The sequence below is a fragment of the Meriones unguiculatus genome, chromosome 5 (genome assembly GCF_030254825.1).
Source record: "Meriones unguiculatus strain TT.TT164.6M chromosome 5, Bangor_MerUng_6.1, whole genome shotgun sequence".
Lineage (NCBI taxonomy): Eukaryota > Metazoa > Chordata > Mammalia > Rodentia > Muridae > Meriones > Meriones unguiculatus.
In genome coordinates this window covers 16,920,712-16,972,728 of record NC_083353.1, presented here as the reverse complement: position 1 = coordinate 16,972,728, position 52,017 = coordinate 16,920,712, and the positions used below count along the sequence as shown (strand labels likewise).

Here is a 52,017-nt window from a genome sequence, read left to right as displayed (position 1 = left end):
GCATGATGTATGTACCTGGTGGGTGCAGAAGCCAGGTGAGGGTATCAGATCTCCTAGAACTGGAGTTATGGATCGTTGTCAGTTACCATGTCTGCTGGGAATTGAACCTAGATCCTGTGAAGAGAAGATAGGGCTCATAAACAAACAGACAAATGTCTATCCAACAATAGTCTTCTGATTAAAACAACATGATAGGTAATGAGGAAGATCCATGAAAAAATAAAGACGTACATGCTGCCAAAGCCTCTGACATAGCAAGAGATAAACAGTGGAAAGAGGAGGATGAGTAAATGACTCCAAAAGACTCCTTGTGCCTTGTAAAGTCTGTGCTTCTCTAAAACTAAGGTGGAAAGGAAATTACTTACTAATAAAAATAGCTTCATTTAAGTAGTAAGTACTTCTCTTCATACAAGTAGTAAGAGAAAATCATGGGAAAAAGTCAGTGTTTGTATTTAATCTTAACCCCTGTCTTCTTAGCTCAGGGTTCAGTGGGGATGTCATAATGATGCAGAATCCAATATTCCTTTCCATTATGCCTGGAGAGCTAGCAAGCCTCCATTTCCTGAAGAACCACATCAGTGAAGACACTGCTTTCAGATTTGTATGGGTGGCCCCAATCTCTCTCTCTCTCTCTCTCTCTCTCTCTCTCTCTCTCTCTCTCTCTTTTCATTTGTATTCATTTATTCCACAAGCAAGCAGGTTTGAGAGACTGCATAGTGCAGCCCACTCCAGAGGAAGGCAAAGAAAGATCTGGTCTTGGATGAGGTGCTAATTTATAGGAGAACTTGGATGTGTGATTTGCTAACTGAGCCTCAGAGTTTCCATGCATATAGCAGCCTCATTATTAACTGCCTCTCTGTGGAGCAACCGTCTTCCTATGGCCCATTCTTCAAATGCAGATCCAATTCTTTTTTTTTTTCAATGCAGTTTATTCAGGAACCTTGAACAATCCAATCTCTCTTTTTGTTGTGATAAACTACAGTGAAAAAAGCAAGTCAGGAAACTTTGTTCCTTATTGGGGAACATGGTTTGTTTGGAAACACAGTTCAAACATACAACCTATTATAGTATGGAAGACAAACTGAAAAAAAGCATGGAGCAGCTGCTCATATCACATACACAACTGAGAAATAAGGTGTGCAGAATGCTAGAGCTCAGGCCACTCTCTCCATTTTATGGAGGTCAATATCCATATGCTGGGTATTGTCTTGCCTAAAGTTATAAGAATTTTCCTAGCGGAATTCAACTAATCAAAATGATCCATCCCAGACATTTCCAAAGGCTAACTTTTATAGAGATATTTCATAAATATTCCCAGAGGTTTATCTTCTAGATGATATAGATTCTTCCAAATATACCATCCACTGTAGTTCTAAAGCCAACTAAATTTCAGTGAGGGAGTGTCATGTTATGAATCTCTTCCATTATGTTTATTTTTAATTTAGAAATAAAAGAAACCTGATGATGTAAAATTAAGAAGTTAATGAGTTTACACTCTCTGTGATGTTTCAAAAAAAAGGAGTGCACATATATATAATGAGCATATAACCTACCACACATCATTTACCATTTTATGGTACATGAATTAAAATAATGAAGTTCAATTTAAATATATATATCATTGGTAATTTTAGTCACTTTACTAATAGATCAGCAATACTTAATCCTTCTGCTTGTACTATTCCAGTCATTGGTTTAGGCTCCTTTTCTTGTCAGTAATGATCATCACCAAATGTACTTTAGATCCTATCACATATTCACCAAATCCAGCAGAGAATAAATGACCATCCAAAAAGGGATGCTGCTTTGATGATATATCTTAAAATGTACTGAGTTAAATGGCCCCTCAGGATAGCCTTTGCTTTCATGAGAAAGGCTAAACAAAAGACATAAAAGGTCTTCTAGGAAGTTTAAAAAGAAAATCAGTGGAGAGAGTTCAAGACCTATATCTCTGACAAACAAAAATTCATTAGGCGCTGCATTGTAGGAGAAGAACCCCATGAGAATGTGAGCTTCTGGTCTGCCTCTCTGACCCAGTCACTTTCCCTAAGTTAGGCAATGAGAGCCAGCAGTTTATCACTTGGACTTTGAATGCTATTCCAGATCCAAAGATCAAAACTTTGTAGCTTAAGAAAAAAAAAAAAAACTCACTGATCTCTATTCATACCCTTGAACTATACATAATATTGCACATGAACACCTGGAGTGAATACCTCCTAACTAGTCAAAAAGCTTCAAATAAGATTCAAGTAAGATTCTTATTATTTATGCAGGAAAGTTTGTCTTCTTCACCAAACTTATAGACCTATATACCTGGTGTTACATTGAACATTTTACAGGTGATATCACACTTCTGAAATACAAGCTGGGCATAGGCCACAGATACTGACTCATACATTTCCAGGCTGGACACTAGGGATCTTGACAGTCTCCATGGAAATGGGTTAAGAAATATTCATATTTCATTCTCAAAATCAGAAGAGTGGAGGCTGGGGTGTTCATCATTTATTATTATGCAAAAGGCACATAGTCTCCTCATACAATGCTTTAACCTAAAATGAAAAGCTCTCTACTTAGATGGTCCAACTGCCATGTGTGTTTCTTGACTTTGGAACATCATTAAAAATTTTCTGAACTTATGTGAAAGAAATAAAAATGGATCAACAAGTTACAGATGAGTTCTATGCCCTGTGGAAACACAGTTTCATCCAGGCAAAGCCTTAATGTTGCCTTCAGTTACAGCATTCTCACCCTGAAAATTTGGAGCAGAAGAATATACATTGTCCATTCTCTTCTAAATGAATAGATGTGAGTAAAGGTAAGGAAAGTTCAAGGATATCAAAATAATGTGCTCTTCTGAAGATGGGTAGTGTTATAGATGATCTGTTGAGGCTTTCAGATTCTTCTCATTTTTGAGAGTGAGATAGAAATTGAAGCAAAACCATAAATGACACTTTATTTGAATAACTAATAAAAAGGAAATCATAAAATCAACTAAATATAATGGAAAACCATGCAGACTAAGCAAGCAGTATGTGCTTCTGAAGGGACTGCACACTGCTACAGCCCCTGAGGACATCAATGTGGAGGATGCTTAAGAAACATGAAACTACCAGATAATACAACTAATCCTGCACTAGGCATGTTCTTGAATAAATGTAAACCAGTACAATATATATATATATATATATATATATATATATATCTCCTCATATCCATTTTTTGCTGCACAATTTACAAGAAAATAAACTTAAATCAATGAAATGTCTATCAACAAATGTTTAGAAAATAAGAAGGAGGTGTTTATGTGCAAAGACAATTACTCAACTATAATAAAAATGGAAATCATGTAATGTGTTAAAGTTTTCTCCCTGGCTCAATACATAGATTTGTTTAATTAAAAGCTCATTGTATATTTTAATTAGAACATTTTTCTGAGTTTGGGGATAGAGTTCAGCCACCTTCTCCTGAACCAGGCTGATTAGTCTTGAAATCTTCCATAGTCTTGATGATTTTCTTAATGCATGCTCACTCAGCAAGTGTGAAAACCATTGGTCAGGAAGGATCAGGCTTCTACTCATAACAACATGAGTGGCTGAGGCAGGACTTTCTCAGAGTTGCAGTCTTTTGACTAAAATTCAAGTGAGAGTATATTCCCAAAAGAAAAGAACAAGAAAAAAAAAAGGTTGTACTAATATCCTCACTGGTCTTACAAGAAGGTTTTCTTGAGTATGCAGATGAGAATGCAGCTTTGATAATACCTTGAGTGTGGCCTATGAGAGCCCGAGGAAAGGATCCAGACATACCCTGCGGAGATTACAGGTGTTCTGCTTATAAACCTCTAAGTTGGTGCTAACTTCTGCAACACAGAGTGATAAAATAAAGTTTCATTGTTGTGACTTAGGACTGTGAACTTAATCACATCAATATTCATCTGAAAAAAAATGGTTAAGTATAATTTTGTTGAGCTTTCTCAGTCTCATGAGAAGGATACAAAAGCCCAAGAATGTTTATATACAAGTGGAGGATGTGAGAAAGTAAACCTTCCATGATCATGGCTCTGCATGCCTGGTCCTCTAGAGTTCATGGACCTGCACTGAAGAACTTGTAGAGAATGAAAAGGGCCTGGGAATTGTGTCGTGTAATCCAGAAGTGAAGGGAAATGGGTAGGTGAGTTGCAAGCTTGAGGTCACTTGGCAACAAAGAGGGATTTACAGGTCAGGACACACAGTGAGACTTTGCACTCTCATACCAGGAAAGACAGCAAAAAGGTAAACAATACAAGAAAAGAATCTATGGCATTGTTGAAGATCTTATAGAGAAAGATATGAGTATTGAATAAGGAGGAAAGGACAGTTAGTCAGTCTAACACTGTAGATGATCATCTGGGAAGGAAACAGAGAAACAGATCAGAGATGTGCAGAAGAATCAGCTGCAGTAGGCTTGCCTGTGTGATGTGCTGAAGAAGAACTTGTGAAATATCACACATATAGAAGTGGAAATTTAACATAGGCTGAAAATATCAGCTTATGTCTGTAAAACCACTACCATCCTTCATTGTACAAAGCTCTGGTTATTTTGGGGAACTGAGGATAGTTTTCTGCAAATTTTAAATAATTGTTTGCTCAGTGTATTGAACATAAAAATGCCTTGAAAATTGTATCATGGAAGCCTTCATTAAGTAAAAGAATTAAAAAAAATTATAAGGCATACATAGTGAGACAATCTCTGTCTCAGAACTTAACCCTCATTACAAACATGTCTTCTACCTTAAGATAGTGAAGATGTAAGAGATAGTTCAGATCCCTGAGTGAGAAGCAGCCTTACCAGGCAACAGAGGAATACAATGCAGACAGTCCTGATGAGAACTGATAGACTAGGATCAGGAGGAAAGGGAGGAGGACCTCCCCTATCAGTGGACTGGGAGAGGGGTATGGGAGAAGAGGGAGGAAGGAAGAATTGGAAGAAGAATTGGAAGGGGAAGATGGAGAGGGCTACAGCAGGGATCCAAAATGAATAAACTGTAATTAATAAGAAGATTAATTACTTAAAAAAGAGACAGTTTAGAGACTGAGCCTCAAGGAGCAGCAACCCCAGGAGGATTCTCTTTAGCCCTGGAGCATTGTGGGAGTAAACTCCTTACTCTGCTGACAGTAATAGATTGTAGCAGAATCAGCCTCCACAGGATGGATGGTGAGGCTGAAGTCTGTCCAAGACCCAATGCCACTGAAGCTGGCAGAGACCCCAGATACTAGGTTGGATGCTGCATACATGAAGAGGTTAGGCAGATGTCCTAGTTTCTGAAGATAGCTTTGCATATAACTGCAGTTACATGAATTAACACTTTCACTGCCACTGCAGTGAAAACGTATCTCTGTCCTAGAGAAAAAAGCTAAAGAAGCTAGAGACTGGGTCAGCACAATGTCACCAGTGGAACCTGAAATGATAAACACACATTGCTGTCACAATATGTACTGTAAGCATCCCAGTATAGCACATTTGTATTTGGAATATACAAGAGCAGCCATGAGCTGCACTCTGAGAAGCCACTAAGGGAAGAGAAACGTGCCACCAATTATTTGCTATAATTTTTCAACTTTATATTTTTATTGATTCTTTGGCAATTTCATATCATGAACCCTGTCACACTTATTTCCCAGTCCTTCCAGTCTCCAACTATTGTGACCTACTTCCCTAAAACTTAAAAATTAAAAAGAAAAAAGAAACTAATATCATGTTCAATCTATGTTTCTCTACATTCAATGAAGCATGGAGAAACTCTCAGTGACCTGCTTTTCTTTAAGTTCTGTCTTTTATTAAAAAATTAATTTTATTTATATATGTTTACTACATTTTTTTTTGCTTTGTATCCCCTCTGCAGCTGCCTCCCTCAACTCCTCCCAGTTGCATTTACCCTTCCTATTCTCCCCCTATGCCCTCTCCCTAATCTCCTGATAGGGGAGAACCTTAGCTTCTATCTGATCCTAGTTTATCAGATCCCATCAAGTCTGGCTGTATCAATTTCCTCTGTGGCCTGGCAAAGCTCGCACCCCAGAGGGAGTTGATCAAAGAGCCAACCACTGAGTTCATATCAGAGACAGTCTGCGTACCCTTTATGAGGGAACCCAGTTGGAAACTGAGCAGCCAATTTATTTCCTTTGAACAGGCTGTCTAGGTCCTCCCCATGCATGGTTCTTAGTTGGAGTATTGGTCTCTGCAGGCCCCATGGGTCCAGGTATTTTGGCACTATTGTTTCCCTTGTAGAGATCTTTTCCATTCCAGGTCTTTCTATCTCCCTCTTCTTCCATATGGGTTCTGGCACTCTGCCCAAAGTATGCCTATGAGCCTCAGTATCTCCTTTGATAAATTGATGAGTTGAATCTTCCACAAAGGACCTTTAAATTCTCTCTTAAAAAGAACTGAGTTGCTGCTTTCCCACACACCCAGTCAGAAACCATGAATCGTGAAGCGCCAACTTCAGCATATGTACCACACTTTTTAAAACTTCTGCCGTTTTCTGAAGCGAAACAGAGGAGGAATTGTTGGGGGTTGGCAGAAGGAAGGTAGGGGGACCTAGAAGGAATGGATGGAGGAGAAATTGTGGTCTTTATATAAATAATAATAACAAAACAACAACAACAAAACAATCAAAAAGAATGAGTTCACTTCAATGTCTTCCTGTTTAGGCTAGAAGTATCTTGGGGCCTTGGGCATTGAAATGGGTGTAGAGGTCATCACAGGAGCCTCTCATGTGCCTCTTTCTCATCTAGGTGTGCAATCATCCTTTTCACTTCCAATAAAAGTTTTCTTGAACATTTTTAGTTTTTTAGAATTATCAAAATTTGTTTTTATATTTTAAATATTTTTTTATTAATTAAAGTTTATTCACTTTGTATCCCAGCTGTAGGCCCCCTCCCTGAGACCCTCCTAATGTCACACTCCCTCCCTCATTTCTTCCCATGGCCCTCCTCAAGTCACTGATAGGGGAGGTTCACCTCCCCTTTCCTCTGACCCTAGACTATCAGGTCTCATCAAGACTGGCTGCATTCCTCTGTGTCCAGGAAAGACTACCTCTCCCCCAGAGGTAGATGAACAAAGACCCAGCAATTGAGTTCATCTCAGATCCAGTCCCTGTTTCCATTAGTAGGGGACCTACTTGGAGACTGAGCTGCCATGGGCTACATGTGTGCAGGGGTTCTAGGTTTTTTCTATGCATGATCCTTCCTTGGAGTATCAGTCTCAGAAAAGATCCCTGGGCCCTGGTTCTATTCCTCTTTTTCTGGAGCTCCTGTTCCCTCAAGGTCTTTCTATCTTCCCCTTCTTTCATAAGATTCCTTGCACACTCCCCAATGTTCAGGTATGATTCTCAGCATTTTCTTTAATACTCTGTTGGTTAGAGTCTTTCAGAGGCTCTCTGTGGTAGGCTCCTGTCCTGTTCCCTGTTTTCTCCCTCTTCTGACGTCTGTCCTGTTTGATTTCTGAGTGAGGATTGATCATTTTACCCAGTGTCTTCCTTCATGCTTAGCTTCTTTAGGTGTACAGATTTTAGTAGATTTATCTTAAATGTCTAATATCCACTTATAAGTGAGTATATACCATGGGTGTCTTTCTGCTTCTGGGATAACTCACTCAAGATGATCTTTTCAAATTCCCATTACTTGTCTGCAAATTTCTTGATTTCCTTGGTTTTAATTGCTGAGTAGTATTCCATTATGTAAATGTACAACAATTTCTGTATCCATTTTTCAACTGAGGAATATCTGGGTTGTTTCCAGATTCTGGCCATTACAAATAAAGTTGCTATAAACATGGTTGAGCAAATGTCCTCGTTGTATATTTGAGCATATTTTGGATATATGCCTAGGAGAGGTATACCTAGATCTTGAGGTAGCAATATTCCTAATTGGCTGAGAAAGTGCCAGATTGATTTCCAAAGTGGTTGTAAAAGTTTACATTCCCACGAGCAATGGGGGTGGGTTCCTCTTTCTCCACATCCACTCCAGCATGTGTTGTCACTTGAATCTTTGATCTTAGCCTTTCTGATAGATATAAGGTAAAATCTCAGGGTCATTTTGAGTTGCATTTCCCTGATGACTAAGGATGTTGACCATTTCTCTAAGTGTTTTTCTCTCATTCGCTATTCCTCTATTGAGAATTCTCTGTTTAGGTCTGTACCCAACTTTTTAATTAGAGTACTTCATTTGTTGCTTTTTAACTTCTTGATTTCTTTATATATTATGGATATTAGCCCTCTGTTAGATATAGGGTTGGTGAAGATCCTTTCCCAATATGTAGGCAGTCATTTTGTTCTGATGACAGTATCCTTTTCCTTACAGAAGCTTTTCAGTTTCATGAGGTCCCATTTATTGATTGTTACTCTTAGAGCCTGAGCTGTTGGTGTTCTTTTCAGGAAGTTGTCTCCTGTGCCAATGTGTTCAAGGCTCTTCCCCCATTTTTCTTCTAACAGATTGAGTGTATCGGGTTTTATATTGAGGTCTTTGATCCACTTGGACTCCAGTTTTGTGCAGGGTGATAAGTATGGATTTATTTGCATTTTTCTATATGTACACAACTGGTTAGCCCATCAAATTTGTTGACGATGCTGCCATTTTCCCATTGTATGTTTTGGGTTCTTGACCAAAATCAATTATCTTCATCTTCAAAGTTAGTGGGAGCATGGATCATGGACTTCAACCTGATTTCTGAGGACAATAATTATCTTGATCACAATCTGGCTACAATAGGACCATAAAACTAGATAATACCATCAGGGCAGCTCAGAACATGTACATCACCGTGGGCTCAGGGGCAGCACAGGCAGTACAGGATAGTCACTTTAATGTGACCCTGAGCAGCAGCACAGCCCTCAGACCTCAACATGGCTTCAGGCTGTAACACAGTCCACAGACTTCTGCATGGCCCAAACATAAACACAGAACCAGGCTGCAGTAGCATCATAAACCAAGACATGACCATTTGTGGCAGCCTGGGTCCTGGTCCTCACTGCCATCAATAACCCAATTTTGCTTCTCTCTACAGTGCAAGTAACACTCCATTTCTCTGTCTTTCTCATTTTTCTGTCAAATGTTTGCTCATCATACTGGCACCTGTGCCTGTACTGCCTTAAAGCCATAACTTTATCAGGGCATCAAGGAATGGAAAACAGCAGTGACCACAGGGGCTGTTCCCAAAACTGTAGCCTCTCACTTGACACCCACAGCAGGAGTCCCCACAGCAGGAAAGCAGCTGACCCCATCTCTGACAGCTGGACTTGAGGCTGCTTCTTAGGCATTGGAATGCTGCCTGTAAAGAGCCCTTGAACAATCTTCACTATGGCTAATATCTCAACATGCAAATCAGCTCAGAACAGCTTGACTTATTGCTCAAAGGACACCTGCACTTGTGTCACCCTATGGCAGTTAGGATTAGCAAAGCATTCCCTTGAGTATTTTAAATGTATCACAATGATTTTCTGGCTGGCATTATGGAATCCAGTTCTGTTATTCTGAGCTTCCATGTCATGGCTCTACTATAAAATAGGTTGGGTGCAGGAGCACTTTTATGCCTCAGAATTAAACTTTCAAAAATTTCTTTGTGCTTCTACGGCAATTCAAATATCTGTTTGCCTACATATGTCATGATTTCCTTGTTTTTAATAGCTGAATAGTATTCCATTGTGTAAATGTGCCACCATTTTTATATTCCTCTATTGAGGGATATCTGTTTTGTTTTTTTTTTTCCAGATTCTGACGATTACAAATAAAGCTGCTATGAATATGGTTGAGCAAAGGTCCCTGCTGTATATTTGGGAGTATTTTGGATATATTTATATATATGCCTAAGAGTTATAGAGCTAGATCTTGAGATAGTACTATTCTTGATATTCTGAAAAAGTGCCAGATTGATTTCCCAGTCACTTGATTTTAGATCTTACCCATTTTGATGGGTGTGAGTTGGAATCACATGGTTGTTTTGATTTGCATTTTCCTGATGACTACGGATTTTGAGCATTTCTTTGCTTCTCCACCATTCCATATTCCTGTTTAGAATTCTCTGTTTAGATATGCACCTCATTTTTAACTGGAGTATTTGTGCCTGATTTTTTTGAGATCTTTATGTAATCTAGGTATTATCAGCCTTCAGTAGGATGTTGGGTTGGTAAAGAACTTTTCCTTGTCTGTAGACTTGTTTTGTTGTATTGTCAGTGTCCACCCCCTGCTCACATGTAGCCAAAAGGCAGCTCAGTCTTCCTGTGGGTACGTGAGTAAAAAGAACTTGGGCTGCCTCTGTCTTGAACTTGGTTGCATGCTCTTTGCTTATTTTCCCCTAGCAATGCAGTCTTGTCAGGCCACAGTGGAAGATTCCTGATGAAACTTGATATGCTTGAACTGATTGACTGTCTATTCAAGTCTCTGTCATTTTAAGTGATACAAAAACCATTTAAGTTTTACTTTCTACTCAAGTTTATCCTCCTTGGATCTCTGATGACCTTGATGGATAATTGTAGCTCTAACAGCAGTAAATGCCCAGCTGTTTGGTCAATCCTCTTCTTATGTATAGTTTACCTTGCTGACAGTTTTCATACTAAGAAATATATCAGTTTTTAAAAGTTATGAGACAAAGGCAAGTAAGTTATATATATCAAGAAAAAAGAACAAAGGATACAAGTTATGAAGGTCTAAGACATATAGGTCTGAAGTTATGACAGTTCAAAAATGTGTTATGGTCTGATGATATGAAAACTTGAGAAAGTGATTTGTATATCTGAGAGAGTAACTTAAAATGTATAAAGAGTTGTTTCAGATTTCTTTCCTTCTCTCTATGCTACTGTTGGGGCTTCACTTACCCCTCTCCCTCACCCATTGTCAGAATTCACAACCAGTCCTCCAGTCCCCTCCAGACTTCTCCCTTAAATTGCTCCTTTCAAGGAATTTCTTTACTCATTTCCTAATCTCCTATTACCTTAGTAGGAAAAGATATCTTCTCCAGAGTTGACATAAATTTTGCCTTTTTGTCCCTGATAAAAGCTCTTAAGATAATCTTGAGTCCCCCCTCTTCCTTCTTAACACTCTATTTGTACACTACCAGTCTCCCAGTCCCCAAACCCATCTTCTCCTCTGCCCACTTCCTGAGTCAATCTCACTGTATGGGATGCTTCTGGCATGTTTTTGTGGGATGAATACAATCTACACTTGCTCATTCAAAGGCTGATTTCTCTAACCCGCTATGTGATTTCAATCTGGATATGGCATTGTGGTGCTTATTCTAAGCATCACCTGTCTTAAGTTTATGTAAACATGCCACCCTTGTTCCCTGTATTGCCAATAAGACAACCAGCCCCAGCGCTGAGCAATGGAGAGAGTAGGGTGGGACATCCTGGTCTGTAGTGGGAGGAGAAGGAGTGCAAGGGATCAGCAGGAGAGGACTTTGAAACACAGGGATAGATGACAGTACCTAAGATATGACTAAAAGCAAGTATAATGAGTGAAATCTGAATGTTAGGATGTTAAGCAGGCTTAGAGGTTTAGGATGGTTTTACTCTTGCCCAGCATTGTCCTCTATGTTAATTAAATAAATTCTAGTCTCTGTGTGGTGAATTGGGTATACTGCTGGAATAACTGCTTTTAATGTTTAGAAATAACTGCTGTTTAACTAAAAGATGAATCAATTTTAAATATAAATAAGCCACAGAAACATGCCACCTCTCTTTCCCTCACTGTATATCACAAATCTCTATTATACTTGTAGAACATTGTGCATACATCTCCAAACTCAAAACTCCCTACCCATAATCAGCATTGCCTAGGCCTCACACCCATCATTTCTACTTCCTTGCCCTAAAATACTCCCATATTAACAGAAAAAAAAAAAAAAAACTTGAGAAAACCTTTTACCTAGTTCAAGATCTTTCTTCATTAACTGCTGTTTCTTTACATCCTTAAGCTATTATCTATCATCCCTGAATAAAACACTCACTTTTCAGTCCTAAATCTTAAGGACACTATCATCTCAATACTCCCAAGGCATTTTGTGTTCAGATAGATGGATACTTACACTGAAAAATTCTAACAACTGAACTCGCCTGTCCTTCCCCAGGGATGCAGAGACAGTCCCCATCCATTTGGCCAAGCATTACTATGGACTTGGCCTGCCTTCTCCCTTTTCCTCCTGCCTGCTTTAGTATGTACATAACATCCTTCTATATAGTCCTTCTCTCTCTAATTGCCAATCTGAACTCTCTCCTAAATTTCCTCATTTTCAGAGGTTTCTGGCTCTCACCTTCCAACGCACAACTCTCCTTTCTCCAAGTCACCTATCTCAGATTCTCTCTCACACCACCCATAGATACCTCACTTTAAGAGCACCTTGCCCATCTCCACTCCCCATCTCTACAGTCTCAGACAGCATCCTCCATCATAGATTCCTAGATACTCCTGATATATTTCCTATACCATGTTATTTCTAGACCGCCACTTACCTCCCATCCACAAACAATTCATCAGGCATAAAACATTCTTTTTTCTACTCTAGCCCTCTGCATCCCAGTTATATAGAAACCTTTCCATTCTTGGACTTCCAAAATACACAAACACTGCTCTTTGTCCCATTGCATATCTCTCCACAACTCTAAACAACACATTCCACAGATGATCTTTTGTTTGCACACTCTTGTCACAGCCTCTCTGCTTACCTCTAAATCTAGCAAATAGCTATGATTCCCTACTGCTGCCCCTCCCCCACAGCTACTAAAGCTGAGGGTAAAGGCAGAATCTCCAGGGTCCACTCTCATAATCTATTCTCAGCACAGTCTCCCTCAATTCCTAACTTAAAAAGGGCTCCACTGCCCCTTCCACCTTCTCAGATTTCATCTCTCAAACTTGCCTTACCAGAGATTCATCAGTCATATTCCTTAGTTATCCTCCTCTTAATTATTCCACACTTAATCTCCTTGCCTCAGCATTGATCAGATCCTCTACACCCCTGACCAAAATTCACAAGGAATTCCTATCACATCCCTTTACACACAAGATGGTCTTCTAGCTACTTCTGCTACAATTTTTATATGGTTGTCAGCTCCTTCTTGTCAGACAGGTACATTATACTGATCTCTCCTTTAGCATTATTAATCCTCAACTTCTGGCTCCAGTGTTCTTGATATCACCCATTCCCCTCAAACCTCATTTTTCTTCTCACACACATACTTTTTCTCTGCCCAAATGATTGCCAAGTGTCTACTGCCAACTGACTCCCCTAAATTAATTGTCTAGATGTTCTCAGGCATCAAACACGCCAAAAAAAACCCCATAAATTCTACACATCCAATTAAAGGTGTAACGAAACCCAAACTGTGTCCTCTCTTTCTTTCTCTTTCACACACACAGACCACACTCATGATTAAACCCTCACTTGGGTGAAGGTATCTACCAAACTCTCTCCTCAACTCCTCTGACAACTACTTAAATGCCTCCCATTGTTTTCTTTCTGCCTCTTCTTCAAATTCATTCATTAGTTACAGTTCCTCTCACTGCCAATACCATAGCAACAATGCCCTATTCTCAGTACTGGCTGCTTGCATCCTAGACCATCTAAGTTCCCCTTGAGGAACAAAAGCAAAGTGCTCTCAACCTGTTCACACCAAACTCCCCCAAACTGTTACTGACTGTTCCTCTTAAGTCTGTCAAGACCCTCCCCAATCTCCAATGTTCTTAAAGTATCTCATCTTAAGAACCTGCCTTAACTCTCCCTGGAAAAGACTATTTTGACACAACCAGATCTTCTCAAATTATATTCTTCCCAACACAATCTGACCCTGCTTTCAGATTACAGTTACTTCCCAATTAACCTTTAAAGCCAAAATAAATTTTTGTGACTCCTCTCAATAACTATTTAACAGATTCCAGACAATTATTCCTGACAATCAACAGCCTAAATTATCCTGCCTATTGTCTACTCTGAATGGTTGTATTTCTCCCCATTTCCCTGGGCTTGGCACTCCTCTTCCATACTACCAGGACCATGAAACTAACAGTTTCAAATGTACACCTAAGATAGAATTTTGTTTTCTAAACTGTTTAACTTTGTTCACGAGATCTCAAAATAAGCACAGACTACTCCAGCACCTTCTATTTAGTTCCAAATATTTTCTCAGAATCTATATCCTGGTCCAGTGTCACAGGGTACACTTCCCTAGCCACTTGTCCGGGGGCTCAGAATTGCATTTATTGGCACAGGCAATTAAAATGCAGTCCATATCAAAATGTGCTTTTAGTGTAACATACATTCTATAGATTTAGTTCATAGTTTAATAGTACATTTTAAAGTGGCTAAAAATTACAATGTCTTATGCAGCTCTTATCATGCTTCTAAGAGCTACCAGGTGTCCTCACATCACCTGGCTCTTTCATGTGGATGACCAGGAGCACTCAGTGCAGACCACATGTGTGCCTCCATGACAGATCACTCTCCAGCAAGGAACTGTAGGACAGACTGGGAGAGACATTTGAAAACAGATTGGCTGCAGCTTTGTATCTCACATTTGTGATTTACTTTAAATACTGGGATTTTTTAATTAAATTAGCAATTTTTGTGCATATTATAATTATGCATACTGTCACCAGATAAAAAGTGGAAGTCCATGATCAGTGCCCAACGGAATTAGAGTTGAGAAAGATAGACATAGAATGCTTCTGTGACAAAACCTACCACCACCTCACCTGGCCCTCCCCTAAAAATATAACAGGCACAATGAAAATGTTTTATAAGTACTTTTTGAATTTATGATTTTTGCAATTGAGTTTGACCATTTAGAAGAAAAATTTTGGAAAAGGAGATCCTTCATTTCCTTCTGATGAGATGCTTGGAGGGTTCAATGTGTCATCTTTGATATGTCTGTGGTATTTTCAAGGTGGCATATTGTTGCTTAAAAATCCCTTTTCAGCTTATTTTTCTCTAAAATCAACCCCTCTACCTCATTTCTCAATCTGTTTTTTTTTTATAAAATCTCTAAAATATGGGACTCAGTAAATATATGTGGCTGGTGCGTTCTTTAAGGGTCTAGGGAAGGAGTTTGCACTTCATCTATTTGAGTATAAAACTTCTCTCTTGAGTCTTTTTGCAGATATTTCTTCTCTGCTCCTGAGGCTTGCTTGCACAGACTCATTCTTATTCTGGGGCTTCTCCCCAGTTTACAAATGGTCCCATATCTCACTTTTGTGCTTTTTTTCTTTGTCGAGTTTTGCCCACTCTGCTTTCGCCTGCTCTCCTTGTAATTCTACAGACTAACTATTCTGATCAACTTTGTCATTCTCCCTGTGTTCTAAGAGAAGTTTAATATTAATAACATCTACATCAGCTTCCAGATTTCTTACAGTGATCTAATGGCCTTTTTTATGTCTTCCAAGTTCTACAGAAGGAAAAGAATGAAAATCGTGAGTTCTCTTTGCATTTTCATAAATGAAAATTTATGAACTCATAATTTTCCCTTTCTTCTGCAAACTATTCGTAAGTTTCTCTGGAACACCAGCTATCAGGCAGAAGAGGGAAGTGTGCAGGGCCAGGGCTGTGTGTGGTGCAGGCAGCTGGTGAGACTCTCAAGGAGGTTTGTGTTGGAGGCTGAAGCACTGTGGGAGGATATTCATAATACTGCTGACAGTAATAAACTGCCAGGTCTTCAGCCTGTACACTGCTGATGCTGAGAGTGAAATCTGTGCCAGATCCACTGCCTGTGAAGCGATCAGGGACCCCAGTATGCCGAGTGGATGCCCAGTAGACCAGCAGCTTAGGGGATTGCCCTGGTTTCTGTTGGTACCAGGCCAAGTAATTCTTTTGGTTGACACTGTAATAAAGACTCTGACTGGACCTGCAGCTGATGGAGACCTTCTCTCCTGGTGACACAGCCAGGGAGGATGGAGACTGAGTCATCACGATGTCTGCACAAGCACCTGCAATCAGGAACACACAATGAACATGTATATAGACACAAACACAGATTGGAAAACAGTTGAAATTTGTCACTTAATATATTTGTACCATCATGTTGTCAGAGTATTATTATTGAAATATGAAATATTGAGCCTGGCAGACTCAAGTTCTTATCTACAAAGAAGTGACACTGTAAAGGTTGCAATATTTTGAGTTTCTCACCAGACACCCAAAGCAGCAAGGATGTGAAAACCTGGGTATGTGATTTCATCTTGCTCCCCCTGCTGTCTAATGCTGTTCAGTTCTCACTGCAAAGCCTGGTTTATATATTCTCAGCAGCTGGGCTGGGCTGTAGGGGTCCCATGCAAAGCAGTCAGCAAATACAAAAGCAAATGCCTGTGCAATGTTTGTGAGTGCAGCTGGTGTCTATCAACAGTCAAAAATACTATTACAGGGAGCATGAACAATCACTGAAAAAGAATACCTTACAGCTCTCAAACACAAAATTACTAGGTGCTCTAATAGCCGACCGGTTAAAATTCAAGATATTTAAATAAATTGACTTCTGTAGAAACATTAGTGGAGCTATCTCAGATTGGCAGTCCTAGGGAAATAATAGGATATGTTCAAAAACATCACAACAACAACAAAATAAACAGAGTAAGAAAGCATGCAATAAAAGAAAGGGAAGATGGAAGAAAAGATGAAAGGAAGAAATAGAATCCAGGCTAAATGTGTTCAATATTACTCATCTCCAAAGCCACTCTGATACTGAAGACAGAGAGCAGGGCCTCAGATATTTGGGCTCTAGTTTCATAGATAAACAAAGGACTAAGGTGGAAAGAGCATCCAAGGATTCTCTCTGTGGATATCCAGGCAGATATTAATTTAAGTCTGAGATCATAGGAACTTTATTCTCAAACAATGGATACCCAGCAAAAACTAACAAGTATCCTCTCCACAACTTCAGGAAATTGCAAAAGGGATTTAAATCTGCAAAAAGAGAAAAAAAAAGAAAAACAAGAAGAAGAAATACTAGATTCTTTCAAGAAGTCTTTCCTGTAGACCAACACTGCCACCTGTTTTACTCAAGGAACACAAATGTTAGTATAATTTAGAAATTAGCAGTATTGAAATAGGGTTAAGATGTTCTTCTGATATCATGAAAAGGTAAATCTCTCCAGAATGTGGCAGAGCCATCCTAATCTATGTAATGATTTTATGGAGAATAATAGAACACTACATCAGTGATTGCTACCATCCAAAAGGTGAAAAAAATATTTGGCTATGAATGAAAAATCAATAGCAATAAGCAAAACCACAGAACCTGCGAGGACTTCATATTATTGAACTCTGAAAGTATACATGAGAAGTAAATTATGAAGCTAGAATCATGTGTAAAGTATAAGAGAAAAATAAATAGTTGAAATATCATGGCAAGGAGTGGAGATTCACATCTGTGCTCCCAAAACTGGAGAGACAAAACCAGGGCACCCATGATTTTGAGGCCAGCCTGCGTTACCGAGGAAATTCTAGTCCAATCTAATCTATACATGGAGACAATCTCTAAAAGTAGTGTCATTAATCAATTGGTTATAAGGCAGCTCATGGCATTATCTACCCAACTCAAATTATTTATCTGATGTTAATATTTCACCATTGAGTCATAAATATTATTGGAAAATAAATATTCTCTTATCGAATATGCATAACGCTCTATTTTGAATTAAATATATAATTTTATACATCTACTCTACTGGTATGAAATATTAAATAATTTCTGATAAGCACATTCAGATTTCTTCTGTAAACCTCTAACAAAACATCCTATGAGAGAGGTAGACCTTATGTGGATACAGGAAGTTCCTAATCTCAAGGTCAAGAATATAACAGACAAGGAGCTCTGCTCCTGTCAGTGTCTAACAAGTTCTCATATGCCTTTGATCTCCACTAAACTTTACATTTTTCTTGTGACAGCAGCAGTGAGCTCAGAATGTGCGACATTCACAGCTGCTCTTTCAGATTGGCCTAATGGAGACAGGGATCTTACAAATCCAAAGATTCCATGGGTTTCTCACAGGATGCCAGTGGAGAGTATGTGCTCTAAAGAGGTAAAAATTTCAACTTATGTATAATATAAAAAGCCCAACAGTCCTTAGTTACTTATCAAGTTTAAACAGTATGTCCTAGTGCAATTGATAATGTTGGATCTGATTAGAAATGGACTATAAACCTGCTGGCTGAACACAATACTGAATAATATGCCTCCACCCTTTTAAACAAGAAGTCTGAAGCTGGTGGCCTTCAGCTCCTGGGACACAGCACCCTCTTCCATGGACACCACTGTGTTTTCAGGACCAGGGAATATCAGTCTGGTATGCTGCAAACTATCCTGGGACTGTACAAAGCTGAACTCAGCTTTTCTGTTCCATCACTAAGAATCTTTTCTTCTCTAGATAAGTGGCTATGTCTACCCAATATGCGACAAGAAATAGTAGATACAGAAAGATTTTTTTTAAGTAAAATTAGCAAAAAATATTGCTTTACAAAAAGCTTCTGATTAAGAATAATGGGTTTAGTTAAGAGGGTTTCAACCTGCAGAACCCATCTCCTTTTAGGTCAAATGATACTGCCACAGGGGTTGCCTAAGACCATACGAATTATCAGATATTCACATAATGATTCATAACAATAGAAAAATTTCTGTCATGAAGTATCAATGAAAAGCTTTTGGTTGGAAGTCACCATAACCTGAGGAACTATACCTAAAAAGTTTCAGCATTAAGAAGGCTGAGGACCATTGGTCTACATGAGGAACTTACTTTATATTCATTGCCAAAGATTTTCTTTATTACTAAAAATAATATCCTATAGAAATTAAAAAAATGAATAAAGTATATAGAGTTAATAAACTCACATCTAACTATAAGGTCAATTCTCCTACATTATAATGTTTTAGAACGTTTGTGTTAACAGACATGTGTTTGTTTGTAAGTTTATTAGGGAGAATCCGTTAAATTTTTCAATTAAGGTTTTTTATCTTACCTGCAAGAAATGTTTTTAAGATTAAAGCTTTGAGTTTAATATTATAAAAGATGGCTTTGTCTGCATTATGTAACTTCTTCAAAAGCCTTGGGGACAATATATCTTGTGATAATAAAGTGTGGATCCTCAGTTCTTATTTACAGCCACTAGAAGAATGAAACAAGTATGAGTTGGAGGACTAAGAAAACCCAGTGAAATGACCCACTCACTGTGATGGGGCCAAGTTGGCCCTGCATCAGATTTGGGACCATCACTTTGGGTGATGTGCTTAATCCACAATAGAAGAAGCAAGAGTCATGACACCAGCACAGCTACTTGACACAGTCCCAGCAAAGTTGAGCAGAAATGTGCGATCAATGTCTTTCTATCACTAACTTTTTTGGGGTTTGGTTTCTGCATATTGTATTCTTAGGGACTTTCAGCATTATGGTTCATTTTATGTTTTTTCCTGGAAAAAAATGATACCTGAGTCTTTTTATAAAATCCTAAAATTAAACTTATGTGACCATTATTTGGAAGTCTTCCTAATGTTCTGGAAACCATTAATCAAAGATAAGTACATAGCTTTGTGAGGCCATTATTCCAGGAATCTACTTAGGATATCTGCTCCTGAGCAAACTAAAACAATATAGTTGGCACAAGGTAAAAAAAACAATTTACAAACCCTGACAGGTCACAGGAAAATAGCTTAGACATTTAAGACATCTTTTTAATATAGACTTAGAGGTTTCTAAAAATGAGGTTTAATGACAGAGATCCACAGTGTACACATCTGAAGAAATGAAACTCAGTAAATAAAACAGTTTGACTAAATTAAGCTTTTTGTATAGATTATGATACATATAGAAAACAGTGTTAGTTGCTATTCATAAAAGATCAGTTCAGTTTTTTTCTGTTTTCTGGAGTGCTCTTGGACTAGAATCATTGCCAGCTTAAAATCAGGCTGTCATATATTAAACATGTTTGCTTGGGGAGACACATTCTTTAGATTATTTAAATTAGAGTTACAGGGGTAATAAAATAATAAAAGCTGTTCTGTTTTATTTTCTAATTGTAACTGAACTTGTAACCCTAGACATGAAATGAAAAATCAAACACATAATCTATACCGCTTGTATAATCATTAGTCTGTCTTTGTTGTGTGTGTGTGAAACTTGAATAAATAAAAATGCACCTGTTTGCTAGAAGTCAGATCCACCTAAGTGGCATGACTGTTACTCAATCAGCTGCAAAATTCCCCTGACCATCATCCTGGATGATTCCCTCCTCTCACTGACTCCTCATCTCCTTTGTGGACTGCCCTGTCAGCATCAGCAAAGATGCTCCACATCTCTCCATCCTGTACAAAGCCCATAGAGAAGGCCCTTGGCAGCAATGTTAACAGTGTCACCAAATAACAAGAGTGATAAACCCCAAAATAAAGAGAATAATAAAATACAAAATAATAAGAATTATTAAACACAAAATCTTGTCATCAAATGAAGAGTTCAGTGTCATAACTGGGTTTCATACATTTGACTTTGTGGCTTAAACAGTCCCGAAGAAATACCTATACCATCCAGTATAGTGCTCTCTGCAAACTGTAAACAAGACCCCATTGCTGAGGAAAACATTCATACAATTCACTGAACATTGAGAAGTTAATCTAGTGCCTTTACTCTGGTTCTCAGACTTCCCACAAAAACAAGTCACTATAGATTCCACCTCATTGAATGAATGTGCCTTAAGACAAATTAGACAACTGAGTTTTAGTCCTATATAATTGGTGCCATGGTTTTCTTATCATATTTTGCAGGGAGGACAGTTTGTAAATTCAATGATTGGTGGTTGGGTTGCTGAATACTTTCCTCTATTGGCAGCCTGCGAAGTGCATTACCATGTCATAGACATTAGAACATGGGGGTGAGAGCCCCAGGTAGGCACCAGCTCAACTCTCAGTGATCAAAGGTTTGTTTAGGTGTTTTCTTCTGCAAAGAGAATCCAATGTTGGTTTGCAGAAAGAAAGCTTATGTTTTGCAACAGCCTATGTTTACGGTGGGGAGGGTGGATTACCCTGGGACCGTTGATCAAATCTCAACTGAATGCAATCTATCCCTGCCACTCTATGTCTCAGCTGGCTACAGTAATGGACAATTGAAACTCCATATCTCCCATTACTGGGAGTCCTCATTAGTGTCACCTTTGTAGATCTCGGGACATTTCCATACATTATGTTTCTATACCACCACAACATAACTCCCAGTTCCATCTGTCTTTCCACACTCTCCCCTTCACCCCATTCCCTTCACACCTTATTCCACTGCTTCCATCCTCACCTGTCCCATACCGGCCCATAAAAATCTGTTCTAGTTCCTTCCCCCAGGGAAATCCATGCATCCACCCTAGACCCATCACCTATACTTACATTCTTTGGGTCTAAACACTTCAGCTTGCTTATCATTGGTTTAGAGGCCCATAAGTACTTAAATACAGAAATACATACCATATTTAACTTTCTAGATCTGGTTTTACTCCATTCAGGATGATTATATTTCCAATCCTCCCCACCCCCCATTTGCCAGCAAATTTCATGATGTTATTTTTCTTGAATAGCTAATGACTATTTCATTTTATAAATGCTCAACCTTGTTTTATCCAATTTTCATTTGTTTCCATTTCCTGGTTATGATGAACAAAGCCAAAATGAACATGGTAGAGTAAGTTACCTTGTGCTAGGATGGAGTGTCCTTCAAGTACATGCACAAGAATTATATAGATTGGTGATGAAGTAGATAGAATATTTGTTTTCTGAGGAACTGTCATATTGATTTCCAAATGGTTTTACAGTTTGCCATCCCACCATCAATGGAGGACTATACCCTGGCTCCACATCTTTGTTAGCATGATATAGTTGGTTGTATTTATCATAACCATTCTGTTAAGAGTAAGATGGAATCACAAAGTAGTTTTGATTTGCATTTCTGTGATGACTAAGTTTGTGGAGCATTTCTTTGTTTCTTAGCCATTTGAGATTCCTCTGTTAAGAAACTCTGTATAGATCTGTACCCCCAATTATTTTTTTACGTTGGATTACTTGGTTTTGATATCTAGCTTCTTGAGTTCTTCATATATCTTACATATTAGCCCTCTATTGAATGTGGAGTTTGTGAAAATCCTTTCCCATTCTGTAAGCTGCTACTTTGTCCATTGATAGTGGCTATTTTTTGGCTTGCCCCTATTTATATAGGATGGGTAGTTATACCTTTATAGCCAAACTCTATATAAACTCTCTTAGCATTAGCATATAAACTCTCTTATCCTTAGCATTTAAGTATATCATAGGCATCTTGTACCTGGGTTTTTACATTGGTTTTGGCTATTCTTTGGCGTGTCCCCTTTTTGATATGAGAAGGACAGTTTTGCTTTTTAAACATATGAATATAATTTTTGAGTTTTTAGGACTAAACTAAGTTGGTGTGTACTTTTCCACCTATAAGCCTCTTGTGTCTTTTTTACATAGGCATGACCAACATTTTTCCAACATGAAAATGTCTCACATTTAAAAGGATAAGGCAGTTTTCAGAGCAGTGAAGTTGGTATAATGTTCTTTTGTAATGTATACACCTTATCCTTGTTCATTCAAATGCTGATTTCTCCCCCCACACCAGACTCTCTGTTTTCAATCATATTGCATTGTGATACTTACTGTGAGCATCCTGTCTCAACTGTGTGTAAACAGGTCAAAATAAAACAACTAGCCACAATGTTGTGCAAAGGGAGGAGCCAGAGGGAAGGAAAGAGGGCAGGAGCCAGAAGGCAGGAAATGAGTGGGAAGAGAAGGGGCAAGATGGAGTTAGGAGAGAGCTGGAAGTCTTGGAGCATGAACTAGCCTAAGATTTCACAAAAAGCAAGTATAATGTGGTAAATCTAATTGTTAGGAAACTATGAGGGCTTGGAAGTTTAGGAGGGAGTAACTATTGCCCTGCATTGTGTTCTAGGTTAACTAAAGAAATCCCAGTGTCTGTGTGCTGATTTGGGTATACAGCTGTTTAGGATTAACAACAAGCTTTACCAGAAGATATACCAAGAGTAAATATTAATAGCCACTTATGACAAAGGTCCTAGAATCAGACCACATGATAATATTTCCAGACTAAGAGCTCATGAGGACATTTTTTGTCTTTAGGGTTGATGATGACTTTCAGACCATCAGTCCTCACCTTTTCCTTTGTGTTGAAAGAAAATTAGCAAAAACTATTGCTTTACTAAAGGATGCTGATTACCAATATCGGGTTTAATTAAGAGGTATTCAAACTGTTGGTCCCAAACACTTGGTTAGGATTTATACATTGATAAGTATGTAGTATCCTTCCTATCTCTAATGATTAGATTTGGTTTGTAGTCTCATTTGTTAGATATTAAAAACTAAACAGCATTTCTCTGTTTAGTTTTTGCTGAACTTGATTTTTAAACAACCACACTTTATTTAGAGTTATTAAATACTTTTATCTCCTTTCCAAGCTCTGTACACAGGCTAGGAGGGAAAGAAGGCTTTTAGGAATAGGGAGCAGAGGTCCCTCCTACTTCCCTCTGAGTAGGGTTAAGGGATCCTTTTGCGGGCAATATCAATATCAGTTGTCCATAAATACAGAAGTCCAGGTAACCAGAAAAATCAACAAATAGCAAATGCAGGAGCAGGATGAACCAGCAGCAAGCAGTCCTTCCCCAAGCAGCCTCATCTTCTTCCTCTGGGCTGTCATATATATACTGCAAATAGTCCTCAAAATTCAACTAATTCCAGCTGGCAAAGACCACGCTCTGCATGAGACACTTAACAGATGCGGGTAAACTAAAACCTCCTTGGAATTTTAACAAAAATATCTTTACATAACATAAAACAAAACATCCACAATAAGTTTTTGTGTCAATGATGTATCTATTATTGAGAGTGGGTGTTAAAATCTACCACTAACAATGTGTAAATGTCAATATGTGGTTTAAGCTATAGTAGCATTTATTTTACAAAGTTGGGTGGCCTTGTGTTTCAGGCATAGAATTTTAAAATTGGAATGATATTTTTGTGGGTTTGTACGTTGATACATATGTAGTATCCTTCCCATCTCTAATTTATAGATTCTGTTTGATGTCTAATTTGTTATATATTAAAAATATCTACTATCTCTCTCTAAATAAACTTATATGTGTATATTTATTTATATTGTTGTGTATAATCTGAGCAGGAGTGAGATTATGTATATCCTGTATTTTCAAGAGCATAGTTGACATCCATAGATTGGAGTTTCCATTACAAACATTCTGTAGGGCTGGATTTGTACATAGATTTTATTTAATATGTCTTCATCATGGAATTCTTATTTTCTCAATCTATGGTGTTTAAAAGGTTTGCTGTGTATAGTAGCATGGCCTGGCATCTCTTGTCTCTTAGATTCTGCAGTATATCTGCTTAGTTTTTCATATTGTTTCCTCATACTGTATGCGTGATGCATATATTATTATCAGCAGAGGGAAATTTTTCCCCACGGTCAAGTATATTTGATGATCTGTATGGTTCTTGCCCTTAACAGATATCTTCTTTCAATTACAAAAGTTTTCTTCTATGACATTGTTGAAAACATTTTCTTAGTCTTTGAGATGAGTGTCTTCTCTTTCCTTTATAACACTTATTCTTAGATTTGGTCTTTTCAGAGTGTCCTTTATTTCCTAGATATTTCATATTAGTAATCTTATATATTTAACATTTTTCTTTACTGCTGTATCTATTTCTTCTCTTGTATCTTCAACACCTAAGATTCAGTCTTCTATCCCTTGTATTCTGCTCATGAAGTAAAGCAACACATGAGTAGAAGAGAATGGTTTGTGGACGCTACTCGAGTTGTGGCAAGGGAAGCGAGGCTCTACTAGTATTAGGTTGCAGCACTGGGAACATTATTTGGAAATGGTTTTAATTTTATTTCCTAAATTTTTCATTTACAGCATTCCAGCTGTTTGGGATTTTATTGATTTTATTTCTAATTTCAGGTCTGGAACTCTTTTATTCATTACCTTAAAATGTATGTGTCTTCCATGATTTTTTTTGACAAATGTATCTAGATATTTCTTAAGGAACCTTATTATATTCATAAAAAGCTCTTTTAAGGTTTTTATCTTATGTTTCAGCTATGTGGGATATTCAGGGCCTGCTCTGGTAGGATAGCTGACCTCTAGTGGAGACATACTGCCCTGGCTGTTATTGATTGTGTCTTTACACTGGCATCTTGGCATCTGCATGTGGGGTGATTAAAAGACTAAGTGCTGAATTCTGGACTTTTCTTTCTTGAAATGGTATTTTGTTCTTTGGTTTTTATTTCGTCTCTGGATTTCAAAGAGTGTATTGACAGTGCTCTACCTGTTCTGATCCATTCAGCTGGTGTGTTCACAGTGAATGGCTACAGGCATTTTAGGCTGTGTTACTTGGATCATTTGGGATAAGAAGTTTGAAAAAAAGGGCTTTGTAATTTTGGGAGATCAGGTTAAAGAGCAAATCATGTTCTCAGTTACTGACTTGAGGGTGAAACTGTGGGGATTGGATGTCAGGAGCAGTAGGAGAAATGTGGGTCTGCCTTCATTTTACTTAATGATCTGGAAGGAGCAACTCTTGGGTTAGCCTTCTGGAGTTGGGATCTTACAAAAAGCAATAGTGAGGAGTAGGAGAGGATGCTTGTGGACTCTATAGGAGTAGTAGGAGGGGAAGGTCCAGCTGATACCATGTTGTAGCACTAAGAACAAGATCTGGGAACTGGTCTGGGTAAACATTGAAGAAAATGTCTGCTGAGAGCCTACCTGGATTTCTGGCAGATAGACTTTTATATATAAAGCCATATAGATTAAATAATTTTATCTTCACACACACACACACACACACACACACACACATATATATATATATTTCTTAGTTTTTAATTCTTATGTCATACATTGCACCTGGATCTTAATTTTCCCTTGTTCATGCCATCCATTTTCCTCCCCTATTTCCATTCTGCCCCAGAACCACTTATCCTCATTCTCCTTCAGTAAATTGCTGGCTTCCCAGGAATACCAACAGAACAGTGCATAACAAGTTATGGTAAGACTAGGCACAAACTCTCATATCAAGACTAGAGAAGGCAACATATGAAGATAGACATATCAGAATCACACCAGATTTCAAAACAGAAACTATGAAATCCAGAAGGGCCTGGACAGAAATCATGCAGTCCTTAAGGGACCAGAGATGCCAACCCAGACTACTATACCCAGCAAAACTTTCAATCAACATAGACAGAGAATTCAAAATATTCCATGACAAAACCAAATTTAAACAATATCTACATAGTAACCCAGCTCTACAGAAGTTACTAGAAGGGAAACTCCAACTCAAAGAAAACAACTACATCTAAGGAAACAGAGGAAATAGATAAATACACAACAAAAAAACCCAAAAGAATACAAGCAATGAAACTCAGCAACACTATCAACCCCACAACAAAAGAAATTAACAATTGTTGGTCACTAGCATCTATCAACATCAATGGACTCTACTTCCCAATAGAAAGACACAAACTAACAGAATGGTTGGGTAAACAGGATCCAACATTCTGTTGCATCCAAGAAACACACCTATGCAACAAAGATAAACACTACCTCAGAATAAAGGGCCGGAAAAATGTTTTTCAAGCAAATGGTTCCAGAAAACAAGCTGGAGTTGCCATCCTAATATCTTATAAAGTAGACTTTCAACCAAAGTTAATCAAAAAAGATAAGGAGAGCCACGATATTCTCATCAAAGAAAAAAATCCACCAAGAGGACATCACAAATTTGAATATCTATGCCCCAAATACCAAAAGACCTACATTTGTAAATGAAACATTATTAAAGCTTAAATCACACATTGATCATAATACCCTAATAGTGGGAGACTTCAACACTCCACTCTCACCAAGGGACAAATCAATTAGACAGAAAACAAATAGGGAAGTAAAAGCCCTTACAGAGTCCCTAAATCAAATGGACCTAATAGGCATCTACAGATCTTTTCACCCAAACTCAAAAGCATATAACTTCTTTTAAGCACTGCATTGAACCTTCTCCCAAATAGACCATATAATTGGTCACAAAGCAAGCCTCAACAGATATAAAAAGATTGAAATAATCCCTTGTATTCTATCTGACAACCATGCTGGACCTCAACAACAGAAACAACAAAAAACTGACACACATATGTAAACTGAACAACTTGCTACTCAATGACAGCTGGGTTAAGGAAGAAATAAAGAAAGAAATTAAAGACTTCCTAGAATTCAATGAAAATGAAGGCACAACATACCCAAATTTATGGGACACATTGAAAGCAGTGCTCAGAGGAAAATTTATAGCACTAAGTGCCTTAAAAAAGAAATTTATAACATCACATACAAGTAACTTAATGGCCAAACTGAAAACCCTAGAAAATAAAGAAGCAGATACACCCAAGAGGAGCAGATGGCTGGAAATAATTAAACTCAGGGCTGAAAGCAATCAATTAGAAACAAATAAAACTATTCAAAGAATCAATGGGGAAAAAAAGCTGGTTCTTTGAGAAAATCAACAAGATAGACAAACACTTAGCCAAACTAACTAAAAAGCAGAGAGACTCTATCCAAATCAGCAAAATCAGAAATGAAAAGGGGGACACAACTATAGACAGTGAGGAAATCCAAACAATCATTAGGTCATAGTACAAAAGCCTATACACCACAAAATTTGAAAATATATATGAAATGGAAATTTTTCTTGATAAATTCCATCTACCAACATTAAGTCAAGATCAGGTAGAAAGACTGAATAGCCCTATATCACCTGAGGAAATTGAAGCAGTCACTCACAGTCTCCCCTCCAAAGAAAGCCCTGGGACAAATGGTTTCAGCAAAGAATTCTACCAGACCTTCAAAGAAGTGCTAACACCAATTCTCCTCAAACTATTCCACAAAATAGAAACAGAAGGAACATTACCAAACTCATTCTATGAACTGACAGTCACCCTGATACCTAAACCACACAAAGACAAAACAAACAAAAAAGAGCACTTCATACCTATATCTCTCATGAACATTGACGCAAAAATACTCAATAAAATACTTGCAAACCAAATCGAAGAACACATCAAAGATATCATCCAATATGACCAAGTAGGCTTCATCCCAGGCATGCAAGGGTGGTTTAACATATAGAAATCCATCAACGTAATCCACCACATAAACAAACTGAAAGAGAAAAACCACATGATCATCTCCTTACATGCCAAAAAAACATTTGACAAAGTCCAACACCCATTCATGTTTAAAGTCTTGGAGAGATCAGGGATACAAGGCACATATCTAAACATAGTAAAGGCAATATACAGTAAGCCTATAGTCAACATCAAGCTGAACAGAGAGAAACTTAAATCAATTCCACTGAAATCAGGGATAAAACAAGGTTGCCCACTCTCTCCACATCTCTTCAACATAGTTCTTGAAGTCCTAGCCAGAACAACAAGACAATTAAAGGAGATCAATGGGATACAAATTAGAAAGGAAGAGGTCAAAGTGTCACTATTTTCAGGTGATATGATACTATACATGAGCTGAAAGGGTTAGGCTAACTTTGTAACCTATATGTCCTCTAAAGCCTATAGTTTTGAGTTTTAGGTCAAGGTTAAGCTAAAGCCTTTTTAGTACCTTTTTAGAGAGTGAAGAAATGTGACCCTATCTGTGAAGACAGATATAAAAAAAGGGCAAGCAAGCAATGACCTTCACTCAGCAAAAGAAGGACCAGACCCTTGTCCTTGAGATAGCTTTTCTTAGCAACAAACCTAGACTTCTTCTGAGTAGCTTTTGACCTCCAGCCAAGAGCCCGCAGCCCTAATCTTCAAGGATGAGCTAACCACCTCCACCTTCAATTGCAGCTGCATCCACACTTGCCAGGACTGGCCAAGCTTGAGCACCTAAGACTAACCAATTATCTTACTTTATAGCTTCCTCATCCAATCCTAAATTGCCAAAACTAGAACTTCAAATCTCCCACAATTTTTCTTTTAAAAAACCTAAAGGCCTTTGTCTCCCGGTGCCACTCTTTGCTGACCGGCAGGGGTGACCCCATTGTACAATGGTTAATAAACCTCTTGCTTTTGCAATGAGTCTTGGTCTGGGGGAGTTTCTGGGAAGGGCGCCATTGAACTCCTGAGCTGTAAGACCCCAGGTCTTACATTTTTGGTGCGTTTGGCCGGGAAAGGGTGTGCCCCTTCCCCAACCCTCATCAGACTGAACTCGGAAGTCGAGCTCGGAACAGGTTAGTCTGTTTATGTCTTACCAATCTGTTTCTTGTCAGAGATGGCTGCCATGAGGCAGCCTCTCAATTAGATTTCTGTGGTACCAATCTGTTTCAGTTTAGGCGCCTATCTGGACCTTTTTGGTCATCTGATCAGTCATTGTGATTGACAGATGTGTCAGAATATAGCTTGACTGGGAACTGAGGGAAGCCCCACTTTCTGTTTGGGAGGTTGGATCTGAGACGGTCCTCCTCCCTTCTGATTTTCATAGAGAACAACCGCCACCAGGCAGCCGTTCTATCAGAGCACTGTGGTACCACTCACAAGGGTGTCCTTGTTTGATTACTTATCCGGATTCTTTGTGTTTCTGTTGTTGTTGCCTCTCTGACTCTTTTGACAGGGAGATGGTCTAGCTCGAGAGCATCTGTAGAAGGGGTTTGAGTCCCCTGAGTGGTTCGAGGCCACTCGCCTGGAACGGTTTCATTAAGGCAGACAAACATGTCATTAATGCCAAGTCCATGGGACATCCTGTAGGACACTCAGCTTGCCGCTTTCTGTGAACAGGGAGGAGCAGAGAGATTCTGCTCCCCCAGCAATTTAAATCCTGTGTTTCTCATGTATGTATGTATTTCTGTGTCTGTTTCTTTGTAGACTTGGACTAATGAAAAATCAGACAGAGGATAGTTAAAATTAGAACTAGTTCTTGGCCCGGGAGTGCACATGGCTGCATGGCAGGACACCAAGCAGTGTGCTCTCCCTCCCGAGGGAACCAAGGAGAGAATGCTTTCGGGTGGCTGGGGAGACATGTGGAGCTGGGGCTGGAGCTTACGCAGGAGGTGCTCAGGAACTTGAACGTCTGTGGAATAACAATGCACACCCAGCAGGGCATGGGCTTGATATGGCCCTTTGTTGCGATGGACAGCCAAAGAGCACGGGGGAGGGGAGAGGCCCAGCCACGAAGCAGGTTCAGGACCTGCGGGGGAGGTAAGCTAGATTAAAGCTCACAAGGGAGCCAAGGGAGCAGGCAAGGCTCATGGGCTTGCTGGGTGGAAGTCCTTAGACATGGCTAGGTGGGGATTGGCACCGTAGCTGCTCCACGACAGGAGCTGCTCTGGCTGAGTGAGGAAAAACTCCTCCCCCTTGCCTTCATGCCAGCTCAGTAGGGAAGTGAGCAGCAGGAGCTCACCATGCCCTCTTGCTCCTCTATTTCCTCCTCCCACCTAGGGGGCTTGCAACTTACAGATCAAACAGTAATTTAGGAAAAAAACTGCACTTACTGTAATGTTTAGAATTACAGCTGAGACTGTCTGTTTAAATATATGGCCATTATACGATTGTTTTCAACTGGTCTTAAATGGTTAATATGATAAAAAAATAATTGGGTATGTTTTAAGGTTAAATTAAAATTCTTGTTTAAAACACGTATATGTGCCTATGTGTTTGTAGGGTCTATAAATGCATATGTTTAAATAACAACAATGTAAATTGCCACATGGTGTTGCTCAGGAAAAGAACAAAGGTTGCAAAATCTCTGAGTCAAAATGATTTTATTTCCTTTTAGGATAAGAAAAAAGTTTTATTCTAAGTTGATATTGGTTCTGAAGATTGGGTTGTTTTCACTGATAAATTTTGGTCTTAAAATCTGGTTTCGACTTTTAAAATTATGGTTATGCTTTATAAATTCACTCCTAAAGAAGATACTTCGCTTTGATATTGCAGGGACGAGTTTTAAAAATTGTTTAGATGTTTAAGAGGATAAAACATCTACAGTTTATCAGATTTTTTAAGCAATAACTCTTGGGCAGTCTAACAACGAACTTAAAACAGTTTCCCAACCCTTGGGGAAATTAAAAAAAATTAATGAGAGTTTTCCTGTTGTCTAAAAAGAAAGAGAGAGTGAGCAAGAGATATTAAAAAAAAACATAGCTTGTCTAAAGCAAAAATATCGGTTAAGCCAGAAAAAGAAAGCTAAAAACCTGAAGGTATATAGGATGTTGAAGAAGGTTAGTGGATGTATTATAAAAAGCCAGAGAGTTAATATGATAAAAAAAACTGTATTTAAATATGTTATAATTCATTTAAAAGGCTGGTTATTCTTCAATGAAAAATGTTTTTTTATGCTCTTTTAAGGAGAAAAAATTCTGGCTGATAGGTTTGGTATGGCTAAAATAATTCATACAATTTAAAAGGACCATGTATGGATATAACCTAGAACCTCTGCTCAGATGTAGCCCATGGTAGCTCAGTAACCAATTGGTTTCCTATAGTAAGGGGAACAGGGACTATTTCTAACAGGAACTCAATGGCAGGCTCTTTGACCTCCCCACCCCCCAAGGGAGGAGCTGTCCTGTTAGGCCACAGAGGAGGACTTTGCAGCCAGTCCTGAAGATACCTGATAAAACAGGGTCAGATGAAAGGGGAGGAGGTCCTCCCTTATCAGTGGATTTGGAAAGGGGCAGGGAAGAGATTAGAGAGGGAGGGTGGGATTGAGGAGAGAATGAGGGAGTGGGATACAGCTGGGATACAGAGTTAACAAAATGTAACTAATAAGAAAAATAAAAAAATAAAAAAAAATTAATGTAAAAAAATATGGTTACTTGTAAGAAGGCATTTCCACAGAGGATTAACAGAGGCAAAACCTTTGGCAGCACTATCCTGTGGGCATGGGATGAAGACTGAAGTAAAAGGAGAGCACCATCATTCATCTGCTTCCTGACTATGAACACAATGTGACAATCTACATCATGCTTTTGTCTACTTGAACAGACTACTTGAAGCACCTCTTTCCCAAGTTTCATTTATGTCAATGAGAGAAAAAAAGCTAGTAGAGATTTTGTTGTTGTTGTTGTTCTGTTTTGTTTAACCAGAAGTGGGGGTGTAACTATTATTAACCTGAATGCACATTGGCAAAGTGTTGAATTAATTTGCTGGAATAACGGTGGGAAGTTTGCAGTTGTAGGCTATAAGTGATCTAGAATGCCATAAGCAGAGCTTAATGGGCTATTCTGGTAGGAATTTGGAAGTTCATAATGGAAAAAAAAAAAGGAAAAAAAGAAAAGAAAAGAAAAGATCAAAGGCCAGTTTCTAGAGGTTTCAGAAGGAAACCAGGATTATACCAAGAATTGAAAAGGGACATTCATGTTACATGCTGACAACTACTCTGACTTTGTTCTATCTGTATTTTAGAACTTGGAGTAAGACTAAATAAAGACCCAACAGACTAGTTTCTTTAATGCATAAAATTCCAAGATATAGTGCGCTCATGCTGTGGCATTGTTACAAGTCTCTGTTCTTACCCATACCTACAGTGAAAAAGAGCAGCAAACGGAGTGGGAAAATAGGTAAAATATGCAGTTTTAGTAAGAAACGAGCATAAGCTGCCTAAAGTTGCTGACAAAGAAGTTAAAATGAAAGAAATTGTGATTGTGAAGAGATTAGAAAATTAACAAACTTCACATTTTGCAATAGAAAAAAAATGAGGTGCATTGATGGCAAAACCATTAAAAGTTTCCAACTTATAAAAAATGAAAATTCATATAAAAGGACAAAATTAAAATGGAAAATTCTGCTCAAGTGATTCTGTGCTAGAAAAAAAAAAATGGCAAGAGAAGTTTTGACCTCGAATCAGCCAACAATGTACACAGAGAGCTTAACAGCTGTGCTAGAAAGGAGTCAGACTATATTCCAAAATAGCAGAACATAGATGCCTCATCGACATGGTGTGAAATAAGTGAATGAGGGATTTGAAAAGCTGTACGCTGATGCCAGAGATACTGAGGCCAAGAAATATTTATCACAGTCAGTTTCTCCAGAAAGTATTCCCTGGAGGACCTTGTGGGAGAAGCTATGAAGGTGAAATCTAAGTTGAAGTTGGGCTCTAGAACTGAGAAACATCCACTGAGAAAAGTGTCAGGTATCACATGGAACATATACATGAGAAAGTTGTAATGTGCTGAGACAGCAAAAACAGAGGTGCTAGGAGACCCAGTACTGCAGGAACTCAGAAGATTTCTGCAAGAACACATCAGTGTGCCCAACATTAAATTATGTGAGTTGATTTCACTTTGTTGGATAGCAGTATTTCTTTGACTGTCCTTTCTAGACTATGCTTCAATTTGTCCTCTCTGAATTGGAAATGTTCATTCTATGGGTCTATATGCTGGAAGTATGTAACTTGTACTTTTTTAAAATGAACAATCACAGATAACAGAAGACCTGATTCTCAGAAGAAATTCTGAACTTTTATTTTGAACAGTTTTGAAACTCTTAGGTGTTTGGGGATCATTTAAAAACCAATTAAATGTAGGTTGCATCAAGAGATTAAAGTGAGTCTTTAGAGACCAGGAGTGGAATATTATCTTTTAAAAGCAATGTTTTTGGATGTCAGCTTGATAAGACAGGATAAGAAATGATTGACATTACTGGTAAATTTATTGGGTTTTAGAATAATGTATGAGAAATGCTTCTAGCCATCTCCTTGAGACCATTTCTAAAGAGTTTTAACTGTTCCTCGGTTGAGGGACATCTGGGTTGTGTTCACATTCTTGCTGTTACAAATAAAGTTGCTATGAACCTGGTTGAAAAAAAAAAGACTAGAGAAGGCAACCCAGTACAAGGGTCCTAAGAGCAGGCAAAAAAAAAGATATGGGGTACAGAGCTTAATAGAGAATTCTCTACAGAGGAATATCAAAATGGTGAGAAGCACTTAAAAAGTGTACACTGTCCTTAGTCATCAAGGAAATGCAAGTCAAAATGATGCTGAGTTTCCATCTTGCACCTAGCAGAAGGGCTAAGATCAAAAACACAAGTGAGAGCACATGCTGGTGAGGATGTAGAGAAATGGGAACACTCCTCCATTGCTTGTGGAGTTTAAACTTGAACAACTACTTTGGAAATCAATATGGCACTTTTTCAAAAAATGGCAATAGCTGTTCTTCAATATCCAATTATGCCACTCCTGGGCATATACCCAAATGATGCTCCACCATACAATAATAACATTTGCTCAACTGTGTTCAAAACAGCTTTATTTGTAATAGCCAAAAAATGGAAACATGGCAGATGTCCTCCAATTGAAGAATGGATAAAGAAACTGAGGCACATTTACACAAAGGAATACTACTCAGCTATGGAAGACAAGGAAATTCTGAAATTTAAAGGTAAATAGAGGGAATGTGAAATGATAATTCTGAGTTACATAACCCAGACCCAGAAAGACACATATGGTATATATTCACATCTAAAAGGATTTTATCATATTCTACAGGATATCCATACTACAATTCACAGACTCAAAGAAGTCTTTGAAGTAACAAGTAGGGTGGAAAGGGGATGCTCAAATCTTATTAAGAAGGAGAAATAGAGTAGGTAGCAGACATGGTTGGGGAGAGGGATCCAGGTGAAAAAGGGAACATAGAGAATAATGAGGTTTGGTATCAGACTTGCGGAGAGGAGGAACAGGAGCATAAGAATGCTTGCAGAGAGGAGAAAATTTGAGCGGAGGTATCTCTGACAAGCCAGGGACCTATGACAGGGTAGGCTCCTGGGAGGATAATAAGGTGACTCTTGCTAAGTTCCTAGTAACAGGGATCATGGAGACTGAAGAGGCCACATTCTAAATAGGCAAGACTTCTAGTTGTGAGTGAGAAACACCAACCCAGCACAAAAACTTCTAAAAATCTGACCCTGCATACAAGATGTGTAGGGACAAAAACAATGCAGAAATTGATGTAATGTCCAACCAATGACAGGCCCAAACTGAGACTTAACCTATGGGAGACAACCAGGCCCTGACACTATTAAAGAAACTCTGTTATACTTGCTGACAAAAGCCTAGTATGGCTATCCTCTGAGTTGCTCCACATAGCACCCACTGAAAAGAGATGCAGAGACCCACAAGTAAACATTGGGTGGAGTGCAGGGAGTCTTGTGGAAGAGTGCATTGAGAAAAGAAGGACCAAGAGGGGAAAGGAACTGAAGAAGCAATTAAACAGCAACAAATCAATTAATCCCATTAAAAATTGTGATACAGAGCTAAGCAGAAAATTTTCAATAGAGGGATATCAGATGGCAGAGAAACACTTAAAGAAATGCTCAACATCCTTAGCTGTCAGGGACATAGAAATCAAAATATCTTGAGATTTCACCTTACACCAATCAGAATAACTAAGATCAAAAACTCAAGTGATAACACATGCTGGAGAAGATGTGGAGAAAAGGAAACCTTCCTCCAATGCTGGTGGGAATGTAAACTTGTACAACCACTTTGAAAATCAATTTGGCACGTTTTCAGACAATTATGAACAGTGGTACCTCAAGATCCAGCTATACCACTCCTAGGCATATATCCAAAAGATGCTCAAGTATACAAGGACATTCTCTCAGTCATGTTCATAGCAGCTTTATTTGTAATAGCCAGAGGCTGGAAACAACCCAGATGTCCCTCAGTTGAGGAATGGATACAGAAATTGTGGCACATTTACACAATGGAATACTACTCAGCAACTAAAATAAGGAGATCATTAAATTTGCAGGCAAATGTAGGAACTAGAAAAGATCATCTTGAGTGAGGTATCCCAGAAGCAGAAAGGCACACGTGGTATATACTCAGTTATCACTTCTAAGTGGATATTAGACATATAACATATGATAATCATACAAAAATCTGTATAGCTAATGAAGCCAATCAAGAAGGAAGACCCTGGGTAAGATGATCTAGCCTCATTCAGAAAGGCAAATGGGATGGACATCAGAAGAGTTAGAAAACAGGGAACAGGACAGGAGCCTACCACAGAGGGCTTCTGAAAGACTCTACCCTGCAGGATATTAATGCAGAGGCAAAGACTCATAGCCAAACTTTGGTCAAGTGCAGGGAATCTTATGAAAGAAGGGGGAAGATAGAAAGACCTGGAAAGGACAGGAGTTCCAAAATAGAGAAAAATAAATCTAGCGAAAGGGTTCTTTTCTGAGACTGATATTCCAACCAAGAACCATTCATTGAGATAACATAGAACCCCTGCACAGATGTAGCCCATGATAGTTCAGTATCCAATGTAGACCCTAGTAAGGGGAACAGGGACTCTCTCTTACTTAAACTCAGGGGCCTGCTCTTTGCTCATCTTCCCTTGAGGGGGCACAGCCTTTCTGGGCCACAGAGGAAGAGAATGCAGCCAGTCCTGATAAGTCAGTAATAAACTGCCAGGTCTTCAGCCTGCACACTGCTGATTGAGAGAGTGAAATCTGTCCCAGATCCACTGCCTGTGAAGAAATCAGAGACCCCAGTGTGCCAAGTGGGTGCCCAGTAGATCAGCAGTTTAGCATATTGCCCTGGTTTCTGCTGGTACCAGGCTAAGGAGTTCTTTTGGTTTCTGATGCTTAAAAGACTCAGAATGGACTTTCAACTAATGGTGACCTTCTCTCCTGCTGACACAGCCAGGGAAGATGGAAACGGGGTCATTATGATGTCCCCATTGGTACCTTCAATAATGAGTAGATATTGAAAATCAATACACACATAAACACAGATTATGATATGACTATTGAAATTTGTTATGTAATCTCAGCACTCAGGATACAGAGGCAGGCAGTTGTCTGTGAGCTAGAAGCCAGCTTAGTGAACAAAGTGAGTCCAGGACAGCCAGGGGTCAGTTAGACAGAAACCCTGCATGAAAAATCAAAAAGAGGAAAGAGAGTGGGAAAGAAAAAGAAGGAGAAATTTAAGAAATTTGTTATATAAATGTCCTTATCATATTGTCAGGGAATTATTATGTAAGAAATCTACACCCTGGGACACACTGTAAATATCTTTCATACAAAGATGTGACCATGAAATGATAATAACACTTTTACTTTCTCAAGAGACACCCAGAACAGCGACAACCTGAGGACCTGGGTCAGTGACTCCATCTTGCTCTTCCTGATTGTCTGATGTTGCTCAGTTCACAGGGGAAAATGCTGGTTTCTAAATTCTGAGCAGCTGTACTGTGCTGGAGAAGCCCATGCAAAGCAGTTAGCAAATACAAAAGCACATCTCTAGGCAGTGTGGGAGTGTCTGTGTAACAATGGGTGGAGACAATCAAGGGCTAAAAATACTATCACAGAGAGCATGAGCATCACAGAATGTGAGCAGTTAGCAGCAATCAAGCAAAAATGTACTAGGTGCTCAAAAAGCAGTTTTGGGTAAAAGTCCAAGATAGCAGTTAACCTTTTCAGAAACTTTAGGGGAGTTATCTCACACTGACAATCCTAGGGAAATGATGTGTTCTTGAAATCACAACAATAGCAGAAGAAGCACAGACTAGGAAAACATGCAATAAAAGAAAGTAAGGGTGGAGGTGAGGAAAGAGGAAATGCAAAACACAGGAAATTGTGGCTAAATTTGTTCATTGTCTTCCACCTGCAAAGCCACTCATACTGAGCACAAGGAACAGTGGCTCAGACAAGTGGGCTTCTGTTTCCAGGCTACACATGGAGTTCAGACAAAAAGAGAAGCCAAGTTGTGTTTTCATTTTCTTTGAATTTAAGAAGTCTCTAATTCCTTTTTTTTTTCTTCCTTGACAAGGAAGACCCTAGGGAAGATTCTCAATCCTCATTTAGGCAATAAGCTTCAGAAGCAGGAGAAGACAGGGAACAGGACAGGAGCCTATTACAGAGGGCCGCTGAAAGACTGTGCTGATCAAAGTACTGATTCAGAGGCTGCGATTCATAAGCAAACTTTGGGCAGAGGGTAGGGAATCTTATTAAAGAAGGGGGAGATAGAAAGACCCAGAGGAGACAGGCACTTCACAAGGAGACCAATAGAGACTGAGCTCTGCGGATGCTAAAGAGAATGGTACCCCAACCAAGGACAATGCATGCAGAGGAGCTAAAAGGCTGGCTCAGATGTTGTTCATAGACTCAGTCTCCAAGTGTGGTTCCTAGTAAGAGGAGCAAGGACTTTCTCTGCATAAACTCAGTGGCAGATTCTCTGATTACCACCCACTGAGTCATGGCACCTTGCCAGTGCACACCGGAAGAAAATGCAACCAGTGCTGAAGGGACTTGGTAAGCTATGGTCAGATAGAAAGGAAAGAGAACTCCCCTATTAGTGGATTAGGGGAGGGATATGGGAGAAAGAGGAAGGGAGGGTAGGACTGGGAGGGAAAATGGGAGGAGGCCACATCCAGGATACAAAGTGAATAAATTGTAATAAATGATAAGAATAAAAAAAGAGAAGGGAAAAATTCGTTCTGTGGAAATTCTAAGAGACTTTAATTTAATCCCATGACCAGAGAAATTTTAATCTCACAGAAAAGGTACATGCAGCAGAAACTAACAAGTATTTCCCCCACAACTTTGTGGAATTGAAAGAGAGCTCTAAACTGAGAGAATGGAAGGGGAATGAATCAAACCAGACTCCCTCATGAAATCATCCCTGTAGACCAAACCTGGCTAGAATGTTTAATTCCAGAAATTCATCTTCTAGGGTAATTTAGAAATTAGCACTTTTTAAACTGGTTTGTGATGTTTTTGCCTGCATAGTAAGTAGATTACAAACAAACAAACCATCTATCCAGAAGGGGTACACAGCCTTCTTTAAAATCAAACAAGAATATTTTAATCTTGATAAAAAATTTATTGTTGTAACTCACCATTGATTCATTATATATCCAGGTTGAATGTCTCTCCCTAAACTCCCACCTTTCTTCCCTCTGCCCCTCATCCCCTTCCCCTAGTCCACTTAATGGGGCAGTTTTCTCTTATTGCCTTCTGCTCATAGCTTGTAAAGTCTCATCAGGACCACTTGGACCCTCTTCCTCTGTGGCCTGGCAAGGCTGCATCAATAGAGGCAATGATCAGAGAGCAGTCAACTAAGATCACAATAGAAGCAGCCCCTGCTCCCCTCACTCAGAGGTCCACATGGACTTGTATGAAAGAATCTTCAAGTATCTGAAGAAACAAATAGAAGAAGATATCCGAAAATGAAAAGATCTCCCATGCTCACAGCTCAGAAAGATTAACATAGTAAAAATGGCCATCTTAACAAAAGCAATCTACAGATTCAAGGCAATTCTGTTCAATGCATTTTCCATCAAATTACCAACACAATTCTTCACAGACCTTGAAAGAAAAATTCTCAGCTTGGCCCTTAGTAGCACCATGGGTCCATACATCACCATAGCCTCAGGGGACAATGCAGGCCACTCACATCTGCCTGGTCCTCACTACCATCATGTATCCAATTCTTCATCTCTCCACAGTGCAGGTGACGCTATCTTTCTCAACTTTCCATTACATAATTGTTTATCATACTGGTACCTGTGCCTGCACTGCCTAAGTAACATAATTTTGATAATCTGGACAGCAAGGGATCAATGGCCACAGGGGCTGTTCCCAAAACTGTAACCTCTCACATGACACCCACAGAAGCAGTCCCCACAGCAGGAAAGCAGCTGACCCCATCTCTGAGAGCTGGAAAGGAGGCTGCTTCTTTGGGCATTGAAAAGCTGTCTGTAAAGATGCTTTGAACAATTTATACTGTGACTAATGTCTTGATTACATGCAAATAAGCTCAGAACAGCTTAACTTACTGCTCAAAGGACACCTGCACTTGTGTCACCCTATGTCAGTTAGGATTAGCAAAGAAATCCCCAGAGTATTTTCAATGTATCACAATGATTTCCTGGCTGGCATTACGGAATCATCATGTTGAATTATTATGAGCTATCATGTTGCAGCACTGCTGTACAGTATATGGGATGTAGGAGCGCTTTCATCCCTCAGAATTAAACTATTAAAAAATTCTTTGTGCTTCTGAGTTATCTCATACATCCATTTGCCTGCAAATTCCATAGTGTCCTTGTTTTAACTGTGGAGTAGTATTTAATTGTGTAAATGTGCCACAATTTCTGTATCCGTTCCCAAGTTGAGGGACATCTAGGGCGTTGCCAGATTCGGGCTACTACAAATAAACCTGCAATAAACATAGTTGAGCAAATGTCCTTGTTGAATGGTAGAGCATCTTTTGTGTTTATGCTAAGGTATAGCTGGACCTTGAAGGAGCACTATTCCGCATATTCGGAGAAAGCTCCAGGTTGATTTCCAAAGTGGATGTATATAACTGTGCATCCCACCAGCAATGGAGAAGGGTTCCCCTTTCTCCACATTCTATCTATCATGTGTTGTGACTTGAGTATTTGATCTTAGCCATTTTGGTGGGCATGAGTTGGAATCTCTGGGTCTTTTAGATTTGCATTTCCCTGATGACTGAGGATGTTGAGAATTTCTTTGTTTTTCCAATATTCCATATTCCTCTGCTGAGAATTCTCTGTTTACCTCTGTACCTCACTAGTAATTGGATTATTTGGTAATTGGTGTCTAATTTCTTAAGTCCTTCTTATGTTCTGGATTTTAGCCTACAATGTGATGTTGGGTTGGTGAAGAACTTTTCCCGGTCTGTAGACTGTCGTTTTGTTGTGTTGGCTTTGTCTGCCTTCTGCTCAGTGTGGTTCTCAAATAAGAACTGGGGCTGCCTCTGTCATGAACTTGGTTGCATGTTCTTTGATCACTTTCCCCTCGAGTTGCAGCCTTCTCAAAACAGATGAGACTTGATATGCTTCAACAGACTAAGTTAATCTCTGTCATTTTAAGTGATACAAAAACTGTTTAAATTTTACTTTCTACTCAGATTTATCCTCCTTGGATCTCTGCTGTCCTTGATGGCTAATTGTAGCTCTAACAGCAGCAAACATTCATCTCCTCGGCCAATCCACTTCATATGTACAGTTTACCTTACTGGAAGTTTTCACACTAAGATGTGAGTTTCTAAATGTTATGAGACAAAGGCAAGTAAGTTATATATTTCAAGAAAAATCAAAGGATACAAGTTATGGAGGTCTACGTTGTATAGTCAGAGGCTATGACAGTTCAGAAAAATTGTGTTAGGGTCTGATGATTGAAAACTTGAGAAAGTGATTTATACATCTGGGAGAGTAATTTAAAGTATATAAAGAGTTGTTTCTGATTTCTTTTCCTCTCTCTATGCTACTGCTGGGGTTCCACTCACCTCTCTCTCTCACCCATAGTCAGAATACACAACCAACCTCCAGGCCCCTCCAGCTTTCTCCCTTATAAAGTTCCTTTCAAGGTTTATATCTCCTCATTTCCTAATGTCCTATTCTTTTTCTAGGAAATCATGTCTTCTCCAGATTTGACATAAATTTTTCCTTTCTGTCCTGATAACAGCACCCAGGGTACTCCTGAGTCCCTCCTCTTCCTCAGACTCTAATTGTACACTGCCTGTCTACCAGTCCCCAAATTTCTCTTATCCTCACCCCACTTTTTTAGTCAATCCCACTGTATGGGATGCCACTCTTTTTCCCTCACTGTGCATCATAAACCTCTCTCTATTATACTCACAGACCCTTCTGCAATACATCTCCAAACTTGATACTCCCTAGTCTTAATCAGCCTGGCCTATGCCTCACACTCATCATTTCTACCTCCTCACCCCACATGCTCTCATATTAACAGAAAAACAAACAAACAAACAAACAAACAAACAAAAAACCCTAACAGAATCTTATACCTAGCACAAGATCCTTCTTCATTAACTGCTGTCTCTTTACATCCTTTGGCTTTCCTCTATCATCACTGAGCACACCACTCACTTTTCAGTCCTAAATCTTAAAGACACTGTCTTCTCAATACTCCTGGATGTCCACAGCCAAGGCATTTTTGTCTTCACATAGATGGATCCTGACACTCAATAATCCTAACAACTGCCCTTGCTTGTCTTTCCCCGGGGATTCAGAGACATTCCCCATCCTTTTGGCTCAGCATTACTATGGACTTGGTCTGCTTTCTCTCTCATTCTTGATGCTTCTGTGAAGTTTTCAAATTGATATATTGATGCTTCAGGTTTCGTTTTCAGCCTTTTTTCCCTCTAAAATCAATCCCTCTAGCACATTTCTCAATCTGAACTTTTGTTATAAAACTTTTGTTATAAAACCTCTGAAATATGGGACTCATAAAGATATGTGGCTGGTAAGGCTGTCTTCTAGGGTTCTACAGTAGAAGTTTGCATTTCTTCTATTTAAGTCAAAACATCTCTCCTCTGTCTTTTGGCAGATGTTTCCTCTCTGCTCCTGGGGCTCTGCTTGAATAGCCTCATTCTTCTTCTGGGGTTTCTTCACAGTTTTCAAAAAGTGTTGTATCTCTCCTTTTTTGCTTCTTTTTCTTTGTCAAGTCTTGCCCATTTACTTTAGTCTGCTCTACCCAGAATTCTATAGACTACTTATCCTCATCTTCCTTGTCACACTTCTTGTGTTCCAATAGCAGTTTTTTCTTTAAAAACATCTACATCAGCTTCCAGATTTCTTACAGTAATCTGAAGGCCTCCTTTATGTCCTCCAAATTCAACAGAAAGAAGTGAATGATAATCCTGAGTTCTTTTTGTATTTTCATTTAAAGGATTTTCATACCAAAAGACCAAAGAGACACTGAACCCATAATTTGCACTGGGCTCTGCAACCTTTTTCATCATGTTTTCAGGCACACCCTCTATCACACAGAAGGGGAAGTGTGCTGGGCCAGGACTGTGTGTGCTGCAGGCAGTTAGTGACATGGTCAAGGAGGTTTCTGTTGGAGGCTGAAGCACTGTGGGAGGATCACTAATACCCTGCTGACAGTAATAAATTGCCAGGTCTTCATCCTGCACACTGCTAATGCTGAGAGTGTAATCTGTCCCAGATCCACTGCCTGTGAAGCGATCAGGGACCCCAGTGTACCGAGTGGATGCATGGTAGATCAGCAGCTTAGGGGATTGGCCTGGTTTCTGCTGGTACCAGGCCAATAAGTTCTTTTTGCTACTGCTGTGATAAAGGCTCTGACTGGACCTGCAGCTGATGGAGACCTTTTCTCCTGCTGACACAGCCAGGGAGGATGGAGACTGAGTCATCACGATGTCTGCACAGGCACCTGTAATCAGGAACACACAATGAATATACTTATAGACACAAATACATATTGTAAAAACAGTTACAATTTGTCACTTAATATATTTGTACTATCATGTTGTCAGAACATTATTATTGAAATATGAAATACTGAACCTGGCAGACTCTAAGTTTCTTATTTACAATAAAGTGACTGTGTAAAGATTATAATAATTTGAGTTTCTCACCAGACACCCAAAGCAGCAGGGATATGAGGACCTGGGTCTGTGACTTCATCTTGCTCCTCCTGCTGTCTGATGCAGTTCAGTTCTCACTGCAGAGGCTGGTTTATAAATTCTTAGCAGCTGGGCTGGGATGTAGGGGCCCATGCAAATCAGTCAGTAAATACAAAAGCAAATGCCTGTGCAGTGTCTGTGAGTGTAGCTTGTGTCAATCAACAGTCAAAAATACTATTACAGGGAGCATGAGTAATTACTTAAAATGATTGCCTTACAGTTCTCAAACTGAAAAGTAGCAGCTGCTCTCAGAGTAGACCTGGGTTAAAATCCGAGACATATTTAAATCAATTGAGTTCTGTAGAAATGTTAGTAGAGCTATCTCAGACTGACAGTCCGAGAGAAATAATAGGACATGTTCAAACACATCACAACAACAACAATGAAAGAAATAGAGTAAGAAAGCATGCAATAAAAGAAAAGGAAGATGGAAGAAAAGATGAAAGAAAAAAAGGAATTGAGACTGTGTTCAATATTACTCATCTCCAATGCCACTCTTAATGAAAACAAAGAACAGGGCTTCAGACATTTGGGCTGTAGGAAGTTAGTGTTGAGGGAGTGAACTGAAGAAAAGACAGCTAGAATTGGTGCATTTGAAGGATGATATGGTAGGGAAAACTAGAGCAATGGAAACTTTCTATACTATATGATGACAATCTGGCACAGATACATATTCTTTGGAAGTGGCATAAGTCATGACACCAGTACTGTTGCTTGACACAGTCCCAGCAAAGCTGAGCAAATTGGTACAATCACTGCCTTTATATCGCTAATTCTGGGTTTTGTTTCTGCATGTTGTATTCTTAGGGGCTTTCAGCATTGTGGTACATTCTATGTCTTTTCCTGAGGAAAAAAAAATGATGCCTGAGTCTTTTTAGAAAAATCCTAAAATTAACCTTTTGTGACCATTATTTGGAACTCTTCTTAATGTCTTGGAGACCATTAAACATGGATAAGCATATAGCTTTGTGAGGCCATTGTTCCAGGAATCTTCTTAGGATATCAGCTCTGAGGAAACTAAAACAGTATATTTGGCATTAGGTAAAAAGACAATTTACAAACCCTGACAGGTCACAGGAAAATAGCTTAGACATTTAAGACATCTCTTTAATATAGGCTTAGAGGTTTCTAAAAATGAGGTTTAATGACAGAGATCCACAGGTTATACATCTGAAGAAATGAAACTCGGTAATAAGACAGCTTGACTAAAATAAGCTTTTTGTATAGATTATGATACACATAGTAAAAAGGGTTAGTGGCTATTCATAAAAGACCAGTTCAGCTTTTTTTCTATTTTCTGCAGTGTTCATGGAATAGAAACATTGGAAGCCTAAAATCAGGCTGTCATATATTAAACATGTTCACTTTGGAGAAGACATTCTTTAGATTCTATAAATTAGAGTTACACAATCAATAAATGGGACCAAATGAAACTGAAAAGCTTCTGTAAAGCAAAAGACACTGTCCTCAGTACAAAAGGACAGCCTACAGACTGGGAAAGGATCTTCACCAACCCTATATCTGAAAGAAGGCTGATATCCAGCATATCTAAAGAACTAAAGAAGTTATAAAGCAGTAAATCAAGTAATCCAATTAAAAAATGGGGTACAGAGCTAAACAGAGAATTCTCTGTATTGGAATATCAAATGGTGGAGAAACACTTAAAGAAATGCTCAACATCCTTAGCCATCAGGGAGATGCAAATCAAAACGACCCTGAGATTTCACCTTATACCCATCAGAATGGCTAAGATGAATAACTCTTGTGACAACACATGCTGAAGAGGTTGTGGAGAAAGGGGAACCCTCCTCCATTGCTGGTGGGAATGTAAACTGCTATAACCACTCTGGAAGTTAATCTGGTGCTTTCTCAATTAGGAATAGTGCTTCCTCAAGACCCAGCTATATCATTCCTAGGCATAGACCCAAAATTTGCTCAAGTACACAACAAGGACATTTGCTCATCCATGTTTGTAGAAGCTGTATTTGTAATAGCCTGAACTTGGAAACAATCCAGATGTCCCTCAACGGAGAAATGGATACAGAAATTGTGGTATTTTTACACAATGGAATACTACTCAGCAATCAAAATGTGGAAATTATGAAATTTGCAGGCAAATGGGGGGAATCTAGAAAAGATCATTCTGAGTGAAGTATCCCAGAAGGAGAAAGACACACATGGTATACACTTACTCATATAGTCCTATAAGATATGATAAACATAATGTAATCTATACACATAAAGAAGATAAACAAGAAAGAGGACCTGGGGTAAGATGATCAATCCTCACTTAGAAAGACAAATGGGAGGTACATTGGACATAGGAGAAAACAAGTAACAGGACAGGAGCCTACTGCAGAGGGTCCCGGAGAGACTCTACCTAGCATTGTATGAAAGCAGATACTAAGACTCAAAACCAAACCTTCAGCAGAGTACAGGGAATCATATGAAAGAAGGGGGAGTTTGTATGATGTGGAAAGGATAGGAGCTCCACAAGGACCAAATATATCTGGGCACGGGGTCTTTTCTGAGACTGACACTCCTCCAAGGACCATGTATGGATATAACTTAGAACCTCTGCTCGGATGAAGCCAGTGGTAGCACAGTAACCAACTGGTTTCCTATAGGAAGGGGAACAGGGACTATTTCTGATAGGAATTCAATGGCAGGCTCTTTGACCTCCCCACCCCACAAGGGAGGAGCAGTACTGTTATGCCACAGAGAAGGACTTTGCAGCCAGTTCTGAAGATTCCTGATAAAACAGGATCAGATGAAAGAGGAGGAGGTCTTCCCCTATCAGTGGACTTGGAAAGGGGCAGGGAGGAAATGAAGGAGAGAGGAAGGGTTTGAGAGGGAATGAGACAAAGCTGGGATACAGAGTTAATAAAATTTAACTAATAATAAAAAAATAAAATGAAATAAAAAATGTTTTAACTGCCAAAATAAATAAATAAATAAATAACAAAAACAACAAAAATTAGTTACAGGGGTAATAAAACAATAAAAGCTTTTCTGTTTGTATTTACTACTTGTAACGGACATTGTAACTTTAGACATGTAATGAAAAATCAAACACATAATCTATATCACTTGGGTAATCATTAGTGATTTTCTGTGAAACTTGAATAAATAAAAGAGCACCTGGTTGCTAGAAGTCAGATCCACCTAAGTGGCATAACTATTAGTCAATCAGCTGCAAGATTCCCCTGACCATCATCCTGGATGACTCCCTTCCTCACTGACTCCTCATCTCCTTTGTGGACTGCCCTGTCAGCATCAGCAAATACCCTCCACATCTTCTCTCTACCCTGGACAAAGCCCATAGAGAATGTTAACAGTATCACCAAATAATAAGAGTAAATAATAAGATAAAACTCAAAGAGAATGATAAAACACAAAATAATAAGAATGATTAAACACAAAATCTTGTCACCAAACGAAGATTTCAGTGTCTTGACTGAATTATATACATTTGACTTTGTGGCTCAAACAGTCCCAAAGAAATACCCAAACCATCCAGGCTAGTGTAGTGCTCTCTGTAAACTGAAAACAAGACCCCATTGCTTAGGACAACACCCATAAAATTTATTGAACATGAAGAAGTTAATCTAGCGCCTTTACTCTGGTTCTTAGACTCCCCAGAAAACAACTCAGTTATGGATTCCATAATAAAAACTACACAACTGTTTTTCAGTCCTATAGGGTTGGTACCACTGTTATCTTATCATATTTTTCAGGGAACACAGTTTGTAAATCAAAGGCTTGGTGGTAGGGTTGGTGGATTCTTTCCTCTACTGGCAGCCTGCAAAGCACATTTCCAGGTCATAAACCTTGTAACATGGGTGCGAGGGCTCCAGGTAGGCGCCAGCTCAAATTCTCCATGATCAATGATTTGTTCTTGTGTTTTCCTCTGTAATGAAACACCAATGTTAGTTTGCAGAAAGAAAGCTTATGTCTTAGCAACAGCCTATGTTAGGGTGGTATTGGGGATTGCCCTGGGACCCCATTGGCCAAAGCTGAACTGAATGCAATCTAGTCCTGCCACTGGAGGTCTCACCTGCTACAGTGATGGACAATTGAAGCTCCATAACCTTGAGCAGGAGGAGTCCTCATCAGTGTCACCTTTGTAGATGCCAGGAAGTTTCCACTACACTGTGTTTCTATCCTACCACAACATAACCCAATACCGTCTGTGCCTTTCCACACTCCCCCTTCACCCATTCCCCTCACACTTTATTCTACTGCTTCCATCCTCACCTGTCCCATCTCTGCTCTGACATGAACTGATTGGCCTGCTCTTTAATTACCTCCCCCTTAAGGGGAAGCAGCATTACCAGGCCACAGAAGAGGACAAGGCAGCCACTTTGGATGAGACCTAATTGACTAGGATCAGAAGGAAGGAAAAGAAGACCTCCCCTATCAGTGGACTTGGGGAGGGGCATGCATGCAGAGGGTGGAGAAAGGGAGGGATTGGAAAGGGAGGAGGGAGGGAACCACAGGGGGAGATACAAAGTGAATAAAGTGTAATTAATAAAGAAAAAATAAAAAAGAAGAAGAAAAAAAATCTGCTCTAGTTACCTCTGCCAGGGAAATCCATGCATCCACTCTCATCCCATCATCTTTACTTACATTCTTTGGATCTACACACTTCAGCTTACTTATCACTTGCTTTGAGGCCGATAACTAGCTACACACGAATACATACCATATTTAACTTTCTGGGTCTTGGTTACCTCATTCTGGATGATTATATTTCCAAACCCACCCCCCTTGGCCGGCAAATTTCATGATGTCATTTTTCTTGAATATCCAAATACTATTTCATTTTGTAAATGTACAATGTTTTTTTTTTTTTTTGTTTGTTTGTTTTTTTAAATCCAATCTTCAGTTGTTTCCATTTCCTGGCTATGATGAATGAAAGCAAAATGAACATGGTAGAGTGATTTACCTTGTGCTAGGTTGGAGTGTCCTTCGAGTATATGCCCAAGAATTGTATAGTTTAGTATTAAGGTAGATAGTATATGAGTTTTTTTAGGACTGTCTTATTGATTTCCAAGTGGTTTTACAGTTTGCTGTCCCACCATCAGTGGAGGAGCATTCTGCTGGCTCCACATCTTTGTTAGCATAATGTAATTTGTGGTATTTATCATAGCCATATGATAGGGTTAAGATGGAATCACAAAGTAGTTTTTATTTGCATTTTTCTGATTACTAAGGTTGTGGAACATTTCCTTGTTTCTTAGTCATTTCAGGTTCCTCTATTGAGAAACTCTGTATAGATTTCTGCCCCAATTTTTTTTTTGATCACTTGGTTTTGATATCTGGCTTCTTGAATACTTTATATATCTCATATATTAGCACTCTATTGAATGTGGAGTTGTTGAGAATCTTTTCACATCTGTAAGCTGCAACCTTGTTCAATTGATGGTGTTCTTTGTCTTATAGCAGTTTACATGGATGTTGGCTACAGGCTTTTTGAAAACTGCCTTTACTATGTTTAGGTATGTTCTCTGTATACATAATCATTTGAGAATTTTGATTTTGAAGGGGTTTTGGATTTTTTTCAAATGATTTTTCAACATTGGAGAGGAAATTAATCTTTTATTTTAGTTTATTTTTATGGTGGATTTGTTGATTGATTTTATGTTGATCAGTTTATTTATATGGGGGACTATTTTGATTGATTCCCTGTTGAGCATTTCCTGCATCTCTGAGATGAAGCTTGCTTGATTGTGGTGGATGATCTCCTTGGTGTGTTCTTGGATCAGGTTGCAACCTGAATTTTCCTGAGTATTTTGCATCTGTATTCATAAGGAAAATTTGTCTGTAATTCTCCTTTCTTGAGTCCTTATGTGGTTTGGATATGAGGGTAACTGTGTCCTCATAAAATGAATTTGGCAATGTTCTTTCTGTTTCTGTTTTTTAGATTAGAGTAAGGAGGACTAGCATTAACTTTCTGTGAAGAGCTTATAGAATTCTGCTCTAAAGCCCTCTGGACTTGCGCATTTTTGATTTAGAAAAATTTAAATGATGGCTTCTACTTCTCTAGGGTTTAGTGTTTGGTTTAAATTGTTTATTTTTGATGTGTTTTTGTATTCGGTTTGCAAATATTTTGTTGAGTATTTTTGCATTCATGTTCATAGGGAGATGGGCCTCAAATTCTCTTTCTTCGTTGGGTATTTGTGAGGTTTAGGTCCCAAGGTGACTGGGGCTTCATAGAATGAATGAGTTTGGTAGTGTTCCTTCTGTTTCTATTTTGTGGAAAATTTTGAAGAGAATTGGAGTTAGCTCTTCTTTGAAGGTCTGATAGAATTCTGTGCTGAAACCATCTGGCCCTGGGCTTTTTTTGGATGGGAGATTTTGATGAATGCTCCTATTTTGTTATCGCATGTAGGACTACTTAACTGATTACTTGGTCTTGATTCAGCTTTGGTAAGTGCAATCGATCAAGAAAATTGCCCATTTCATTTAGATTTTCAAATTTTGTGGCATATAGACTTTTGAAGCCAGTAAGTTAGTAAGTAAGATTGTTGGATTTCCTCAGTGTCTGTTTTTCATTTCTGATTTTGCTAATTTGAATATTGTCTCTCTGCCTTTTAGTTAGTTTAGCTAAGGGTTTGTCTATCTTGTTGATTTTCTCAAAGAACCAGTTCTTGGTTTCATTGATTCTTTGATTTGTTTTATTTATTTCTAATTGATCAATTTTAGCCCTGTGGTTGATTATTTCCAACTCTCTACTCCACTTTGGTATGCCTGCTTCTTTTTTCTCTAGGGCTTTGCCAGGAGCCAAGGCCAGCTAGTAGAAAGTTACAGACAGCTGCAACAAGGTCGTAGGTGAGAGATTTACGTTTCTGGAACCTATGAGACATCTGTGCATCAGGCTAGACATTTTGAGATATCGTAGCTGACATTCTTGTAGTATCTCTTTTAGTAAACATTTTTGCCTTGTTCTGTATCATCATTAATCACCCTGTTGTGTTTTGTAAACTATATTGTTGAAACATTTTCCCTTCTTGCCTTCTCCATATAAAGTTGTGTGAAATTTTTCAAATAAACAAGAGCAAGATCAGATTATAGACTTGCTCTCATACTTTGTGTCTCCTTGTCTCTATTTCATTCTTTTAGCCCCTCGTTAGGAACTCATTGAACTCTCACTGGACAGGACAGGGCTTTTAGGCCATTAAGTTGCTTGAATGAGATGTTTCCAATTTCTTTTTGAAGACACTTAGTGCAATGAACTTTCCTCTTAGCACTGTTTTCTTCGTATTCAAGAACACATCAAAGATATCATCCACTATTGCCAAGTAGGCTTCATCCCAGGTATGCAGCCGTGTTTCAAAACACAGAAATCCATGAATGTGATCTACCATATAAACAAACTGAAAGAAAAAAAAATAACACATGATAATAAGAGGAATATCGAATGACAGAGAAAGACTTAAAGAAATGTTCAATGTCTTTACTCATCAGGGAAATGGAAATCAAAACGACCCTGACATGGCCTTTCTGGGCCGGCAGCTGTGCACCCAGCTTTGGACCAGAGGCTGTGCACTCCACTCTGGGCTGGTAATTGAGGGTTCCGCTCTGGTCTGGAGGCTGGGTGCCTCACTCTGGGATGGAAGCTGTGTGTCCCGGTCGGGGGTGGTGGCTGCAGGTGTCACTCTGGTCCAGAGGCTGTGCACCCTGGTCTAGGATGGTGGCTGGGGTGTCGCCCTGGTCCCAATGTTGTGCACAGCCCCTCTAGGCTGGCAACTGAGGGCTCCACTCTGGTCTGGAGGCTGGGCACCTCAGTCTGGGGCAGAAGCTGTGTGTCCCTGTCTGGAATGGCTGCTGCGCGCGCTGCTCTGGTCCAGAGACTCTGCACTCCGATCTGGGTTGGCAATGTGTGTCCCCTTCTGGGCCAGAGGTTGTGCATGCCTCTCTGGGCTGGCAACTAAAGGCTCTGCTCTGGGTCGGAGGCATGGCATCTCACTCTGGGCCAGAGGCTGTACCTCCTGTTCTGAGACAGTGGCTGGGGTCACCGATGTGGGCACGAGGCTGTGCATGCTGATCTGGGATGGCAGTTGTATGCCCTGCGTTGGCCAGATGCCGTGCACTCTGCTCTGGGCTACCAACTGAGGTCTCCACTCTAGTCCAGAGGGTGAGTGCCTCACTCTGGCCCAGAGGATGTGTGTCCTAGTCCTGGATGGGGGCTGGGGGCGCCGGAGGAGGCTGTGTGCTCCAATCTAGGGCGGCAGGTGCACCTGCCGGTCCCTAGGACCTTTTCCAGGTATTGATTGGGTGATCTTAAGTATGTCCCAATTGATTTCCACACCGTAGGCTTTCCTCTCACCTGGCAATCACAAACGCTGGTGTTTTAGGCCACAGAGTTCAGTCTCCTGATCACTGTGCGAACACTGCTGTCCTGTTCCTCAAACACAAAGTCCTCCTGGAACCACCATCTTTTCCTGTTTCTGGCAGCAAAAATTTTAAAATCAAGCAATAATTTTATAGAGATCAATTGAACATAACATCAAAGAATGTTGCCATCCAAAGAAA

At 39.2% G+C, this 52,017-nt stretch overlaps 2 gene segments (V, D, J or C); both read right to left on the bottom strand.

Annotated features, from left to right (window-relative positions):
• Nucleotides 1-2,704: 2,704 nt before the first annotated feature.
• On the bottom strand, nucleotides 2,705-16,204 carry LOC110540291 (immunoglobulin kappa variable 4-1-like). The segment is given in 3 exon segments: nucleotides 2,705-2,752; nucleotides 15,622-15,941; nucleotides 16,144-16,204. Coding segments are annotated over 3 exon segments (417 nt in total).
• A 26,357-nt stretch (nucleotides 16,205-42,561) lies between these two features.
• LOC110540292 (immunoglobulin kappa variable 4-1-like) lies at nucleotides 42,562-43,494 on the bottom strand. The segment is given in 2 exon segments: nucleotides 42,562-43,226; nucleotides 43,432-43,494. Coding segments are annotated over 2 exon segments (714 nt in total).
• Nucleotides 43,495-52,017: the final 8,523 nt, after the last annotated feature.